Source organism: Oncorhynchus kisutch, unplaced genomic scaffold (genome assembly GCF_002021735.2).
Source record: "Oncorhynchus kisutch isolate 150728-3 unplaced genomic scaffold, Okis_V2 scaffold3953, whole genome shotgun sequence".
Taxonomy (NCBI): domain Eukaryota; kingdom Metazoa; phylum Chordata; class Actinopteri; order Salmoniformes; family Salmonidae; genus Oncorhynchus; species Oncorhynchus kisutch.
Window position 1 is genome coordinate 16902 of NW_022265898.1, and position 72089 is coordinate 88990.

Consider the following 72089-nt stretch of genomic DNA (forward strand, 5'->3'; position numbering starts at 1 on the left):
AGAATGAGGGGATGATGACAGGGTGGAGGTGGGGTCCAGAATGAGGGGATGATGACAGGGTGGAGGTGGGGTCCAGAATGAGGGGATGATGACAGGGTGGAGGTGGGTCCAGAATGAGGGGATGATGACAGGGTGGAGGTGGGGTCCAGAATGAGGGGATGATGACAGGGTGGAGGTGGGGTCCAGAATGAGGGGATGATGACAGGGTGGAGGTGGGGTCCAGAATGAGGGGATGATGACAGGGTGGAGGTGGGGTCCAGAATGAGGGGATGATGACAGGGTGGAGGTGAGGTCCAGAATGAGGGGATGATGACAGGGTGAGGGTGGGTCCATCTCATTTAGGATCTTTTTCATTTCCCTATCGTTGTATCATTCTTTACAGTCCACATTCATCAGATGAACATGATATTCCTCGCGAGTCTTTTAGTTTTACTGGTATATTCAAATGTCAGAACATTTTCAATTTTTTATAATTGATAGGGAATAATGACAACAAATGAGAAATATAATGCATTTACTAGTACAACTTAGGCCTGCCACCGAGCAGAGAAAATAGGGCTGATAATGTTGTGCTCCACGTTTGGGCAGTCAACAACAGTTAGACATAACACCGTCAGCTCCATCAGCTCCATCAGCTCCATCGGCTCCATCGGCTCCATCAGCTCCATCATCTCCATCTGCACCGGCGCTCATTAGAAGTGATAAATACGGGACACTAGAGGGACGGATACCCCTGGACCTTCTGGTTGGAAGGGCCTTGTATAAAGGTCCCTAAACCTTTAACTTCAAGGTTTCCTTGAGCTGATATAACCTGGATTTAGTCATCGTGGAAGGAGAGAGAGGGTCTATGTGTGTGGGGGGGGGGGGGGCTCAGCATGTTGAATTCTGAAATACAAAAATATCAATATCGGCTTTGAATGGATGCCCAGAGGAATGATCTCAGGATGCCTTGTTATCTGTGAAGGATCATAAGCACGTGTGGGAGACAAACGCATCAAGGATGCCGACGTACTAGACAGCGAGTGCTAGCATGTTCAATGACTGTACAGAAACTATTCAGGATTTCAGTTTATTTTCAGAGATCTGTATCATTTCCTTGTGACTAGGTGTCTCTTTTTTGATGTTGTCTCCAAACATGTCTGATAGTGAGACAGTAAAAAAGAAGATGAACGTGTAAAGGAGAACATCAAACAGTTCCTCAGCAGTAACTATGAGTCAGGAGGCTCTCTGCTGTGTGCCCCAATGACGTAGCTAGTTAAAACGAGGAGGCTCTCTGCTGTGTGACCCAATGACGTAGCTAGTTAAAACCAGGAGGCTCTCTGCTGTGTGCCCCAATGACGTAGCTAGTTAAAACCAGGAACCAGGCTCTCTGCTGTCTGCCCCAATGACGTAGCTAGTTAAAACCAGGAACCAGGCTCTCTGCTGTCTGCCCCAATGACGTAGCTAGTTAAAACCAGGAACCAGGCTCTCTGCTGTCTGACCCAATGACGTAGCTAGTTAAAACCAGGAACCAGGCTCTCTGCTGTGTGACCCAATGACGTAGCTAGTTAAAACCAGGAACCAGGCTCTCTGCTGTCTGCCCCAATGACGTAGCTAGTTAAAACCAGGAACCAGTCTCTCTGCTGTCTGACCCAATGACGTAGCTAGTTAAAACCAGGAACCAGGCTCTCTGCTGTGTGACCCAATGACGTAGCTAGTTAAAACCAGGAACCAGGCTCTCTGCTGTCTGCCCCAATGACATAGCTAGTTAAAACCAGGAACCAGGCTCTCTGCTGTGTGACCCAATGACGTAGCTAGTTAAAACCAGGAACCAGTCTCTCTGCTGTCTGACCCAATGACGTAGCTAGTTAAAACCAGGAGGCTCTCTGCTGTCTGCCCCAATGACGTAGCTAGTTAAAACCAGGAACCAGTCTCTCTGCTGTCTGCCCCAATGACGTAGCTAGTTAAAACCAGGAACCAGGCTCTCTGCTGTCTGACCCAATGACGTAGCTAGTTAAAACCAGGAACCAGGCTCTCTGCTGTCTGCCCCAATGACGTAGCTAGTTAAAACCAGGAACCAGGCTCTCTGCTGTGTGACCCAATGACGTAGCTAGTTAAAACCAGGAACCAGGCTCTCTGCTGTCTGCCCCAATGACGTAGCTAGTTAAAACCAGGAACCAGGCTCTCTGCTGTGTGACCCAATGACGTAGCTAGTTAAAACCAGGAACCAGGCTCTCTGCTGTGTGACCCAATGACGTAGCTAGTTAAAACCAGGAACCAGGCTCTCTGCTGTGTGACCCAATGACGTAGCTAGTTAAAACCAGGAACCAGGCTCTCTGCTGTCTGACCCAATGACGTAGCTAGTTAAAACCAGGAACCAGGCTCTCTGCTGTGTGACCCAATGACATAGCTAGTTAAAACCAGGAACCAGGCTCTCTGCTGTGTGACCCAATGACATAGCTAGTTAAAACCAGGAACCAGGCTCTCTGCTGTGTGACCCAATGACGTAGCTAGTTAAAACCAGGAACCAGGCTCTCTGCTGTGTGACCTAATGACGTAGCTAGTTAAAACCAGGAACCAGGCTCTCTGCTGTGTGACCCAATGACGTAGCTAGTTAAAACCAGGAACCAGGCTCTCTGCTGTGTGACCCAATGACGTAGCTAGTTAAAACCAGGAACCAGGCTCTCTGCTGTCTGACCCAATGACGTAGCTAGTTAAAACCAGGAACCAGGCTCTCTGCTGTCTGACCCAATGACGTAGCTAGTTAAAACCAGGAACCAGTCAGGAGGCTCTCTGCTGTCTGACCCAATGACGTAGCTAGTTAAAACCAGGAACCAGTCAGGAGGATCTCTGCCTTCTGACCCAATGACGTAGCTAGTTAAAACCAGGAACCAGTCAGGAGGCTCTCTGCTGTGTGACCCAATGACGTAGCTAGTTAAAACCAGGAACCAGTCAGGAGGCTCTCTGCTGTCTGACCCAATGACGTAGCTAGTTAAAACCAGGAACCAGGAACAGCTCTCTGCTGTCTGACCCAATGACGTAGCTAGTTAAAACCAGGAACCAGGAACAGCTCTCTGCTGTCTGACCCAATGACGTAGCTAGTTAAAACCAGGAACCAGGCTCTCTGCTGTCTGACCCAATGACGTAGCTAGTTAAAACCAGGAACCAGTCAGGCCGACAGCACCAAGCATCTCTCTCTTTCGCAGGGAGTCTTTTAATCTCAGCAGAACAAAAATGAAGAGGCACAACGTTTCCCCAATTGATTTGCTTTTAAATTGAAGCTTTGGAGAAATCAGGAAAGGACAACAACAACAACAACAACAAAAACAGATCTAAGAAGAGAGAGAGAGGGGAAAAAAGAGAGAGAGAACAAACTGACCTGCTGTAACATGAGTTAGTAGCTGGAAGGTAAAGCCTGCTTATATTGAAGCAAAGTTCTGAAAATAAGCAAAGAACAGAATGTATTGATTTTCGGTGGATTCTGGGTGTAGAATAGAGAAGGAATAGAGAAGTGCTCTTTGCCCGATACGTCCAAATGACATCCCCCGAGAGCTGCTTAATGGTAGGGGAGGGGAGGGGAGGGGCCTAGCCCGTCTCATGGATAGAACTGCCCTCGGGCTAGGGCTAATGGTATTGGCTGAGCCCGCCGCTATAAGAAGTTATTTTCTAATAGCCAACTCTGTGTGTGCCAGGAAGACAGACGCTTTATTGATTGGACCAAATGCCCTTGAGTTGGTAACATCTGAAATGGAAAATCCACCAGGCTAGCAGAAACTTTCTGCCAGTTATGTTTCTGGATGGCAATGAGAGAGAAAGGGTTTCAGGTGGAGGGGGTAGGAGGAGGAGGAGGAGGTAGGAGGAGGAGGTAGAGCCATGGGAAAGGGTTTCAGGTGGAGGGGGTAGGAGGAGGTAGAGCCATGGGAAAGGGTTTCAGGTGGAGGGGGTAGGAGGAGGAGGTAGAGCCATGAGAAAGGGTTTCAGGTGGAGGGGGTAGGAGGAGGAGGAGGAGGTAGGAGGAGGAGGTATAGACATGATAAAGGGTTTCAGGTGGAGGGGGTAGGAGGAGGAGGAGGAGGTAGGAGGAGGATGTAGAGCCATAGGAAAGGGTTTCAGGTGGAGGGGGTAGGAGGAGGAGGAGGTAGGAGAAGGAGGTATAGACATGATAAAGGGTTTCAGGTGGAGGGGGTAGGAGGAGGAGGAGGAGGTAGGAGGAGGATGTAGAGCCATGGGAAAGGGTTTCAGGTGGAGGGGGTAGGAAGAGGAGGTAGAGCCATGAGAAAGGGTTTCAGGTGGAGGGGGTAGGAGGAGGAGGAGGAGGAGGTAGAGCCATGAGAAAGGTTCAGGTGGAGGGGGTAGGAGGAGGAGGTAGAGCCATGAGAAAGGTTCAGGTGGAGGGGGTAGGAGGAGGAGGAGGAGGAGGTAGAGCCATGAGAAAGGTTCAGGTGGAGGGGGTAGGAGGAGGAGGTAGAGCCATGAGAAAGGGTTTCAGGTGGAGTGGGTAGGAGGAGGAGGTAGAGCCATGAGAAAGGGTTTCAGGTGGAGGGGGTAGGAGGAGGAGGTAGAGCCATGAGAAAGGTTCAGGTGGAGGGGGTAGGAGGAGGAGGAGGAGGAGGAGGTAGAGCCATGAGAAAGGGTTTCAGGTGGAGGAGGTAGGAGGAGGAGGTATTGCCATGATGAAGGGTTTCAGGTGGAGGGGTAGGAGGAGGAGGTAGGAGGAGGAGGTAGGAGGAGGAGGTATTGCCATGATAAAGGGTTTCAGGTGGAGGGGGTAGGAGGAGGAGGTAGAGCCATGGGAAAGGGTTTCGGGTGGAGGGGGTAGGAGGAGGAGGTAGAGCCATGAGAAAGGTTCAGGTGGAGGAGGTAGGAGGGGTAGGAGGAGGTAGGAGGGGGTAGGAGGGGGTAGGAGGAGGTAGGAGGAGGTATAGCCATGATGAAGGGTTTCAGGTGGAGGGGGTAGGAGGGGGTAGGAGAAGGTAAGGGGGGGTAGGAGAAGGTAGGAGGGGGTAGGAGGGGGGTAGGAGGAGGTATAGCCAAGATGAAGGGTTTCAGGTGGAGGGGGTAGGAGGGGGGTAGGAGAGGTAGGAGGGGGTAGGAGAAGGTAGGAGGGGGTAGGAGGGGGTAGGAGGAGGTAGGAGGAGGTATAGCCATGATGAAGGGTTCAGGAGGAGGAGGTATAGCCATGATGAAGGGTTTCAGGTGGAGGGGGGTAGGAGTGGGTAGGAGGAGGTAGGAGGGGGTAGGAGGAGGTAGGAGGGGATAGGAGGGGGTAGGAGGAGGTAGGAGGGGGTAGGAGGAGGTAGGATGGGGTAGGAGGGGGTAGGAGGAGGTAGGAGGGGGTAGGAGGAGGTAGGAGGGGGTAGGAGGTGATAGGAGGGGGTAGGAGGGGGTAGGAGGAGGTAGGAGGGGGTAGGAGGAGGTAGGATGGGGTAGGAGGGGGTAGGAGGAGGTAGGAGGGGGTAGAGCCATGATGAAGGGTTTCAGGTGGAGGAGGTAGGAGGAGGTAGGAGGAGGTATAGCCATGATGAAGGGTTTCAGGTGGAGGGGGTTGGAGGGGGTAGGAGGAGGTAGGAGGGGGTAGGAGAAGGTAGGAGGGGGTAGGAGAAGGTAGGAGGGGGTAGGAGGAGGTAGGAGGAGGTATAGCCATGATGAAGGGTTTCAGGAGGAGGAGGTATAGCCATGATGAAGGGTTTCATGTGGAGGGGGTAGGAGGGGGTAGGAGGAGGTAGGAGGGGGTAGGAGGAGGTAGGAGGGGATAGGAGGGGGTAGGAGGAGGTAGGAGGGGGTAGGAGGAGGTAGGAGGAGGTATAGCCATGATGAAGGGTTTCAGGAGGAGGAGGTAGGAGGGGGTAGGAGGAGGTAGGAGGGGGTAGGAGGAGGTAGGAGGGGGTAGGAGGTGATAGGAGGGGGTAGGAGGGGGTAGGAGGAGGTAGGAGGGGGTAGGAGGAGGTAGGAGGGGGTAGAGCCATGATGAAGGGTTTCAGGTGGAGGAGGTAGGAGGAGGTAGGAGGAGGTATAGCCATGATGAAGGGTTTCAGGTGGAGGAGGTAGGAGGGGGTAGGATAGATAGATAGATAGATGACAGGAACAGAATATATGTTGTGTCATAGATAGATGACAGGAACAGAAGGTATTTTTTAAATTAAGAATGTGTTTGCTAAATGAAAACCAAACCACACTGCTAATCATCTGAGATGTTCTTCCTCCTCCACCCGGGCTTTGATAGAGTTCACGGAGAACAGGATCAAATGTATAGCACTTCCTGTGTTAATGATTCAAATGTATAGCACTTCCTGTGTTAATGATTCAAATGTATAGCACTTCCTGTGTTAATGATTCAAATGTATAGCACTTCCTGTGTTAATGATTCAAATGTATAACACTTCCTGTGTTAATGATTCAAATGTATAGCACTTCCTGTGTTAATGATTCAAATGAATAACACTTCCTGTGTTAATGATTCAAATGTATAACACTTCCTGTGTTAATGATTCTCTGCCTGGATGTCGTTTTCCAGCGAGGCACAGTCACATAAACACTAAACATTTCCTCCTTTGTTGAGCAGAATCATCCATAGGGTTTTATTCAAGAGAGACCGCTAATTAATGCTCTAAAAAAATAACAATCAATTATATCTGTCACGGTCACCTGACACAAGTACAGTTTCTAATAGTGAGAGAAACATGATCAGCTAGTGAACCTTCAGTACAGCATTTAAAAGGATGAAACTAATTCTTCCATTTAAGACAATTTAACTTTGAGTTAATACCACTGAGGCAAACAGTGTAATCCACATTAATCAGCAGTTGGGTTTGCTTGCTGAGAATCCTAGATTAAGTGAAACAGACTCGGGGTCCCACACCAATCATACCTCATCAGGGGAGACTTCACAGTTTTCACAAAATGGAAGAAAAAAAAAGAAGACAAAAAATGAAAAGCCGTCTAGAAAAAAGGGCAACACGGAGAAAACAAATGGATTGTTTTGAAAAGCCGCGCCGTCACAAAGACAATCAAGCCCTCAGTGAGTTCAACATCAAACCAACCAACTCCTTTGATAGTTGTATTTCTTGTGTCCGTCGTTAAAAATGAGATACAACATGATTCGTTTTCTTCGTGCCTTTTGAAAGGAGGATCCATGAAGATACTGGGTGACCAACGCCTTTGTTTCAGGTAGTCAACCTGACTACTGCTGGGTTGCCTTTGTTTCAGGTAGTCAACCTGACTACTGCTGGGTTACCAGCACCTTTGTTTCAGGTAGTCAACCTGACTACTGCTGGGTTACCTTTGTTTCAGGTAGTCAACCTGACTACTGCTGGGTTACCAGGGGCTTTGTTTCAGGTAGTCAACCTGACTACTGCTGGGTTACCTTTGTTTCAGGTAGTCAACCTGACTACTGCTGGGTTACCTTTGTTTCAGGTAGTCAACCTGACTACTGCTGGGTTACCTTTGTTTCAGGTAGTCAACCTGACCACTGCTGGGTTACCTTTGTTTCAGGTAGTCAACCTGACTACTGCTGGGTTACCAGCGCCTTTGTTTCAGGTAGTCAACCTGACTACTGCTGGGTTACCAGCGCCTTTGTTTCAGGTAGTCAACCTGACTACTGCTGGGTTACCTTTGTTTCAGGTAGTCAACCTACTGCTGGGTGACCAGTGCCTATGTTTCAGGTAGTCAACCTGACTACTGCTGGGTTACCTTTGTTTCAGGTAGTCAACCTGACTACTGCTGGGTTACCTTTGTTTCAGGTAGTCAACCTGACTACTGCTGGGTTACCTTTGTTTCAGGTAGTCAACCTGACTACGGCTGGGTTACCTTTGTTTCAGGTAGTCAACCTGACTACTGCTGGGTTACCTTTGTTTCAGGTAGTCAACCTGACTACTGCTGGGTGACCAGCGCCTTTGTTTCAGGTAGTCAACCTGACTACTGCTGGGTGACCTTTGTTTCAGGTAGTCAACCTGACCACTGCTGGGTTACCTTTGTTTCAGGTAGTCAACCTGACTACTGCTGGGTGACCTTTGTTTCAGGTAGTCAACCTGACTACTGCTGGGTGACCAGCGCCTTTGTTTCAGGTAGTCAACCTGACTACTGCTGGGTTACCAGCGCCTTTGTTTCAGGGAGTCAACCTGACTACTGCTGGGTGACCAGCGCCTTTGTTTCAGGTAGTCAACCTGACTACTGCTGGGTGACCAGCGCCTTTGTTTCAGGTAGTCAACCTGACTACTGCTGGGTGACCAGCGCCTTTGTTTCAGGTAGTCAACCTGACTACTGCTGGGTGACCAGCGCCTTTGTTTCAGGTAGTCAACCTGACTACTGCTGGGTGACCAGCGCCTTTGTTTCAGGTAGTCAACTGAGCCGTACGTCCTCAAGCGCATTACTCCGTCAGTTAATTATTATCCAACTCCTTCTCATCTCACTTCAAGAAACAAATAAACCACCGTGAAGCACGACCTTAAAAATCAGACTTAAAAAAGCCTGTCACGACTTGTACCTAAGGTGGCTCCTCTCCTTGTTCGGGCAGCGCTCGGCGGTCGGCGTCGCCCGGTCTACTAGCCATCACCGAACCCTTTTCCCTTTCTGTTTGTTTTGTCTTTGGTTCTGTTTCACACCTGGTTTCATTTGCAATTAATTTCTGTGTGTATAATTGTAACCTGTTGCCTGATTAGACGTTGATTGTGAGGTCATTTCTGTGTGTATAATTGTAACCTGTTGCCTGATTAGTCGTTGATTGTGAGGTCATTTCTGTGTGTATAATTGTAACCTGTTGCCTGATTAGTCGTTGATTGTGAGGTCATTTCTGTGTGTATAATTGTAACCTGTTGCCTGATTAGTCGTTGATTGTGAGGTCATCTCTGTGTGTATAATTGTAACCTGTTGCCTGATTAGTCGTTGGTTGTGAGGTCATTTCTGTGTGTATAATTGTAACCTGTTGCCTTATTAGTCGTTGATTGTGAGGTAATTTCTGTGTGTATAATTGTAACCTGTTGCCTGATTCGTCGTTGGTTGTGAGGTCATCTCTGTGTGTATAATTGTAACCTGTTGCCTGATTCGTCGTTGGTTGTGAGGTCATCTCTGTGTGTATAATTGTAACCTGTTGCCTGATTGGTCGTTGGTTAAGTATAACCGTTATTTGTTTTCACGGGTTCTGAAGTACAGGAGTGTCGGACCTTTGTTTGTTCTACGGGTTTTCTGTTGTCGAGGGCGTTGTACCTTTTGATTGTGCCATTCCTGTGTTGGTGAACTTTCTTATTAAAAACACGCTTCTCAGACATCCCTCCTCTCCTGCGCCTGACACCTACCACCTAGACGCACGTTGTCACAAAGCCTCGACATGTATATATTGTTATTTTTATTTATTTTATTTAACCTTTATTTAAACTATATATATATATATATATATATATAGACTCCTCTGGCATTAAGAGTGAAAGAATCTCATCATTATTAAAAGAGAAGTATCGTATTTCACCAGGGATCATTCACATAACCAGGCAGCAGTGTTGGTCCTGGCTGAGAGGAACCAGACAACCACCAGGTCGTGACCCCACCATTAAAAACGTGATTCCCAGGTAGTAGGGCGATGACATCATGATACCCAAGGGTTGAACCCCCGAAACATAAATAGATCATTACGAATAGATTATAGACTGTTCGACCTTTTTTGATCTTCTCTTCGTCGAGATATATCTGGAATAAATAAGAAAGGAAATGAAATTACCAATGCTGATAGACTTGATAACTGTAGTATGATCTGAAAATATGAATATACTGTATACCGTATGAGTACTATGTAGTGATGATGTTGTCCACGGATCACCATTCAATCTCAAATCCAACTGAAGTATAAAAAAAAATGATATAGCTGACAAAAGCAAAACAATAAATTAGATTGATTTTTGTTCAATAAAAAAATGCAATGTGTTTTCACTAAACTCAGAACTGTTGTCTTATTTACGGTTTTCATCTTTCAGAGTCCCACCATAGAACCACTGAAATGCATTAGTCTGGTTGTGATTGGAGGCCATGCGCGCTTCGTTATGGGTTTAAAATGGTTTTATTTAGATCTATAGATTTCTTTGCGTACTGCACTATAATCTCCAGAGAGGTCCGTAATGAAATATTGAATTGAAAGAAATGTTGGGACAGAGGAGAGGAGGCTGAGAGAATAACTGAAGGCGATTGTAGAGAGAGAGAAGCTGTTGCAGATTCAAGTCCACACATATTTTCCCATGGGATAATCAGACACCACAGTAGTCAGATTAGACCATCAGACACCACAGTAGTCAGATTAGACCATCAGACACCGCAGTAGTCAGATTAGACCATCAGTCTCCACAGTAGTCAGATTGGACCATAAATCTCCACAGTAGTCAGATTAGAACATCAGACACCACAGTAGTCAGATTACACCATCAGACACCACAGTAGTCAGATTAGACCATCAGACACCACAGTAGTCAGATTAGACCATCAGACACCACAGTAGTCAGATTAGACCATCAGACACCACAGTAGTCAGAATGGACCATCATACACCACAGTAGTCAGATTAGACCATCAGACTACTGATAGTCGGATTAGACCATCAGACTACTGCTAGTCAGATTAGACCATCAGACACCACAGTAGTCAGATTAGACCATCAGACACCACAGTAGTCAGATTAGACCACCAGACACCACAGTAGTCAGATTAGACCATCAGATACCACAGTAGTCAGATTAGACTACCAGACACCACAGTAGTCAGATTAGACCACCAGACACCACAGTAGTCAGATCAGACCATCAGACCCCACAGTAGTCAGATTAGACCAAAAGACACCACAGTAGTCAGATTAGACCAAAAGACACCACAGTAGTCAGATTAGACCACCAGACACCACAGTAGTCAGATTAGACCATCAGACACCACAGTAGTCAGATTAGACCACCAGACACCACAGTAGTCAGATTAGACCATCAGATACCACAGTAGTCAGATTAGACTACCAGACACCACAGTAGTCAGATTAGACCACCAGACACCACAGTAGTCAGATTAGACCATCAGACCCCACAGTAGTCAGATTAGACCAAAAGACACCACAGTAGTCAGATTAGACCAAAAGACACCACAGTAGTCAGATTAGACCACCAGACACCACAGTAGTCAGATTAGACCATCAGACACCACAGTAGTCAGATTAGACCCTCAGACACCACAGTAGTCAGATTAGACCACCAGACACCACAGTAGATAGACAGTATAGAACAACTCTATAACATTGGTTTTCCATTGAAATCCATGTTAAAACAGAACCTGCTTTGAATGTGGATCAATGTGCAATAACCAATGAGACCAGATATCCAAACTATTTCATACATGTATTCTCACGACCAACTAACATGAGACTTGTACAATAGAACATACAGCACGATTAAACTGGGAACTTTGACTCAGTCATTGTGGGACATTATGAATTCTTAATGAGCAGAACTTTTTTATTTTACCTTTATTTAACTAGGCAAGTCAGTTAAGAACAAATTCTTAGTTTCAATGATGGCCTTAGGAACAGTGGGTTAACTAACTGCCTGTTCAGGGGCAGAACAACAGATTTGTACCTTGTCAGCTCGGGGTTTTGAACTTGCAACCTTCCGGTTACTAGACCAACGCTCTAACCACTAGACTACCCTGCCGCCCCTACACTCTAACCACTAGGCTACCCTGCCGCCTCTACACTCTAACCACTAGGCTACCCTGCCGCCTCTACACTCTAACCACTAGGCTACCCTGCCGCCTCTACACTCTAACCACTAGGCTACCCTGCCGCCTCTACACTCTAACCACTAGGCTACCCTGCCGCCTCTACACTCTAACCACTAGGCTACCCTGCCGCCTCTACACTCTAACCACTAGGCTACCCTGCCGCCTCTACACTCTAACCACTAGGCTACCCTGCCGCCTCTACACTCTAACCACTAGACTACCCTGCCACCTCTACACTCTAACCACTAGGCTACCCTGCCACCTCTACACTCTAACCACTAGGCTACCCTGCCGCCTCTACACTCTAACCACTAGGCTACCCTGCCACCTCTACACTCTAACCACTAGACTACCCTGCCACCTCTACACTCTAACCACTAGGCTACCCTGCCGCCTAAAAACTCTAACCACTAGGCTACCCTGCCGCCTCTACACTCTAACCACTAGGCTACCCTGCCGCCTCTACACTCTAACCACTAGGCTACCCTGCCGCCTCTACACTCGAACCACTAGGCTACCCTGCCGCCTCTACACTCTAACCACTAGGCTACCCTGCCGCCTCTACACTCTAACCACTAGGCTACCCTGCCGCCTCTACACTCTAACCACTAGGCTACCCTGCCGCCTCTACACTCTAACCACTAGGCTACCCTGCCGCCTCTACACTCTAACCACTAGGCTACCCTGCCGCCTCTACACTCTAACCACTAGGCTACCCTGCCGCCTCTACACTCTAACCACTAGCCTACCCTGCCGCCTCTACACTCTAACCACTAGGCTACCCTGCCCCCTCTACACTCTAACCACTAGGCTACCCTGCCGCCTCTACACTCTAACCACTAGGCTACCCTGCCACCTCTACACTCTAACCACTAGTCTACCCTGCCGTCCCTACACTCTAACCACTAGGCTACCCTGCCGCCTCTACACTCTAACCACTAGGCTACCCTGCCTCCTCTACACTCTAACCACTAGGCTACCCTGCCACCTCTACACTCTAACCACTAGGCTACCCTGCCACCTCTACACTCTAACCACTAGGCTACCCTGCCGCCTCTACACTCTAACCACTAGACTACCCTGCCGCCTCTACACTCTAACCACTAGACTACCCTGCCGCCTCTACACTCTAACCACTAGGCTACCCTGCCGCCCCAGAACAATACAGCCTCTTCTTTTCTGATGACATCATTTCCTGGAGACCGGTTTTGCATAATATACTAATACAGGAGCCTGTTTTATACTGAATTTAGTTTATAAATATATGTTGTTTTACATCTGAAGATAAATTCTGTTGACAATTCTAATGACAATTGTAAACGATGTATTTATAAATCAATTTACAAATGTTTAATATTTGAATAATATCAGAGTCCTTTAAATAGTTCAGAACTCCAGAACAAGATATTATTCAAATTATGAAATTAGTATGTACATTCTATAGTTCTGAATAACTTGAGAAATACATTTTTTTTAAAAAGAGATAGACGACCCTTTTATAACACACTCAGAAGTCAAGGTTATTGCTTTGTGATTTCCTCAGTCCTTACAGCTGGTGAAAAACTGTGTAACAAGAAAGACTAGGATAAGATTTACCATGTTATACATCTACAAACAGATTCTTTAAAAAAAGAGTTTAACCTCCTGAAGAAAAAGGGGCATCATCCCTTCCAACAGGCTTTGTGCTTTGTTAAGACAGAGTGAGAGAAAAGGGAGGGGCGGGAGGAAGAGAAAGAGAGAAAAACAAGTATTCTCCTGGCGATTTAGAGTAAAAATCCTTAAATGACGAAAGCAGAAATACATCGTTTAAATGGAGGTATGCTCCGACATTTACTGTACCCTGATTTGGTTTGCACTAAGATGTTACAGTGCGCTGCAAGGGCCTCTGGGAGAGAGATTTTCCGCTCAGCCTCATTTTACAATGCTTACCATTTGGAGCACAACGTACCGGCACAGGCCACGCCGCGTTCCTCCCTGGACAAATATCGGACATCTTTATTCTTCAGGAAGTAGAGAAATGTGCTCTCACTCAGCCGAACCCAGCCATACACGTGCATTTCTATCAGGCTAACAGCCGTGGCAATAGGGGGCCCTCTGCGAGTTAGCTTAAAAGTAGTCAACTCCGCTCGGTCCTAATCAGTAGGGGGGTATGAACAGGGGTACCCTGGGATTGGAGAGAGTCAAAAACAGCATTTAGCACTTTGCTGACCTTGAGTCCACGGGTGTGTCCGAAATGACACCCTATTCCCTAAATAGTGCACTATATCTTTGACCACAGGGTTCACAATGATCTGGTTGAAAGTAGTGCACGATACAGGGAATAGGGTGCCATTTCGGGACACATTCCACCTTTTTTTTTCCCTCTAAATGTCCTCGTGGAACTAAGATTTTTCCCAGACATTTTCAATTCATTTCCTCCCCCTCAGGAGGATAAAGTACTTGATTGACCAGCAGCACTCAGAGGCCATATATACACTCTCTGCACAAGAACCCGACGGCTGACACGACTACACTTTCTGAAGAAGAAGCATTTTGAAGAATTTTGAAATAACTGTAAGATAAGGAGGAACTGAATTGCAATTGGTTGTCTGGTTATTTTGAGGTGGGAAACCACGGAAATGGAAATGAAAATATGATTCTTTTTTTCTGGCACCGTACGAGTGTTAAACAATCAATGAGAGGCAATCCTGATGATTACCTGACAACTCTAAACTACTCTACATTAAGCTCCTGATGGTTACCTGACAACTCTAAACAACTCTACATTATTCTCCTGATGATTACCTGACAACTCTAAACTACTCTACATTAAGCTCCTGATGGTTACCTGACAACTCTAAACTACTCTACATTATTCTCCTGATGGTTACCTGACAACTCTAAACTACTCTACATTATTCTCCTGATGATTACCTGACAACTCTACATTATTCTCCTGATGATTACCTGACCACTCTAAACTACTCTACATTAAGCTCCTGATGTTTACCTGATAACTCTACATTATTCTCCTGATGATTACCTGGCAACTCTAAACTACCCTACATTATTCTCCTGATGATGACCTGACAACTCTAAACTACTCTACATTATTCTCCTGATGATTACCTGACAACTCTAAACTACCCTACATTATTCTCCTGATGATTACCTGATAACTCTAAACTACTCTACATTGTTATCCTGATGATTACCTGATAACTCTAAACTACTCTACATTATTCTCCTGATGGTTACCTGACAACTCTAAACTACTCTACATTATTCTACTGACTGACTACCTGACAACTCTAAACGACTCTACATTATTCTCCTGATGTTTACCTGATAACTCTAAACTACTCTACATTATTCTCCTGATGGTTACCTGACAACTCTAAACTACTCTACATTATTCTACTGACTGACTACCTGATAACTCTAAACTACTCTACATTATTCTACTGACTGACTACCTAATAACTCTACATTATTCTCCTGATGATTACCTGATAACTCTAAACTACTCTACATTATTCTCCTGATGGTTACCTGACAACTCTAAACTACTCTACATTATTCTACTGACTGACTACCTGACAACTCTAAACTACTCTACATTATTCTCCTGATGTTTACCTGATAACTCTAAACTACTCTACATTATTCTCCTGATGGTTACCTGACAACTCTACATTATTCTCCTGATGATTACCTGACAACTCTAAACTACTCTACATTATTCTCCTGATGTTTACCTGATAACTCTAAACTACTCTACATTATTCTCCTGATGATTACCTGACAACTCTAAACTACTCTACATTATTCTCCTGATGGTTACCTGACAACTCTAAACTACTCTACATTATTCTCCTGATGATTACCTGACAACTCTAAACTACCCTACATTATTCTCCTGATGATTACCTGATAACTCTAAACTACTCTACATTATTCTCCTGATGGTTACCTGATAACTCTAAACTACTCTACATTATTCTCCTGATGATTACCTGATAACTCTAAACTACTCTACATTATTCTCCTGATGGTTACCTGACAACTCTACATTATTCTCCTGATGATTACCTGACAACTCTAAACTACTCTACATTATTCTCCTGATGGTTACCTGATAACTCTAAACTACTCTACATTATTCTCCTGATGATTACCTGATAACTCTAAACTACTCTACATTATTCTCCTGATGATTACCTGACAACTCTAAACTACTCTACATTATTCTACTGACTGACTACCTGATAACTCTAAACTACTCTACATTATTCTACTGACTGACTACCTGATAACTCTACATTATTCTCCTGATGATTACCTGATAACTCTAAACTACTCTACATTATTCTCCTGATGGTTACCTGACAACTCTAAACTACTCTACATTATTCTACTGACTTACTACCTGACAACTCTAAACTACTCTACATTATTCTCCTGATGGTTACCTGACAACTCTAAACTACTCTACATTATTCTACTGACTGACTACCTGACAACTCTAAACTACTCTACATTATTCTCCTGATGTTTACCTGATAACTCTAAACCACTCTACATTATTCTCCTGATGGTTACCTGACAACTCTACATTATTGTCCTGATGATTACCTGACAACTCTAAACTACTCTACATTATTCTCCTGATGTTTACCTGATAACTCTAAACTACTCTACATTATTCTCCTGATGATTACCTGACAACTCTAAACTACTCTACATTATTCTCCTGATGTTTACCTGATAACTCTAAACCACTCTACATTATTCTCCTGATGATTACCTGACAACTCTAAACTACCCTACATTATTCTCCTGATGATTACCTGACAACTCTAAACTACCCTACATTATTCTCCTGATGATTACCTGACAACTCTAAACTACTCTACATTATTCTACTGACTGATTACCTGACAACTCTAAACTACTCTACATTATTCTACTGACTGATTACCTGACAACTCTAAACTACTCTACATTATTCTCCTGGTGATTACCTGATAACTCTAAACTACCCTACATTATTCTCCTGATGATTACCTGACAACTCTAAACTACTCTACATTATTCTCCTGATGATTACCTGATAACTCTAAACTACTCTACATTATTCTCCTGATGGTTACCTGACAATTCTAAACTACTCTACATTATTCTACTGACTTACTACCTGACAACTCTAAACTACTCTACATTATTCTCCTGATGGTTACCTGACAACTCTAAACTACTCTACATTATTCTACTGACTGACTACCTGACAACTCTAAACTACTCTACATTATTCTCCTGATGTTTACCTGATAACTCTAAACTACTCTACATTATTCTCCTGATGGTTACCTGACAACTCTACATTATTCTCCTGATGATTACCTGATAACTCTAAACTACTCTACATTATTCTCCTGATGGTTACCTGACAATTCTAAACTACTCTACATTATTCTACTGACTTACTACCTGACAACTCTAAACTACTCTACATTATTCTCCTGATGGTTACCTGACAACTCTAAACTACTCTACATTATTCTACTGACTGACTACCTGACAACTCTAAACTACTCTACATTATTCTCCTGATGTTTACCTGATAACTCTAAACTACTCTACATTATTCTCCTGATGGTTACCTGACAACTCTACATTATTCTCCTGATGATTACCTGACAACTCTAAACTACTCTACATTATTCTCCTGATGTTTACCTGATAACTCTAAACTACTCTACATTATTCTCCTGATGATTACCTGACAACTCTAAACTACCCTGCATTATTCTCCTGATGATTACATGATAACTTTAAACTACTCTACATTATTCTCCTGATGGTTACCTGATAACTCTAAACTACTCTACATTATTCTCCTGATGATTACCTGATAACTCTAAACTACTCTACATTATTCTCCTGATGGTTACCTGATAACTCTAAACTACTCTACATTATTCTCCTGATGATTACCTGACAACTCTAAACTACCCTACATTATTCTCCTGATGATTACCTGATAACTCTAAACTACTCTACATTATTCTCCTGATGGTTACCTGATAACTCTAAACTACTCTACATTATTCTCCTGATGGTTACCTGATAACTCTAAACTACTCTACATTATTCTCCTGATGATTACCTGACAACTCTAAACTACCCTACATTATTCTCCTGATGATTACATGATAACTTTAAACTACTCTACATTATTCTCCTGATGGTTACCTGATAACTCTAAACTACTCTACATTATTCTCCTGATGATTACCTGATAACTCTAAACTACTCTACATTATTCTCCTGATGGTTACCTGATAACTCTAAACTACTCTACATTATTCTCCTGATGATTACCTGATAACTCTAAACTACTCTACATTATTCTCCTGATGATTACCTGACAACTCTAAACTACTCTACATTATTCTCCTGATGATTACCTGATAACTCTAAACCACTCTACATTATTCTCCTGATGATTACCTGACAACTCTAAACTACCCTACATTATTCTCCTGATGATTACCTGACAACTCTAAACTACCCTACATTATTCTCCTGATGATTACCTGACAACTCTAAACTACTCTACATTATTCTACTGACTGATTACCTGACAACTCTAAACTACTCTACATTATTCTACTGACTGATTACCTGACAACTCTAAACTACTCTACATTATTCTCCTGGTGATTACCTGATAACTCTAAACTACCCTACATTATTCTCCTGATGATTACCTGACAACTCTAAACTACTCTACATTATTCTACTGACTGATTACCTGACAACTCTAAACTACTCTACATTATTCTACTGACTGATTACCTGACAACTCTAAACTACTCTACATTATTCTCCTGGTGATTACCTGATAACTCTAAACTACCCTACATTATTCTCCTGATGATTACCTGACAACTCTAAACTACTCTACATTATTCTCCTGATGATTACCTGATAACTCTAAACTACTCTACATTATTCTCCTGATGGTTACCTGACAATTCTAAACTACTCTACATTATTCTACTGACTTACTACCTGACAACTCTAAACTACTCTACATTATTCTCCTGATGGTTACCTGACAACTCTAAACTACTCTACATTATTCTACTGACTGACTACCTGACAACTCTAAACTACTCTACATTATTCTCCTGATGTTTACCTGATAACTCTAAACTACTCTACATTATTCTCCTGATGGTTACCTGACAACTCTACATTATTCTCCTGATGATTACCTGACAACTCTAAACTACTCTACATTATTCTCCTGATGTTTACCTGATAACTCTAAACTACTCTACATTATTCTCCTGATGATTACCTGACAACTCTAAACTACCCTACATTATTCTCCTGATGATTACATGATAACTTTAAACTACTCTACATTATTCTCCTGATGGTTACCTGATAACTCTAAACTACTCTACATTATTCTCCTGATGATTACCTGATAACTCTAAACTACTCTACATTATTCTCCTGATGGTTACCTGATAACTCTAAACTACTCTACATTATTCTCCTGATGATTACCTGACAACTCTAAACTACCCTACATTATTCTCCTGATGATTACATGATAACTTTAAACTACTCTACATTATTCTCCTGATGGTTACCTGATAACTCTAAACTACTCTACATTATTCTCCTGATGATTACCTGATAACTCTAAACTACTCTACATTATTCTCCTGATGGTTACCTGATAACTCTAAACTACTCTACATTATTCTCCTGATGATTACCTGATAACTCTAAACTACTCTACATTATTCTCCTGATGATTACCTGACAACTCTAAACTACTCTACATTATTCTCCTGATGATTACCTGACAACTCTAAACTACTCTACATTATTCTACTGACTGACTACCTGATAACTCTAAACTACTCTACATTATTCTACTGACTGACTACCTGATAACTCTACATTATTCTCCTGATGATTACCTGATAACTCTAAACTACTCTACATTATTCTCCTGATGGTTACCTGACAACTCTAAACTACTCTAGATTATTCTACTGACTTACTACCTGACAACTCTAAACTACTCTACATTATTCTCCTGATGATTACCTGACAACTCTAAACTACCCTACATTATTCTCCTGATGATTACATGATAACTTTAAACTACTCTACATTATTCTCCTGATGGTTACCTGATAACTCTAAACTACTCTACATTATTCTCCTGATGATTACCTGATAACTCTAAACTACTCTACATTATTCTCCTGATGGTTACCTGATAACTCTAAACTACTCTACATTATTCTCCTGATGATTACCTGATAACTCTAAACTACTCTACATTATTCTCCTGATGATTACCTGACAACTCTAAACTACTCTACATTATTCTACTGACTGACTACCTGATAACTCTAAACTACTCTACATTATTCTACTGACTGACTACCTGATAACTCTACATTATTCTCCTGATGATTACCTGATAACTCTAAACTACTCTACATTATTCTCCTGATGGTTACCTGACAACTCTAAACTACTCTACATTATTCTACTGACTTACTACCTGACAACTCTAAACTACTCTACATTATTCTCCTGATGGTTACCTGACAACTCTAAACTACTCTACATTATTCTACTGACTGACTACCTGACAACTCTAAACTACTCTACATTATTCTCCTGATGTTTACCTGATAACTCTAAACCACTCTACATTATTCTCCTGATGGTTACCTGACAACTCTACATTATTGTCCTGATGATTACCTGACAACTCTAAACTACTCTACATTATTCTCCTGATGTTTACCTGATAACTCTAAACTACTCTACATTATTCTCCTGATGATTACCTGACAACTCTAAACTACTCTACATTATTCTCCTGATGTTTACCTGATAACTCTAAACCACTCTACATTATTCTCCTGATGATTACCTGACAACTCTAAACTACCCTACATTATTCTCCTGATGATTACCTGACAACTCTAAACTACCCTACATTATTCTCCTGATGATTACCTGACAACTCTAAACTACTCTACATTATTCTACTGACTGATTACCTGACAACTCTAAACTACTCTACATTATTCTACTGACTGATTACCTGACAACTCTAAACTACTCTACATTATTCTCCTGGTGATTACCTGATAACTCTAAACTACCCTACATTATTCTCCTGATGATTACCTGACAACTCTAAACTACTCTACATTATTCTCCTGATGATTACCTGATAACTCTAAACTACTCTACATTATTCTCCTGATGGTTACCTGACAATTCTAAACTACTCTACATTATTCTACTGACTTACTACCTGACAACTCTAAACTACTCTACATTATTCTCCTGATGGTTACCTGACAACTCTAAACTACTCTACATTATTCTACTGACTGACTACCTGACAACTCTAAACTACTCTACATTATTCTCCTGATGTTTACCTGATAACTCTAAACTACTCTACATTATTCTCCTGATGGTTACCTGACAACTCTACATTATTCTCCTGATGATTACCTGATAACTCTAAACTACTCTACATTATTCTCCTGATGGTTACCTGACAATTCTAAACTACTCTACATTATTCTACTGACTTACTACCTGACAACTCTAAACTACTCTACATTATTCTCCTGATGGTTACCTGACAACTCTAAACTACTCTACATTATTCTACTGACTGACTACCTGACAACTCTAAACTACTCTACATTATTCTCCTGATGTTTACCTGATAACTCTAAACTACTCTACATTATTCTCCTGATGGTTACCTGACAACTCTACATTATTCTCCTGATGATTACCTGACAACTCTAAACTACTCTACATTATTCTCCTGATGTTTACCTGATAACTCTAAACTACTCTACATTATTCTCCTGATGATTACCTGACAACTCTAAACTACCCTGCATTATTCTCCTGATGATTACATGATAACTTTAAACTACTCTACATTATTCTCCTGATGGTTACCTGATAACTCTAAACTACTCTACATTATTCTCCTGATGATTACCTGATAACTCTAAACTACTCTACATTATTCTCCTGATGGTTACCTGATAACTCTAAACTACTCTACATTATTCTCCTGATGATTACCTGACAACTCTAAACTACCCTACATTATTCTCCTGATGATTACCTGATAACTCTAAACTACTCTACATTATTCTCCTGATGGTTACCTGATAACTCTAAACTACTCTACATTATTCTCCTGATGGTTACCTGATAACTCTAAACTACTCTACATTATTCTCCTGATGATTACCTGACAACTCTAAACTACCCTACATTATTCTCCTGATGATTACATGATAACTTTAAACTACTCTACATTATTCTCCTGATGGTTACCTGATAACTCTAAACTACTCTACATTATTCTCCTGATGATTACCTGATAACTCTAAACTACTCTACATTATTCTCCTGATGGTTACCTGATAACTCTAAACTACTCTACATTATTCTCCTGATGATTACCTGATAACTCTAAACTACTCTACATTATTCTCCTGATGATTACCTGACAACTCTAAACTACTCTACATTATTCTCCTGATGATTACCTGATAACTCTAAACCACTCTACATTATTCTCCTGATGATTACCTGACAACTCTAAACTACCCTACATTATTCTCCTGATGATTACCTGACAACTCTAAACTACCCTACATTATTCTCCTGATGATTACCTGACAACTCTAAACTACTCTACATTATTCTACTGACTGATTACCTGACAACTCTAAACTACTCTACATTATTCTACTGACTGATTACCTGACAACTCTAAACTACTCTACATTATTCTCCTGGTGATTACCTGATAACTCTAAACTACCCTACATTATTCTCCTGATGATTACCTGACAACTCTAAACTACTCTACATTATTCTACTGACTGATTACCTGACAACTCTAAACTACTCTACATTATTCTACTGACTGATTACCTGACAACTCTAAACTACTCTACATTATTCTCCTGGTGATTACCTGATAACTCTAAACTACCCTACATTATTCTCCTGATGATTACCTGACAACTCTAAACTACTCTACATTATTCTCCTGATGATTACCTGATAACTCTAAACTACTCTACATTATTCTCCTGATGGTTACCTGACAATTCTAAACTACTCTACATTATTCTACTGACTTACTACCTGACAACTCTAAACTACTCTACATTATTCTCCTGATGGTTACCTGACAACTCTAAACTACTCTACATTATTCTACTGACTGACTACCTGACAACTCTAAACTACTCTACATTATTCTCCTGATGTTTACCTGATAACTCTAAACTACTCTACATTATTCTCCTGATGGTTACCTGACAACTCTACATTATTCTCCTGATGATTACCTGACAACTCTAAACTACTCTACATTATTCTCCTGATGTTTACCTGATAACTCTAAACTACTCTACATTATTCTCCTGATGATTACCTGACAACTCTAAACTACCCTACATTATTCTCCTGATGATTACATGATAACTTTAAACTACTCTACATTATTCTCCTGATGGTTACCTGATAACTCTAAACTACTCTACATTATTCTCCTGATGATTACCTGATAACTCTAAACTACTCTACATTATTCTCCTGATGGTTACCTGATAACTCTAAACTACTCTACATTATTCTCCTGATGATTACCTGACAACTCTAAACTACCCTACATTATTCTCCTGATGATTACATGATAACTTTAAACTACTCTACATTATTCTCCTGATGGTTACCTGATAACTCTAAACTACTCTACATTATTCTCCTGATGATTACCTGATAACTCTAAACTACTCTACATTATTCTCCTGATGGTTACCTGATAACTCTAAACTACTCTACATTATTCTCCTGATGATTACCTGATAACTCTAAACTACTCTACATTATTCTCCTGATGATTACCTGACAACTCTAAACTACTCTACATTATTCTCCTGATGATTACCTGACAACTCTAAACTACTCTACATTATTCTACTGACTGACTACCTGATAACTCTAAACTACTCTACATTATTCTACTGACTGACTACCTGATAACTCTACATTATTCTCCTGATGATTACCTGATAACTCTAAACTACTCTACATTATTCTCCTGATGGTTACCTGACAACTCTAAACTACTCTAGATTATTCTACTGACTTACTACCTGACAACTCTAAACTACTCTACATTATTCTCCTGATGATTACCTGACAACTCTAAACTACCCTACATTATTCTCCTGATGATTACATGATAACTTTAAACTACTCTACATTATTCTCCTGATGGTTACCTGATAACTCTAAACTACTCTACATTATTCTCCTGATGATTACCTGATAACTCTAAACTACTCTACATTATTCTCCTGATGGTTACCTGATAACTCTAAACTACTCTACATTATTCTCCTGATGATTACCTGATAACTCTAAACTACTCTACATTATTCTCCTGATGATTACCTGACAACTCTAAACTACTCTACATTATTCTCCTGATGATTACCTGATAACTCTAAACCACTCTACATTATTCTCCTGATGATTACCTGACAACTCTAAACTACCCTACATTATTCTCCTGATGATTACCTGACAACTCTAAACTACCCTACATTATTCTCCTGATGATTACCTGACAACTCTAAACTACTCTACATTATTCTACTGACTGATTACCTGACAACTCTAAACTACTCTACATTATTCTACTGACTGATTACCTGACAACTCTAAACTACTCTACATTATTCTCCTGGTGATTACCTGATAACTCTAAACTACCCTACATTATTCTCCTGATGATTACCTGACAACTCTAAACTACTCTACATTATTCTACTGACTGATTACCTGACAACTCTAAACTACTCTACATTATTCTACTGACTGATTACCTGACAACTCTAAACTACTCTACATTATTCTCCTGGTGATTACCTGATAACTCTAAACTACCCTACATTATTCTCCTGATGATTACCTGACAACTCTAAACTACTCTACATTATTCTCCTGATGATTACCTGATAACTCTAAACTACTCTACATTATTCTCCTGATGGTTACCTGACAATTCTAAACTACTCTACATTATTCTACTGACTTACTACCTGACAACTCTAAACTACTCTACATTATTCTCCTGATGGTTACCTGACAACTCTAAACTACTCTACATTATTCTACTGACTGACTACCTGACAACTCTAAACTACTCTACATTATTCTCCTGATGTTTACCTGATAACTCTAAACTACTCTACATTATTCTCCTGATGGTTACCTGACAACTCTACATTATTCTCCTGATGATTACCTGACAACTCTAAACTACTCTACATTATTCTCCTGATGTTTACCTGATAACTCTAAACTACTCTACATTATTCTCCTGATGATTACCTGACAACTCTAAACTACCCTACATTATTCTCCTGATGATTACATGATAACTTTAAACTACTCTACATTATTCTCCTGATGGTTACCTGATAACTCTAAACTACTCTACATTATTCTCCTGATGATTACCTGATAACTCTAAACTACTCTACATTATTCTCCTGATGGTTACCTGATAACTCTAAACTACTCTACATTATTCTCCTGATGATTACCTGACAACTCTAAACTACCCTACATTATTCTCCTGATGATTACATGATAACTTTAAACTACTCTACATTATTCTCCTGATGGTTACCTGATAACTCTAAACTACTCTACATTATTCTCCTGATGATTACCTGATAACTCTAAACTACTCTACATTATTCTCCTGATGGTTACCTGATAACTCTAAACTACTCTACATTATTCTCCTGATGATTACCTGATAACTCTAAACTACTCTACATTATTCTCCTGATGATTACCTGACAACTCTAAACTACTCTACATTATTCTCCTGATGATTACCTGACAACTCTAAACTACTCTACATTATTCTACTGACTGACTACCTGATAACTCTACATTATTCTCCTGATGATTACCTGATAACTCTAAACTACTCTACATTATTCTCCTGATGGTTACCTGACAACTCTAAACTACTCTAGATTATTCTACTGACTTACTACCTGACAACTCTAAACTACTCTACATTATTCTCCTGATGGTTACCTGACAACTCTAAACTACTCTACATTATTCTACTGACTGACTACCTGATAACTCTACATTATTCTCCTGATGATTACCTGATAACTCTAAACTACTCTACATTATTCTCCTGATGGTTACCTGACAACTCTAAACTACTCTAGATTATTCTACTGACTTACTACCTGACAACTCTAAACTACTCTACATTATTCTCCTGATGGTTACCTGACAACTCTAAACTACTCTACATTATTCTACTGACTGACTACCTGACAACTCTAAACTACTCTACATTATTCTCCTGATGTTTACCTGATAACTCTAAACTACTCTACATTATTCTCCTGATGGTTACCTGACAACTCTACATTATTCTCCTGATGATTACCTGACAACTCTAAACTACTCTACATTATTCTCCTGATGTTTACCTGATAACTCTAAACTACTCTACATTATTCTCCTGATGATTACCTGACAACTCTAAACTACTCTACATTATTCTCCTGATGGTTACCTGACAACTCTAAACTACTCTACATTATTCTCCTGATGATTACCTGACAACTCTAAACTACTCTACATTATTCTACTGAATGACTACCTGACAACTCTAAACTACTCTACATTAAGCTCCTGATGGTTACCTGACAACTCTACATTATTCTCCTGATGATTACCTGACAACTCTAAACTACTCTACATTATTCTCCTGACTGATTACCTGACAACTCTAAACTACTCTACATTATTCTACTGATGATTACCTGACAACTCTAAACTACTCTACATTAAGCTCCTGATGGTTACCTGACAACTCTACATTATTCTCCTGATGATTACCTGACAACTCTAAACTACTCTACATTAAGCTCCTGATGGTTACCTGACAACTCTACATTATTCTCCTGATGATTACCTGACAACTCTAAACTACTCTACATTATAAGCTCCTGATGGTTACCTGACAACTCTACATTATTCTCCTGATGATTACCTGACAACTCTAAACTACTCTACATTAAGCTCCTGATGGTTACCTGACAACTCTACATTATTCTCCGGATGACTACCTGACAACTCTACATTATTCTCCTGATGATTACCTGATAACTCTAAACTACTCTACATTATTCTCCTGATGATTACCTGATAACTCTAAACTACTCTAAATTATTCTACTGATGATTATCTGACAACTCTACATTATTCTCCTGATGACTACCTGACAACTCTAAACTACTCTACATTATTCTCCTGATGATTACCTGACAACTCTAAACTACTCTACATTATTCTACTGACTGATTACCTGACAACTCTAAACTACTCTACATTATTCTACTGATGATTACCTGACCACTCTAAACTACTCTACATTAAGCTCCTGATGGTTACCTGACAACTCTACATTATTCTCCTGATGATTACCTGACAACTCTAAACTACTCTACATTATTCTCCTGATGTTTACCTGATAACTCTAAACTACTCTACATTATTCTCCTGATGATTACCTGACAACTCTAAACTACCCTACATTATTCTCCTGATGATTACATGATAACTTTAAACTACTCTACATTATTCTCCTGATGGTTACCTGATAACTCTAAACTACTCTACATTATTCTCCTGATGATTACCTGATAACTCTAAACTACTCTACATTATTCTCCTGATGGTTACCTGATAACTCTAAACTACTCTACATTATTCTCCTGATGATTACCTGACAACTCTAAACTACCCTACATTATTCTCCTGATGATTACATGATAACTTTAAACTACTCTACATTATTCTCCTGATGGTTACCTGATAACTCTAAACTACTCTACATTATTCTCCTGATGATTACCTGATAACTCTAAACTACTCTACATTATTCTCCTGATGGTTACCTGATAACTCTAAACTACTCTACATTATTCTCCTGATGATTACCTGATAACTCTAAACTACTCTACATTATTCTCCTGATGATTACCTGACAACTCTAAACTACTCTACATTATTCTCCTGATGATTACCTGACAACTCTAAACTACTCTACATTATTCTACTGACTGACTACCTGATAACTCTAAACTACTCTACATTATTCTACTGACTGACTACCTGATAACTCTACATTATTCTCCTGATGATTACCTGATAACTCTAAACTACTCTACATTATTCTCCTGATGGTTACCTGACAACTCTAAACTACTCTAGATTATTCTACTGACTTACTACCTGACAACTCTAAACTACTCTACATTATTCTCCTGATGGTTACCTGACAACTCTAAACTACTCTACATTATTCTACTGACTGACTACCTGACAACTCTAAACTACTCTACATTATTCTCCTGATGTTTACCTGATAACTCTAAACTACTCTACATTATTCTCCTGATGGTTACCTGACAACTCTACATTATTCTCCTGATGATTACCTGACAACTCTAAACTACTCTACATTATTCTCCTGATGTTTACCTGATAACTCTAAACTACTCTACATTATTCTCCTGATGATTACCTGACAACTCTAAACTACTCTACATTATTCTCCTGATGGTTACCTGACAACTCTAAACTACTCTACATTATTCTCCTGATGATTACCTGACAACTCTAAACTACTCTACATTATTCTACTGAATGACTACCTGACAACTCTAAACTACTCTACATTAAGCTCCTGATGGTTACCTGACAACTCTACATTATTCTCCTGATGATTACCTGACAACTCTAAACTACTCTACATTATTCTCCTGACTGATTACCTGACAACTCTAAACTACTCTACATTATTCTACTGATGATTACCTGACAACTCTAAACTACTCTACATTAAGCTCCTGATGGTTACCTGACAACTCTACATTATTCTCCTGATGATTACCTGACAACTCTAAACTACTCTACATTAAGCTCCTGATGGTTACCTGACAACTCTACATTATTCTCCTGATGATTACCTGACAACTCTAAACTACTCTACATTATAAGCTCCTGATGGTTACCTGACAACTCTACATTATTCTCCTGATGATTACCTGACAACTCTAAACTACTCTACATTAAGCTCCTGATGGTTACCTGACAACTCTACATTATTCTCCGGATGACTACCTGACAACTCTACATTATTCTCCTGATGATTACCTGATAACTCTAAACTACTCTACATTATTCTCCTGATGATTACCTGATAACTCTAAACTACTCTAAATTATTCTACTGATGATTATCTGACAACTCTACATTATTCTCCTGATGACTACCTGACAACTCTAAACTACTCTACATTATTCTCCTGATGATTACCTGACAACTCTAAACTACTCTACATTATTCTACTGACTGATTACCTGACAACTCTAAACTACTCTACATTATTCTACTGATGATTACCTGACCACTCTAAACTACTCTACATTAAGCTCCTGATGGTTACCTGACAACTCTACATTATTCTCCTGATGATTACCTGACCACTCTAAACTACTCTACATTAAGCTCCTGATGGTTACCTGACAACTCTACATTATTCTCCTGATGATTAGCTGACAACTCTAAACTACTCTACATTATTCTCCTGATGACTACCTGACAACTCTAAACTACCCTACATTATTCTCCTGATGACTACCTGACAACTCTAAACTACTCTACATTATTCTACTGATGATTACCTGACAACTCTAAACTACTCTACATTATTCTACTGACTGATTACCTGACAACTCTAAACTACTCTACATTATTCTACTGATGATTACCTGACAACTCTAAACTACTCTACATTATTCTACTGATGATTACCTGACAACTCTAAACTACTCTACATTATTCTACTGACTGACTACCTGACCACTCTAAACTACCCTACATTATTCTCCTGATGATTAGCTGACCACTCTAAACTACTCTACATTAAGCTCCTGATGGTTACCTGACAACTCTACATTATTCTCCTGATGATTACCTGACCACTCTAAACTACTCTACATTAAGCTCCTGATGGTTACCTGACAACTCTACATTATTCTCCTGATGATTAGCTGACAACTCTAAACTACTCTACATTATTCTCCTGATGACTACCTGACAACTCTAAACTACCCTACATTATTCTCCTGATGACTACCTGACAACTCTAAACTACCCTACATTATTCTCCTGATGACTACCTGACAACTCTAAACTACTCTACATTATTCTACTGATGATTACCTGACAACTCTAAACTACTCTACATTATTCTACTGATGATTACCTGACAACTCTAAACTACTCTACATTATTCTCCTGATGACTACCTGACAACTCTAAACTACCCTACATTATTCTCCTGATGACTACCTGACAACTCTAAACTACCCTACATTATTCTCCTGATGACTACCTGACAACTCTAAACTACTCTACATTATTCTACTGATGATTACCTGACAACTCTAAACTACTCTACATTATTCTACTGATGATTACCTGACAACTCTAAACTACTCTACATTATTCTACTGATGATTACCTGACAACTCTAAACTACTCTACATTATTCTACTGATGATTACCTGACAACTCTAAACTACTCTACATTATTCTACTGATGATTACCTGACAACTCTAAACTACTCTACATTATTCTACTGATGATTACCTGACAACTCTAAACTACTCTACATTATTCTACAACTTGTTTCACAAGTGAAAAGTCTTAATGAATATGTAAAATGTACAGCACACTACTGCACTGTCATTGATGGGTTTAAAAGATGTCCAAGCAACATGGAATTGTAATACAACTTCCCTGAATAGATCATCACATTATATTAAAAAAAACATAATTAGAAAAGCAAAATGTAGTTTCCTTTATAAAAATTGATGGTCTGACAGGGCTGCACTGTAATGAGGACCAGTATATTGATGGTCTGACAGGGCTGCATGATAACGAGGACCAGTATGTTGATGGTCTGACAGGGCTGCACTGTAATGAGGACCAGTATGTTGATGGTCTGGCAGGGCTGCACTGTAATGAGGACCAGTATGTTGATGGTCTGACAGGGCTGCATGATAATGAGGACCAGTATATTGATGGTCTGACAGCGCTGCACTGTAATGAGGACCAGTATATTGATGGTCTGGCAGGGCTGCACTGTAATGAGGACCAGTAGGTTGATGGTCTGACAGCGCTGCACTGTAATGAGGACCAGTATGTTGATGGTCTGACAGGGCTGCATGATAATGAGGATCAGTATGTTGATGGTCTGACAGGGCTGCATGATAATGAGGACCAGTATATTGATGGTCTGACAGGGCTGCATGATAATGAGGACCAGTATATTGACGGTCTGACAGCGCTGCACCGTAATGAGGACCAGTAAAATGATGGTCTGACAGGGCTGCACTGTAATGAGGACCAGTATGTTGATGGACTGACAGGGCTGCATGATAATGAGGACCAGTATGTTGATGGTCTGACAGGGCTGCACCATAATGAGGACCAGTATGTTGATGGTCTGACAGGGCTGCACCATAATGAGGACCAGTATGTTGATGGACTGACAGGGCTGCATGATATTGAGGACCAGTATGTTGATGGTCTGACAGGGCTGCACTGTAATGAGGACCAGTAGGTTGATGGTCTGACAGGGCTGCACCGTAATGAGGACCAGTATATTGATGGTCTGACAGGGCTGCACCATAATGAGGACCAGTATATTGATGGTCTGACAGGGCTGCACCATAATGAGGACCAGTATATTGATGGTCTGACAGCGCTGCACCGTAATGAGGACCAGTATGTTGATGGTCTGACAGGGCTGCATGATAATGAGGACCAGTATGTTGATGGTCTGACAGGGCTGCACCATAATGAGGACCAGTATATTGATGGTCTGACAGGGCTGCACCGTAATGAGGACCAGTAGGTTGATGGTCTGACAGCGCTGCACCGTAATGAGGACCAATACATTGTTGTATCTGTTAGTGATGGATAGGGGATTGTGCTCCTTTAAGACAAGAGCAGCTTGTGAAATGATTGTTAAGTTATTCAACTTACTTTTCCCCTTTGGTTAATAGATAACATATTATACAACCTATATACATATCTATATATATATATACATACAAACCATTTCTTCATGTTGTACCAATGAGTTCTAGAATGGGAACACATTCTGACCGTATCTGATTGGTCCAAGAAACCGAGCCGGCCCATATTATGACGTCGTCAACTTTGATGCTCTGATTGGTTTCTCACTTTGGAATTACATCTCCATATTACTTCAATTGGATTAGAATTATTATTAAATCAATGAGGTGTTAAAAGCAGTTTAAAAGCTTTCATTCAGTTATTAAAATGATGCTGTGTCATATTCGTTATTTCATTTCAGAACATAATCGGTTGGAACGAACCAAAGCGTCATTCTGGAACGAACCAATCAGATAGGCTCTTCAGATGAAAGACAGTATCCGTCCCATGTGTTTGTTTTACAGTCGTGGTTCTCTGAAAACATTGTGAGAGGTTTGACAAAGGAAATACAAGCCAGTCTCTCTGCGGTACGAACTCTCTGATGTGAGAACTGGTTAGTACGATAGGAGAAGGGCTTTAAACTATATTGTGCTAGAGTCCGATTAGGATTAAACGTTGTTTCTCTGACTCTGTGTTAGACGTTGTTGCTTTCTCCACTGTTGCAGCCGCTGGGCTCTCCTGTCCAATAGGAGTAAATGAGTATACACCTGTTCCAGACGTCAGAGAAAACATCTCGGTGGGATTGGGTCGTAGAGATAGAATGAAGTGGATACAACAGAATAGCTGCAGCGAGACAGAGTTGTTGACGCCTGTAGGGAACCGCTCTGTTCTGCACAACAACCACCTCTAATATCCTCAACTAAAACGTTGAGAGACGAATGAATTCTGCCGTAGATTCTACATCCAGTCCAGTCCAGTACCGTACACACGAGCCCATTTAACTTCAACAACACACCTCCTGCAGCTAGACAAACAACTCAGGCTGTCATTGTAAATAAGAATTTAATCTTAATAACTAATTTGCCAGGTTAAATAAAAGTTAAATAAATGCTAAATAAAATAAAATATACTGTGGTCACATAAATACCTACTTTCAGTATTTTTTCAACACAGCATATAACCGTTACCCTGGCAACCCATCCACACCTCTCCGGCCAACTGACATTTCCTCTTTACCATCAGTCCAGATTAGCCTCCCTGCCCGAAGAGTTCTAGAATGGGAACACATTCTGACCGTATCTGATTGGTCCAAGAAACCGAGCCGGCCCATATTATGACGTCGTCAACTTTGATGCTCTGATTGGTTAGAGACCATTCCAATCGCTGACTCATTTTGAAGTCACACAAACTACTTCTAGGACGGTTAGTTTCAGACTGAATGTACGTAGTGATCCATAAAGCAGTGAGTGAGTCAGCAGGCAACATAAATGATATTTACAAATCAAATTCAAACAAATGTTATTTGTCATATGCACCGAATACAACAGGTGTAGGAGACCTTACAGTGAAATGCTGAATACAACAGGTGTAGTAGACCTCACAGTGAAATGCTGAATACAACAGGTGTAGTAGACCTTACAGTGAAATGCTGAATACAACAGGTGTAGTAGACCTTACAGTGAAATGCTGAATACAACAGGTGTAGTAGACCTTACAGTGAAATGCTGAATACAACAGGTGTAGTAGACCTTACAGTGAAATACTGAATACAACAGGTGTAGTAGACCTTACAGTGAAATGCTGAATACAACAGGTGTAGTAGACCTTACAGTGAAATGCTGAATACAACAGGTGTAGTAGACCTTACAGTGAAATGCTGAATACAACAGGTGTAGTAGACCTTACAGTGAAATGCTGAATACAACAGGTGTAGTAGACCTTACAGTGAAATGCTGAATACAACAGGTGTAGTAGACCTTACAGTGAAATGCTGAATACAACAGGTGTAGTAGACCTTACAGTGAAATGCTGAATACAACAGGTGTAGTAGACCTTACAGTGAAATGCTGAATACGCAGGTGTAGTAGACCTTACAGTGTAATGCTGAATACAACAGGTGTAGTAGACCTTACAGTGAAATGCTGAATACAACAGGTGTAGTAGACCTTACAGTGAAATGCTGAATACAACAGGTGTAGTAGACCTTACAGTGAAATGCTGAATACAACAGGTGTAGTAGACCTCACAGTGAAATGCTGAATACAACAGGTGTAGTAGACCTCACAGAGAAATGCTGAATACAACAGGTGTAGTAGACCTTACAGTGAAATGCTGAATACAACAGGTGTAGTAGACCTTACAGTGAAATACTGAATACAACAGGTGTAGTAGACCTTACAGTGAAATGCTGAATACAACAGGTGTAGTAAACCTTACAGTGAAATGCTGAATACAACAGGTGTAGTAGACCTTACAGTGAAATGCTGAATACAACAGGTGTAGTAGACCTTACAGTGAAATGCTGAATACAACAGGTGTAGTAGACCTTACAGTGAAATGCTGAATACAACAGGTGTAGTAGACCTCACAGTGAAATGCTGAATACAACAGGTGTAGTAGACCTTACAGTGAAATGCTGAATACAACAGGTGTAGTAGACCGTACAGTGAAATGCTGAATACAACAGGTGTAGTACACCTCACAGTGAAATGCTGAATACAACAGGTGTAGTAGACCGTACAGTGAAATGCTGAATACAACAGATGTAGTAGACCTTACAGTGAAATGCTGAATACAACAGGTGTAGTAGACCTTACAGTGAAATGCTGAATACAACAGGTATAGTAGACCTCACAGTGAAATGCTGAATACAACAGGTATAGTAGACCTTACAGTGAAATGCTGAATACAACAGGTATAGTAGACCTTACAGTGAAATGCTGAATACAACAGGTATAGTAGACCTTACAGTGAAATGCTGAATACAACAGGTATAGTAGACCTTACAGTGAAATGCTGAATACAACAGGTGTAGTAGACCTTACAGTGAAATGCTGAATACAACAGGTGTAGTAGAACCTTACAGTGAAATGCTGAATACAACAGGTGTAGTAGACCTTACAGTGAAATGCTGAATACAACAGGTGTAGTAGACCTCACAGTGAAATGCTGAATACAACAGGTGTAGTAGACCTTACAGTGAAATGCTGAATACAACAGGTGTAGTAGACCTTACAGTGAAATGCTGAATACAACAGGTGTAGTAGACCTTACAGTGAAATGCTGAATACAACAGGTGTAGTAGACCTTACAGTGAAATGCTGAATACAACAGGTGTAGTAGACCTTACAGTAAAATGCTGAATACAACAGGTGTAGTAGACCTTACAGTGAAATGCTGAATACAACAGGTGTAGTAGACCTTACAGTGAAATGCTGAATACAACAGGTGTAGTAGACCGTACAGTGAAATGCTGAATACAACAGGTGTAGTAGACCTTACAGTGAAATGCTGAATACAACAGGTGTAGTAGACCTTACAGTAAAATGCTGAATACAACAGGTGTAGTAGACCTTACAGTGAAATGCTGAATACAACAGGTGTAGTAGACCTAACAGTGAAAATGCTGAATACAACAGGTGTAGTAGACCTCACAGTGAAATGCTGAATACAACAGGTGTAGGTAGACCTTACAGTGAAATGATGAATACAACAGGTGTAGTAGACCTAACAGTGAAATGCTGAATACAACAGGTGTAGTAGACCTAACAGTGAAATGCTGAATACAACAGGTGTAGTAGACCTAACAGTGAAATGCTGAATACAACAGGTGTAGTAGACCTCACAGTGAAATGCTGAATACAACAGGTGTAGTAGACCTCACAGTGAAATGCTGAATACAACAGGTGTAGTAGACCTTACAGTGAAATGCTGAATACAACAGGTGTAGTAGAACCTCACAGTGAAATGCTGAATACAACAGGTGTAGTAGACCTCACAGTGAAATGCTGAATACAACAGGTGTAGTAGACCTAACAGTGAAATGCTGAATACAACAGGTGTAGTAGACCTAACAGTGAAATGCTGAATACAACAGGTGTAGTAGACCTCACAGTGAAATGCTGAATACAACAGGTGTAGTAGACCTCACAGTGAAATGCTGAATACAACAGGTGTAGTAGACCTTACAGTGAAATGCTGAATACAACAGGTGTAGTAGACCTTACAGTGAAATGCTGAATACAACAGGTGTAGTAGACCTTACAGTGAAATGCTGAATACAACAGGTGTAGTAGAACCTCACAGTGAAATGCTGAATACAACAGGTGTAGTAGACCTCACAGTGAAATGCTGAATACAACAGGTGTAGTAGACCTTACAGTGAAATGCTGAATACAACAGGTGTAGTAGACCTCACAGTGAAATGCTGAATACAACAGGTGTAGTAGACCTCACAGTGAAATGCTGAATACAACAGGTGTAGACCTTACAGTGAAATGCTGAATGCAACAGGTGTAGTAGACCTTACAGTGAAATGCTGAATACAACAGGTGTAGTAGACCTCACAGTGAAATGCTGAATACAACAGGTGTAGGTAGACCTTACAGTGAAATGCTGAATACAACAGGTGTAGGTAGACCTTACAGTGAAATGCTGAATACAACAGGTGTAGTAGACCTTACAGTGAAATGCTGAATACAACAGGTGTAGTAGAACCTTACAGTGAAATGCTGAATACAACAGGTGTAGTAGACCTCACAGTGAAATGCTGAATACAACAGGTGTAGTAGACCTCACAGTGAAATGCTGAATACAACAGGTGTAGTAGAACCTTACAGTGAAATGCTGAATACAACAGGTGTAGTAGAACCTTACAGTGAAATGCTGAATACAACAGGTGTAGTAGACCTCACAGTGAAATGCTGAATACAACAGGTGTAGTAGACCTCACAGTGAAATGCTGAATACAACAGGTGTAGTAGAACCTTACAGTGAAATGCTGAATACAACAGGTGGAGGTAGACCTCACAGTGAAATGCTGAATACAACAGGTGTAGTAGAACCTTACAGTGAAATGCTGAATACAACAGGTGTAGTAGACCTCACAGTGAAATGCTGAATACAACAGGTGTAGACCTTACAGTGAAATGCTGAATACAACAGGTGTAGTAGACCTTACAGAGAAATGCTGAATACAACAGGTGTAGTAGAACCTTACAGTGAAATGCTGAATACAACAGGTGGAGGTAGACCTCACAGTGAAATGCTGAATACAACAGGTGTAGTAGAACCTTACAGTGAAATGCTGAATACAACAGGTGTAGTAGACCTCACAGTGAAATGCTGAATACAACAGGTGTAGTAGACCTCACAGTGAAATGCTGAATACAACAGGTGTAGTAGACCTCACAGTGAAATGCTGAATACAACAGGTGTAGTAGACCTCACAGTGAAATGCTGAATACAACAGGTGTAGTAGACCTTACAGTGAAATGCTGAATACAACAGGTGTAGTAGACCGTACAGTGAAATGCTGAATACAACAGGTGTAGTAGACCTCACAGTGAAATGCTGAATACAACAGGTGTAGTAGACCGTACAGTGAAATGCTGAATACAAAAGATGTAGTAGACCTTACAGTGAAATGCTGAATACAACAGGTGTAGTAGACCTTACAGTGAAATGCTGAATACAACAGGTGTAGTAGACCTTACAGTGAAATGCTGAATACAACAGGTGTAGTAGACCTTACAGTGAAATGCTGAATACAACAGGTGTAGTAGACCTTACAGTGAAATGCTGAATACAACAGGTGTAGTAGACCTCACAGTGAAATGCTGAATACAACAGGTGTAGTAGACCTCACAGTGAAATGCTGAATACAACAGGTGTAGTAGACCTCACAGTGAAATGCTGAATACAACAGGTGTAGTAGACCTCACAGTGAAATGCTGAATACAACAGGTGTAGTAGACCTTACAGTGAAATGCTGAATACAACAGGTGTAGTAGACCTCACAGTGAAATGCTGAATACAACAGGTGTAGTAGACCTCACAGTGAAATGCTGAATACAACAGGTGTAGTAGACCTCACAGTGAAATGCTGAATACAACAGGTGTAGTAGACCTCACAGTGAAATGCTGAATACAACAGGTGTAGTAGACCTTACAGTGAAATGCTGAATACAACAGGTGTAGTAGACCGTACAGTGAAATGCTGAATACAACAGGTGTAGTAGACCTCACAGTGAAATGCTGAATACAACAGGTGTAGTAGACCGTACAGTGAAATGCTGAATACAACAGATGTAGTAGACCTTACAGTGAAATGCTGAATACAACAGGTGTAGTAGACCTTACAGTGAAATGCTGAATACAACAGGTGTAGTAGACCTTACAGTGAAATGCTGAATACAACAGGTGTAGTAGACCTTACAGTGAAATGCTGAATACAACAGGTGTAGTAGACCTCACAGTGAAATGCTGAATACAACAGGTGTAGTAGACCTCACAGTGAAATGCTGAATACAACAGGTGTAGTAGACCTCACAGTGAAATGCTGAATACAACAGGTGTAGTAGACCTCACAGTGAAATGCTGAATACAACAGGTGTAGGTAGACCTCACAGTGAAATGCTGAATACAGGCTCTAACCAATAGTACGAAAAAACTTACGAGCCCCTTAATCAACAATGCCGTTTTCAGAAATATACAGGGGGTACCGGTACAGAGTCAATGTGGGGGCTATATACATGGGGTACCGGTACAGAGTCAATGTGGAGGCTATATACATGGGGTACTGGTACAGAGTCAATGTGGAGGCTATATACAGGGGGTACCGGTGCAGAGTCAATGTGGAGGCTATATACAGGGGGTACCGGTACAGAGTCAATGTGGAGGCTATATACAGGGGGTACCGGTACAGAGTCAATGTGGAGGCTATATACAGGGGGTACCGGTGCAGAGTCAATGTGGAGGCTATATACAGGGGGTACCGGTACAGAGTCAAAGTGGGGGCTATATACAGGGGGTACCGGTACAGAGTCAATGTGGAGGCTATATACAGGGGGTACCGGTACAGAGTCAAAGTGGGGGCTATATACAGGGGGTACCGGTACAGAGTCAATGTGGAGGCTATATACAGGTGTAGTAGACCTCACAGTGAAATGCTGAATACAACAGATGTAGTAGACCTTACAGTGAAATGCTGAATACAACAGGTGTAGTAGACCTTACAGTGAAATGCTGAATACAACAGGTGTAGTAGACCTTACAGTGAAATGCTGAATACAACAGGTGTAGTAGACCTTACAGTGAAATGCTGAATACAACAGGTGTAGTAGACCTCACAGTGAAATGCTGAATACAACAGGTGTAGTAGACCTCACAGTGAAATGCTGAATACAACAGGTGTAGTAGACCTCACAGTGAAATGCTGAATACAACAGGTGTAGTAGACCTCACAGTGAAATGCTGAATACAACAGGTGTAGGTAGACCTCACAGTGAAATGCTGAATACAGGCTCTAACCAATAGTACGAAAAAACTTACGAGCCCCTTAATCAACAATGCCGTTTTCAGAAATATACAGGGGGTACCGGTACAGAGTCAATGTGGGGGCTATATACATGGGGTACCGGTACAGAGTCAATGTGGAGGCTATATACATGGGGTACTGGTACAGAGTCAATGTGGAGGCTATATACAGGGGGTACCGGTGCAGAGTCAATGTGGAGGCTATATACAGGGGGTACCGGTACAGAGTCAATGTGGAGGCTATATACAGGGGGTACCGGTACAGAGTCAATGTGGAGGCTATATACAGGGGGTACCGGTGCAGAGTCAATGTGGAGGCTATATACAGGGGGTACCGGTACAGAGTCAAAGTGGGGGCTATATACAGGGGGTACCGGTACAGAGTCAATGTGGAGGCTATATACAGGGGGTACCGGTACAGAGTCAAAGTGGGGGCTATATACAGGGGGTACCGGTACAGAGTCAATGTGGAGGCTATATACAGGTGTAGTAGACCTCACAGTGAAATGCTGAATACAACAGATGTAGTAGACCTTACAGTGAAATGCTGAATACAACAGGTGTAGTAGACCTTACAGTGAAATGCTGAATACAACAGGTGTAGTAGACCTTACAGTGAAATGCTGAATACAACAGGTGTAGTAGACCTTACAGTGAAATGCTGAATACAACAGGTGTAGTAGACCTCACAGTGAAATGCTGAATACAACAGGTGTAGTAGACCTCACAGTGAAATGCTGAATACAACAGGTGTAGTAGACCTCACAGTGAAATGCTGAATACAACAGGTGTAGTAGACCTCACAGTGAAATGCTGAATACAACAGGTGTAGGTAGACCTCACAGTGAAATGCTGAATACAACAGGTGTAGTAGACCTCACAGTGAAATGCTGAATACAACAGGTGTAGTAGACCTCACAGTGAAATGCTGAATACAACAGGTGTAGGTAGACCTCACAGTGAAATGCTGAATACAGGCTCTAACCAATAGTACGAAAAAACTTACGAGCCCCTTAATCAACAATGCCGTTTTCAGAAATATACAGGGGGTACCGGTACAGAGTCAATGTGGGGGCTATATACATGGGGTACCGGTACAGAGTCAATGTGGAGGCTATATACATGGGGTACTGGTACAGAGTCAATGTGGAGGCTATATACAGGGGGTACCGGTGCAGAGTCAATGTGGAGGCTATATACAGGGGGTACCGGTACAGAGTCAATGTGGAGGCTATATACAGGGGGTACCGGTACAGAGTCAATGTGGAGGCTATATACAGGGGGTACCGGTGCAGAGTCAATGTGGAGGCTATATACAGGGGGTACCGGTACAGAGTCAAAGTGGGGGCTATATACAGGGGGTACCGGTACAGAGTCAATGTGGAGGCTATATACAGGGGGTACCGGTACAGAGTCAAAGTGGGGGCTATATACAGGGGGTACCGGTACAGAGTCAATGTGGAGGCTATATACAGGTGTAGTAGACCTCACAGTGAAATGCTGAATACAACAGATGTAGTAGACCTTACAGTGAAATGCTGAATACAACAGGTGTAGTAGACCTTACAGTGAAATGCTGAATACAACAGGTGTAGTAGACCTTACAGTGAAATGCTGAATACAACAGGTGTAGTAGACCTTACAGTGAAATGCTGAATACAACAGGTGTAGTAGACCTCACAGTGAAATGCTGAATACAACAGGTGTAGTAGACCTCACAGTGAAATGCTGAATACAACAGGTGTAGTAGACCTCACAGTGAAATGCTGAATACAACAGGTGTAGTAGACCTCACAGTGAAATGCTGAATACAACAGGTGTAGGTAGACCTCACAGTGAAATGCTGAATACAGGCTCTAACCAATAGTACGAAAAAACTTACGAGCCCCTTAATCAACAATGCCGTTTTCAGAAATATACAGGGGGTACCGGTACAGAGTCAATGTGGGGGCTATATACATGGGGTACCGGTACAGAGTCAATGTGGAGGCTATATACATGGGGTACTGGTACAGAGTCAATGTGGAGGCTATATACAGGGGGTACCGGTGCAGAGTCAATGTGGAGGCTATATACAGGGGGTACCGGTACAGAGTCAATGTGGAGGCTATATACAGGGGGTACCGGTACAGAGTCAATGTGGAGGCTATATACAGGGGGTACCGGTGCAGAGTCAATGTGGAGGCTATATACAGGGGGTACCGGTACAGAGTCAAAGTGGGGGCTATATACAGGGGGTACCGGTACAGAGTCAATGTGGAGGCTATATACAGGGGGTACCGGTACAGAGTCAAAGTGGGGGCTATATACAGGGGGTACCGGTACAGAGTCAATGTGGAGGCTATATACAGGGGGTACCGGTACAGAGTCAATGGGACTCCTCAGCAGGACTCCTCAGTAGGTCTCCTCAGTAGCTCTCCTCAGCAGGACTCCTCAGTAGGTCTCCTCAGTAGGACTCCTCAGCAGGACTCCTCAGTAGGACTCCTCAGTAGGTCTCCTCAGCAGGACTCCTCAACAGGACTCCTCAGTAGGACTCCTCAACAGGACTCCTCAGTAAGACTCCTCAACAGGACTCCTCAGTAGGACTCCTCAACAGGTCTCCTCAACAGGACTCCTCAGTAGGACTCCTCAACAGGACTCCTCAACAGGACTCCTTAGTAGGACTCCTCAACAGGACTCCTCAGTGGGACTCCTCAACAGGACTCCTCAACAGGACTCCTCAGTGGGACTCCTCAACAGGACTCCTCAGTGGGACTCCTCAACAGGACTCCTCAACAGGACTCCTCAACAGGACTCCTTAGTAGGACTCCTCAACAGGACTCCTCAGTGGGACTCCTCAACAGGACTCCTCAGTGGGACTCCTCAACAGGACTCCTCAACAGGACTCCTCTGTGTTTTCAGGCCGCTGGTCTCTATGTGACTGAGTATGATATCGGGTCCTAGCTAGCTGCTACATACATGTACATTAGTGTGAATAAGCTGCTCAGCCCCGCGGGGAACAGGTTTTAAAACGTACTGGCATTTATCAGGACCTCTATCAGCTGCACGGGACACACACACACACACACACGCTCGCAGCGAGAGCCCCTGGTGTGGAGAGGCGTTATCTGAAACAATCAGCCATTAGGCCTCTTTAATAAGCCCTTCATGTTGGAGACCGTTAGAGCTACACAGCCCTCATAGAGGAGGGTGTTCATCTGATGCCCAGGTCAAGTGGTAATGTTAGGACTTCAGATCAGAGATGCTCCCCTGACCTGCCTGGGTCTGGTGCTCTCCTTCTCCCTCCTCTCCTCTCCTCCCCTCCCCTCCTCTCCTCTCCTCTCCTCTCCTCTCCTCTCCTCTCCTCTCCTCTCCTCTCCTCTCCTCTCCTCTCCTCTCCTCTCCTCTCCTCTCCTCTCCTCTCCTCTCCTCTCCTCTCCTCCTCGCTCTCTCCTCTCCTCTCCTCTCCTCTCCTCTCCTCTCCTCTCCTCTCCTCTCCTCTCCTCTCCTCTCCTCTCCTCTCCTCTCCTCTCCTCTCCTCTCTCCTCTCCTCTCCTCTCCTCTCTCCCTCCTCTCCTCCTCACCTCCTCACCTCCTCTCATCTCCTCTCATCTCCTCTCCTCCTCACCTCCTCTCCTCTCCTCTCCTCTCCTCTCCTCTCCTCTCCTCTCCTCTCCTCTCCTCTCCTCTCCTCTCCTCTCCTCTCCTCTCCTCTCCTCTCCTCTCCCTCCCCGTCCTCTCCTCTCCTCTCCTCTCCTCTCCTCTCCTCTCCTCTCCTCTCCTCTCCTCTCCTCTCCTCTCCTCTCCTCTCCTCTCCTCTCTCCTCCTCTCCCTCCCCGTCCTCCTCTCCTCTCCCTCCCCGTCCTCCTATCCTCTCCTCCTCTCCTCCTCTCCTCCTCTCCTCCTCCCCTCTCTCCCTCACCTCCTCTCCTCCTCTCCTCTCCTCTCCTCCTTTCCTCTCCTCCTCTCTCCTCCTCTCCTCTCCTCTCATCTCCTCCTCCCCTCTCTCCCTCCTCTCCTCCTCTCCTCCTCACCTCCTCACCTCCTCTCCTCTCCTCTCCTCTCCTCTCCTCTCCTCTCCTCTCCTCTCCTCTCCTCTCCTCTCCTCTCCTCTCCTCTCCTCTCCTCTCCTCTCCTCTCCTCTCCTCTCCTGTGCTGAAGTGTGATGTTTCATTTCTCAATCAAAGTTTCTACAGACAGGTAGCCTATTGAATAACATCATTTTAATATGCGTAAAATGCATCGTCCAATCACAACGTCTGACTATGCCCACACATACCTGTACATGTCTCTATTTTTAATACCCTCAAACACCAAATATATGTCTCTATTTTAATACCCTCAATCACCAAATATATGTCTCTATTTTAACACCCTCAAACACCAAATAAATATCTATATTTTAACACCCTCAAACACCAAATAAATATCTATATTTTAACACCCTCAAACACCAAATAAATATCTATATTTTAATACCCTCAAACACCAAATATATGTCTCTATTTTAACACCCTCAAACACCAAATAAATATCTATATTTTAACACCCTCAAACACCAAATATATGTCTCTATTTTAATACCCTCAAACACCAAATAAATATCTATATTTTAACACCCTCAAACACCAAATATATGTGTTTTTGTTTAATACCCTCAAACACCAAATAAGGCCGACCTCATTTCAAAATAGACTATCATTACTGTCAGTCATGAATGATAAATCCACACGTTTTATGGTTGAAACGTCCAAGCTGCATCTGAATGCCAACTCTGTGATCTCAATCGGTTTCATGGGAATGAGCATTTAGACCTTGTTGACTGATGTGAGTAGGCTGACAACTGTTTGAGGGAATTGAAGAGCAGGCTACAGTGTAGAGCAGGCTGTATGTTGTTTAAACCATGGCTCATACAGTAGTAGCAGTGGTGGGCTCCGGCAGTACTGCCCCCTCTCGCTGAGTTCCCCTATCCCCATTCGCTGAGTTCCCCTATCCCCATTTGCTGAGTTCCCCCTATCCCCATTCGCCGAGTTCCCCCCGCCCCCTCTCGCCGAGTTCCCCCCGCCCCCTCTCGCCGAGTTCCCCCCGCCCCCTCTCGCAGAGTTCCCCCTGCCTCCTCTCGCCGAGTTCCCCCCGCCCACTCTCGCCGAGTTCCCCCAGCCCCCTCTCGCCGAGTTCCCCCAGCCCCCTCTCGCCGAGATCCCCCTGCCCCCTCTCGCCGAGTTCCCCCTGCCCCCTCTCGCCGAGTTCCCCCTGCCCCCTCTCGCCGAGTTCCCCCTGCCTCCTCTCGCCGAGTTCCCCCTGTCTCTTCTGGCCGAGGTGTTCCATGACTGAAACCTTCTCCATATCATACACTGCTTTGATGATCAATACTTCAATATACTATGAGGATGGTCCATGCTTCCATTCTGTACATAGACGGATTCCTTTGTCTGGAGTCAATAGACAGGTAGGAGAGACAATATGACAATCTGGTTATCCAGGTTTAAGAGAAGGCTGGCCGAGGTGAGACTCAGCCCTGTTCTATTACTACCAACCAAATGAAGAAGGATACATGTATTTAGGTGAGACTCAGCCCTGTTCTATTACTACCAACCAAATGAAGAAGGATACATGTATTTAGGTGAGACTCAGCCCTGTTCTATTACTACCAAATGAAGAAGGATACCTGTGTTTAGGTGAGACTCAGCCCTGTTCTATTACTACCAACCCAATGAAGAAGGATACCTGTGTTTAGGTGAGACTCAGTCCTATTTATTTATTTAGTGCAGATTTTAGATGAATTCCCAATTCTGATCGTTTGCACTATTATTGGCTCATGATCTGATTTATCAAAATACCAATTTGTGGCAAAAGATCAGATGTCTGTGTAAATGCTGCCTTACTGACTTGAATTGTCTTCAAGAGGCCCCCAAAAAACACTGAAAAAACAGGGTTTGTTTCAATTCCCTTTCCATTATTTAACTAGGCAAGTCAGTTAAAAACAAACTCTAATTTACAATGATGGCCTAGGAACAGTGCCTTGTTCAGAACAACAGATTTTTACATTGTTAACTCGGGGATTCGATCTGGCAACCTTTCGGTGACTAGTCCAACGCTCTAACCACTAGTTTACCTGCCGCCCCTACCATCAAAAGATAGGTACCAGTCTATATATCACGTTGTTCACAGACGCTCAAACAAAGTTTAACATTACAACACAATACAGTTTATCACATAATAAATTCTCTTTGAAACACTTACTGCAAACAGAAGAAGAAGAAGAACACATTGAAGCCATGTAGCCAAGATAAGGAAACACTTACTGCAAACAGAAGAAGAAGAAGAACACATTGAAGGTGCCATGTAGCCAAGATAAGGAAACACTTACTGCAAGCAGAAGAAGAAGAAGAACACATTGAAGGTGCCATGTAGCCAAGATAAGGAAACACTTACTGCAAACAGAAGAAGAAGAAGAACACATTGAAGCCATGTAGCCAAGATAAGGAAACACTTACTGCAAACAGAAGAAGAAGAAGAACACATTGAAGGTGCCATGTAGCCAAGATAAGGAAACACTTACTGCAAACAGAAGAAGAAGAAGAACACATTGAAGCCATGTAGCCAAGATAAGGAAACACTTACTGCAAACAGAAGAAGAAGAAGAACACATTGAAGCCATGTAGCCAAGATAAGGAAACACTTACTGCAAACAGAAGAAGAAGAAGAACACATTGAAGGTGCCATGTAGCCAAGATAAGGAAACACTTACTGCAAGCAGAAGAAGAACACATTGAAGGTGCCATGTAGCCAAGATAAGGAAACACTTACTGCAAACAGAAGAAGAAGAAGAACACATTGAAGGTGCCATGTAGCCAAGATAAGGAAACACTTACTGCAAGCAGAAGAAGAACACATTGAAGGTGCCATGTAGCCAAGATAAGGAAACACTTACTGCAAGCAGAAGAAGAACACATTGAAGGTGCCATGTAGCCAAGATAAGGAAACACTTACTGCAAACAGAAGAAGAACACATTGAAGGTTCCATGTAGCCAAGATAAGGAAACACTTACTGCAAACAGAAGAAGAAGAAGAACACATTGAAGGTGCCATGTAGCCAAGATAAGGAAACACTTACTGCAAACAGAAGAAGAACACATTGAAGGTGCCATGTAGCCAAGATAAGGAAACACTTACTGCAAACAGAAGAAGAACACATTGAAGGTGCCATGTAGCCAAGATAAGGAAACACTTACTGCAAACAGAATAAGAAGAAGAACACATTGAAGCCATGTAGCCAAGATAAGGAAACACTTACTGCAAACAGAAGAAGAAGAAGAACACATTGAAGCCATGTAGCCAAGATAAGGAAACACTTACTGCAAACAGAAGAAGAAGAAGAACACATTGAAGGTGCCATGTAGCCAAGATAAGGAAACACTTACTGCAAACAGAAGAAGAACACATTGAAGGTGCCATGTAGCCAAGATAAGGAAACACTTACTGCAAGCAGAAGAAGAAGAAGAACACATTGAAGGTGCCATGTAGCCAAGATAAGGAAACACTTACTGCAAACAGAAGAAGAACACATTGAAGGTGCCATGTAGCCAAGATAAGGAAACACTTACTGCAAACAGAAGAAGAACACATTGAAGGTGCCATGTAGCCAAGATAAGGAAACACTTACTGCAAACAGAAGAAGAACACATTGAAGGTGCCATGTAGCCAAGATAAGGAAACACTTACTGCAAACAGAAGAAGAACACATTGAAGGTGCCATGTAGCCAAGATAAGGAAACACTTACTGCAAACAGAATAAGAAGAAGAACACATTGAAGCCATGTAGCCAAGATAAGGAAACACTTACTGCAAACAGAAGAAGAAGAAGAACACATTGAAGCCATGTAGCCAAGATAAGGAAACACTTACTGCAAACAGAAGAAGAAGAAGAACACATTGAAGGTGCCATGTAGCCAAGATAAGGAAACACTTACTGCAAACAGAAGAAGAACACATTGAAGGTGCCATGTAGCCAAGATAAGGAAACACTTACTGCAAACAGAAGAAGAACACATTGAAGGTGCCATGTAGCCAAGATAAGGAAACACTTACTGCAAGCAGAAGAAGAACACATTGAAGGTGCCATGTAGCCAAGATAAGGAAACACTTACTGCAAGCAGAAGAAGAACACATTGAAGGTGCCATGTAGCCAAGATAAGGAAACACTTACTGCAAGCAGAAGAAGAACACATTGAAGGTGCCATGTAGCCAAGATAAGGAAACACTTACTGCAAACAGAAGAAGAACACATTGAAGGTGCCATGTAGCCAAGATAAGGAAACACTTACTGCAAGCAGAAGAAGAACACATTGAAGCCATGTAGCCAAGATAAGGAAACACTTACTGCAAGCAGAAGAAGAACACATTGAAGGTGCCATGTAGCCAAGATAAGGAAACACTTACTGCAAGCAGAAGAAGAACACATTGAAGGTGCCATGTAGCCAAGATAAGGAAACACTTACTGCAAACAGAAGAAGAACACATTGAAGGTGCCATGTAGCCAAGATAAGGAAACATGAAATACAAGAAATACTCAGTAAATTGTTTTACACCAAAAAATATATATATAAAATATATATTAATTCATTAATAAATATATAAAATAAAAAATAATTGTAAAAAGTAATTAAAAATTTAAATGGGAATTTGTCTCATTTTGCTTTGTGTTCTTCATGCTTCTATTAAAATGGGAAAGAAGCTCATCATTCCCTGATCGGAGACTCGGTTTATTAGCAGAAACTCCTTCCATTTGTAAATAGTCCAGCTAACTTCCTCTTTCTTCTCAGCTAGAGGAACGGCGTGAGCTACTTCCTCCCTGTTTCATTGGGTGAAATGAAAGAAAGATGCGGCGTGCTGATTCCATCCTCAGATCAGCAGAGGAACATGTCTGCCTCCAACATGGCACCCTAATCCCTATGTAGTGCACTACTTTTGACCAGAGTCCTATGGTGTCCTATGGTCAAAAGTAGTGCACTATAACGGGAATAGGGTGCCATTTGGGACACGGGACCCATGTAGGACTCGCATGCAGAACACCACCCAGCCCGTCAGGAAATGAAACGACTTCCTAATTAGTTTCCTAAATCTATCTTGTCATCAGCACTACTTTTGACTAATCCCATTTATTTGGGTGAGGGTGGGGGGGTAATGATCACATGCACAGCGTATTTGTCGACCCCCTCCCTGCTACCACCCCAGCATCAACATTCATACACAGGCATACCCCCCCCTGCTCTCTCCCCAGCCCCCCCTCACCAACATTCGTACACAGGCATACCCCCTGCTCTCTCCCAAGCCCCCCTCTCCACTGACAATCTCTCCTCTTAAAGCAGAGTTATATTATCCCAGCCTCTAATTATCTAATTAAACAGGGAAGTCAGTAGCGTGTCCTGGCTTTGAAGTTCTGCTGACGGCCAGGGTAGGATTGAAATGGACCTGCCCTCCTCACAGTTTACACCTCAGTCCTGCTGCTATGGTGGAGCAGCCCGGAGTCCGGGCTTGATCAAAAGCTGCCTACGCAGGACTGGAGGAAGGACAGGGGAGGTAGAGGGAGGTAGAGGGAGGTAGGAGGAGGCAGAGGGAGGCGTGGGGGAGAGGAGGCAGAGGGAGGCGTGGGGGAGAGGAGGCGGGGAGTGCAGCAGGGTCCCCTACTGCTGGCCTGCTCTGATGATAAAGGTCAGCCCAAACCGTGCAGTTGGGGCCTGTGGTTTAACTTGCTTTTTGTTTTTAGGCCTCCCTCAAAGTCCAAGGTGGCCCCACTTTGGCTGTGTTCACACAGGCAGCCCAATTCTATTTTATTCACTAATTGGTCTTTTGACCAATCAGATCAGCTATGAAAAATATCTGATGTGAAAATCTCTGTTATGATTGGTCAAAGCCCTATTGAGGATTCATTTCCCTGTTTTCATTCCAACAGGGCTTATTGGAATATTACCAGGGAAATCACCCCATCAACCCCTGGCCAGCTGGCTGTCCCTGTGTTGAACTGCCACTCTTCATGGGGAAGACGATAGGAAGACAAGGAACATGCTGCATTATCTCTTCATGGGGAAGACGAGAGGAAGACAAGGAACATGCTGCATTATCTCTTCATGGGGAAGACGTTAGGAAGACAAGGTACAGTCTGCATTATCTCTTCATGGGGAAGACGAGAGGAAGACACAAGGTACAGTCTGCATTATCTCTTCATGGGGAAGAAGATAGGAAGACAAGGTACTGTCTGCATTATCTCTTCATGGGGAAGACGAGAGGAAGACACAAGGTACAGTCTGCATTATCTCTTCATGGGGAAGAAGATAGGAAGACAAGGTACTGTCTGCATTATCTCTTCATGGGGAAGACGAGAGGAAGACACAAGGTACAGTCTGCATTATCTCTTCATGGGGAAGAAGATAGGAAGACAAGGTACAGCCTGCATTATCTCTTCATGGGGAAGAAGATAGGAAGACAAGGTTCGGTCGGCATTATCTCTTCATGGGGAAGACGAGAGGAAGACAAGGTTCGGTCGGCATTATCTCTTCATGGGGAAGACGAGAGGAAGACACAAGGTACAGTCTGCATTATCTCTTCATGGGGAAGACGAGAGGAAGACACAAGGTTCAGGCAGCATTATCTCTTCAAGGGGAAGACGAGAGGAAGACACAAGGATCAGTCTGCATTATCTCTTCATGGGGAAGACGAGAGGAAGACACATGGTACAGACTGCATTATCTCTTCATGGGGAAGAAGATAGGAAGACAAGGTACAGCCTGCATTATCTCTTCACTGGGAAGAATAGAGGAAGACTTCTGCCTGCATTATCTTCCTGGGCCATGGTTATGCCGAGGTGGACATGAGCTCCCTGAGGTAGAAGAGCATGGCAGGAAGGACATGGACATGAGCTCCCTGAGGTAGAAGAGCAGGGCAGGAAGGTGTGGACATGAGCTCCCTGAGGTAGAAGAGCAGAGCAGGAAGGTGTGGACATGAGCTCCCTGAGGTAGAAGAGCAGGGCAGGAAGGTGTGGACATGAGCTCCCTGAGGTAGAAGAGCAGAGCAGGAAGGTGTGGACATGAGGAAGACTAGGAAAGATGAAGGAACTCGTGTCAGCCTGTTCAAGACTAGCTCTCCCATCTCTTAGATATTCAAATTAGTCTACTTAATAAGCTCCAAATGAGTTCACTGGACATCTGTGTATTTGTGATCTAGCTATGGAAGCAGTCAGAGGTGTGGACTACATTTGGAGTGGTATGTATTCTGGCCTCAGTCATTCTCTCCTCAACAGCCTCCTGTGTCCCAACAGTGGGATCATGTAGTCAAGACAAGCATGCAGGAGAGTAGAGGAGAGGAGAGCCCTCTGATGGGATGGAGAGGGCCTGAGCTCCCGGATGGGGCCTCCACGGGGCCACTACAGGGCCGAAGGAACATGTCCCTGGCTCTCCCTGGTTCTCCCTGGACAGGCATAATGACTTTATCAGGATTTAAGCCGCGTTGCACAGCTCTCTTTCTCTCTCCCTCCCCTTTTTTTCCTCTCTCTCTCTCTCTCTCTCTCTCTCTCTCTCTCTCTCTCTCTCTCTCTCTCTCTCTCTCCCTCTCCCTTCACCAGGTGATCAGAGCACGGGGACCTGGGCCCGCACCGGACTCATTCCACCTCACAATAGAGAGAAGAAGAATAGGAACAGTGGCCCCCTGTGCCCCAACCGGTCTCCCTCTCCCTCTCTCTCTCTCTCTCTCTCTCTCTCTTTCTCTCTCTCACTCTCTCCCCCTCCCTTTTCCCTCCCTCTCTCTCTCTCTCTCTCTCTCTCTCTCTCTCTCTCTCTCTCTCTCTCTCTCCCTTCACCAGGTGATCAGAGCACGGGGACCTGGGCCCGCACCGGACTCATTCCACCTCACAATAGAGAGAAGAAGAATAGGAACAGTGGCCCCCTGTGCCCCAACCGGTCTCCCTCTCCCTCGCTCTCTCTCTCTCGCTCTCTAGTCTCTCCTCTCACTCCCACTTGAGAGCCTCCCACCATGGCTACGGAGACATAGTAATTTGGACCTCATCATATCTGTTTCTAAACCAGCAGGCCAGAGCTCTCTGTCTCTCTGGACTCTCCTCTCCTCTCCATTCAGCTGAGGACGTTTTGGACGGTATTCATTAGAGACACATTGACTTCTGGGACGGCTCCACTTAAATATGTCTCACTACATTTATGAATGTATGATTATATAATGCTACTTTAGACAGGGTTTTACTTAAGGCAGGGATCGTTTAGAAATGGAAATGTGCCCTAAAACCAGAGAGGTGAAAGGGGAAAGGTGAGTCCGGAGGGGGTTCGGCTCATCTTGGCTCGGCCTAGGCAGCCAATCGAAAAATCCCACTCCCCCAACAAAAACAGGCTGCACAGCCCTTAACTGTCTGTGACTAAAATACTTACCAGAAAGCTCATCAAAATCAGGACATACTCATCTATATTTCATGTTTTACTTGTTCTCCCTTCTCACTTTGCTGCTGCTGCTCTCTCTCTCTGTCTCTCCCCACTCTCTCTCTCTCTCTCTCTCTCTCTCTCTCTCTCTCTCTCTCTCTCTCTCTCTCTCTCTCTCTCTCTCTCTCTCTCTCTCTCTCTCTCTCAACGGGAGAAACTTCCTCTTCCGCATTTGAATCATAAAGCTTTATAGAACTGTCGTGAGTTTACGTTGCCTTGGATTTCAAGTCATTTTCAATTAAATTTCAAGTCATTTTCAATTAAATTTCAAGTCATTTTCAATTAAATTTCAAGTCATTTTCAATTAAATTTCAAGTCATTTTCAATTAAATTTCAAGTCATTTTCAATTGCAATATACGGCAGGCAGGTCATTGTTTTATAAAACTTATCACATTTACAATGTTGAATAACCTGTCTGTTGGTGGATGGTCTGTGTATCAGTCCTGTTGAATAACCTTCCATTGATCCACAAAGGCAACGGTCAACGTTGTTTCCACGTCATTTCAATCCTCCCCCTCGAAAAAAAACATCTATGTGATGACATTGAATCAAGGTGGGAAAAGTCATCAACATACAGTAAGGTCATTTCCTGTCTTTGTTCACTTAAAATCCAATGACATGGAGACATTTACTGTTGATTTCACATTGAATTGACGTTAGTTGAACGACCCAACCGGATGTAAAAACTAGACGTTGATCTGATGTCTTGTGTCCAGTGGGATAGAGAGGGGAAGGAGTACAGTAGAGGCAGCCTTCCGATTGGTTTAGCAAAACTGTCTTTCCACCCGTCAGCCAATAAAACACAGTAGGCGTCACCATCCCCGTTCTCCAATCAAAACTAAACAAAACCAAAAACATTGATGGACAGTTTGAAGCCTTCCATGTGCAGTCGGGTTCTTTATAAGGAGAGCCCAGACTTCTGTCAGGGTCCCAGGAAGAGCCTTCAACACAGAGACACACAACCTCACGTAACTGTTCTGTTACAGACAGTCTGACTCAGTATCAGTCCTGTTGGTCTGTGTATCAGTCCTGTCTGGTGGTGGATGGTCTGTGTATCAGTCCTGTCTGTTGGTCTGTGTAGGTCTGTGTATCAGTCATGTCTGTAGGTCTGTGTATCAGTCCTGTCTGATGCTGGATGGTCTGTGTATCAGTCCTGTAGGTCTGTGTATCAGTCCTGTCTGATGGTCTGTGTATCAGTCCTGTCTGATGGTCTGTGTATCAGTCCTGTAGGTCTGTGTATCAGTCCTGTCTGATGGTCTGTGTATCAGTCCTGTCTGATGGTCTGTGTATCAGTCCTGTAGGTCTGTGTATCAGTCCTGTCTGATGGTCTGTGTATCAGTCCTGTCTGATGGTCTGTGTATCAGTCCTGTCTGTTGGTCTGTGTATCAGTCCTGTCTGATGGTCTGTGTATCAGTCCTGTCTGTTGGTGGATGGTCTGTGTATCAGTCATGTATGTAGGTCTGTGTATCAGTCCTGTCTGTTGGTCTGTGTATCAGTCCTGTCTGTTAGTCTGTGTATCAGTCCTGTCTGATGGTCTGTGTATCAGTCCTGTCTGTAGGTCTGTGTATCAGTCCTGTCTGATGGTCTGTGTATCAGTCCTGTCTGTTAGTCTGTGTATCAGTCCTGTCTGATGGTCTGTGTATCAGTCCTGTCTGTAGGTATGTGTATCAGTCCTGTCTGAAAGTCTGTCCTGTCTGTGTAGGTCTGTGTATCAGTCCTGTCTGTTGGTCTGTGTATCAGTCCTGTCTGTAGGTCTGTCTATCAGTCCTATCTGTAGGTCTGTGTATCAGTCCTGTCTGTGTAGGTCTGTGTATCAGTCCTGTCTGTGTAGGTCTGTGTATCAGTCCTGTCTGTGTAGGTCTGTGTATCAGTCCTGTCTGTGTAGGTCTGTGTATCAGTCCTGTCTGTGTAGGTCTGTGTATCAGTCCTGTCTGTGTAGGTCTGTGTATCAGTCCTGTCTGTTGGTCTGTGCATCAGTCCTGTCTGTAGGTCTGTCTATCAGTCCTGTCTGTGTAGGTCTGTGTATCAGTCCTGTCTGTGTAGGTCTGTGTATCAGTCCTGTCTGATGGTCTGTGTATCAGTCCTGTCTGTGTAGGTCTGTGTATCAGTCCTGTCTGTGTAGGTCTGTGTATCAGTCCTGTCTGTTGGTCTGTGCATCAGTCCTGTCTGTAGGTCTGTCTATCAGTCCTGTCTGTGTAGGTCTGTGTATCAGTCCTGTCTGTGTAGGTCTGTGTATCAGTCCTGTCTGATGGTCTGTGTATCAGTCCTGTCTGTGTAGGTCTGTGTATCAGTCCTGTCTGTGTAGGTCTGTGTATCAGTCCTGTCTGATTGTCTGTGTATCAGTCCTGTCTGTGTAGGTCTGTGTATCAGTCCTGTCTGTGTAGGTCTGTGTATATGTATCTGTACAAAACAACTGTGAAAAAACACGTTTCAATAATCACATGACATTTTCACATGAGTCGGACACGTGTGATATTTTACATTATAAAATCATGTCAAAAATGCAACACTAATTTTGAAGTCGCAGGCGGGTGACCTCATTGGGACCATGTCCAACCATGACCGACTCATGTCACGTGACCATGACCAACCATGACCGACTCATGTCACGTGACCATGACCAACCATGACCGACTCATGTCACGTGACCATGACCAACCATGACCGACTCATGTCACGTGACCATGACCAACCATGACCGACTCATGTCACGTGACCATGACCAACCATGACCGACTCGTCCTCTACATGTGCATTTTTACATTTAACTGTCAACTAGCTGTCAAAAGACACAAGATCTAATCCAGTTTTCATGGAATTTGCTGTGATTAATCATGATTTAATGGCAAATTTAATTTACGATTTAATTTACAAATTCATGATTTGCTCAAATTGAGCTGTAATTTAAAAATGTAAAAAGCATTACGACAATATCGCTGTTTTATATTTTGTTCAAAGTAATGGTTTGCAAAACCAAGTAGATTAATTAACACACTTTCTAAAACCTAAAAAGTCAACTTGTTTTGGCATCATATTGTTGTTTTAAGACAATGTGGCAAATACAAAAACATGAGTTAACAGATTAACACTGACACTGTTTAATTTAACATGTTAAACTTAACCTGAGTTAACGGATTAACACTGACACTGTTTAATTTAACATGTTAAACTTAACCTGAGTTAACTGATTAACACTGACACTGTTTAATTTAACATGCTAAACTTAACCTGAGTTAACGGATTAACACTGACACTGTTTAATTTAACACGTTAAACTTAACCTGAGTTAACTGATTAACACTGACACTGTTTAATTTAACACGTTAAACTTAACCTGAGTTAACTGATTAACACTGACACTGTTTAATTTAACACGTTAAACTTAACCTGAGTTAACTGATTAACACTGACAGTATTTATGCTGCAGTAGTTTATGTGTCGGGGGGCTGGGGTCAGTTTGTTATATCTGGAGTACTTCTCCTGTCCTATTCGGTGTCCTGTGTGAATCTAAGTGTGTGTTCTCTAATTCTCTCCTTCTCTCTTTCTTTCTCTCTCTCGGAGGACCTGAGCCCTAGGACCATGCCCCAGGACTACCTGACATGATGACTCCTTGCTGTCCCCAGTCCACCTGGCCATGCTGCTGTTCCAGTTTCAACTGACCTGAGCCCTAGGACCATGCCCCAGGACTACCTGACATGATGACTCCTTGCTGTCCCCAGTCTACCTGGCCATGCTGCTGCTCCAGTTTCAACTTCCACCTGACTGTGCTGCTGCTCTAGTTTCAACTGTTCTGCCTTATTATTATTCGACCATGCTGGTCATTTATGAACATTGAACATCTTGACCATGTTCTGTTATAATCTCCACCCGGCACAGCCAGAAGAGGACTGGCCACCCCACATAGCCTGGTTCCTCTCTAGGTTTCTTCCTAGGTATTGGCCTTTCTAGGGAGTTTTTCCTAGCCACCGTGCTTCTCCACCTGCATTGCTTGCTGTTTGGGGTTTTAGGCTGGGTTTCTGTACAGCACTTTGAGATATCAGCTGATGTACGAAGGGCTATATAAATAAATTTGATTTGATTTGATTTGATTTGACACTGTTTAATTTAACACGTTAAACTTAACCTGAGTTAACTGATTAACACTGACACTGTTTAATTTAACACGTTAAACTTAACCTGAGTTAACTGATTAACACTGACACTGTTTAATTTAACACGTTAAACTTAACCTGAGTTAACGGATTAACACTGACACTGTTTAATTTAACACGTTAAACCCTGAGTTAACTGATTAACACTGACACTGTTTAATTTAACATGTTAAACTTAACCTGAGTTAACGGATTAACACTGACACTGTTTAATTTAACATGTTAAACTTAACCTGAGTTAACGGATTAACACTGACACTGTTTAATTTAACTCGTTAAACTTAACCTGAGTTAACCGATTAACACTGACACTGTTTAATTTAACACGTTAAAATTAACCTGAGTTAACTGATTAACACTGACACTGTTTAATTTAACATGTTAAACTTAACCTGAGTTAACGGATTAACACTGACACTGTTTAATTTAACACGTTAAACCCTGAGTTAACTGATTAACACTGACACTGTTTAATTTGACACGCTAAACCTAACCTGAGTTAACTGATTAACACTGACACTGTTTAATTTGACACGCTAAACCTAACCTGAGTTAACTGATTAACACTGACATTGCTCATTTTAACACGTTAAACCAGATCAATAAGGAGACAGAGCTAGTTTCTCTGTTCTTTCACTGGGCGTCTTCCAACGCTCACTGGCCAACATTTGAAAAAGAGAGGGAAAAGGAGGATACCTAGTCAGCTGTCCAACTGAATGTATTCAACTGAAATGTGTCTTCCACATTTAACCCAAACCCCTCTGAATCAGAGAGGTGAGGAGGAGCTGGCATAATCAACAGCCACGTCTTTGGCACCCGGGGAACAGTGCAGTCCTGTCTCCTTGCTCAGGAGCAGAACAACAGACCTTGTCAAACTCGGGGATTCGATCCAGTAACCTTTCAGTAACACCGAACGCTGTAACCACCAGACTACCTGCCGCCCCCCGAGGTGTATGTCTGCAGCAGCAACAATACTGAATGGATCGTTCAGAAATAATACGTATTTTTAACCTGTTTTGGAGACCGGTTTTTGTTCGGAATTTCGGATGACTGACATGCCCAAAGTAAACTGCCTGTTACTCAGGCCCAGAAGCTAGGATATGCATATACTTGGTAGCATTGGATAGAAAACAGTTTCTGAAACTGTTAACAACATCTCTGTGAGTATAACAGAACCGATATGGTAAGCAAAAACCAGAGGAAAATCCATACGGAAATGTATTTTTGAGGTCACTGGCCATTTCAGTGCTAGCCTATGGGAAATACACATAGATACACATAGAACAAAAAGGTGTCTCTCATTAGAAAAGTAGCCTTGTTGGTGTGTGAATGAGGTGCGCGCTCTTCGTTATTTATCTTCCCTATTGAGCATACTATTCTCCGTCTTAAATATTATCGTATATTTAGATATTAGAGTACCTGAGGATTAATTAGAAACATTGTTTGACTTGTTTGGACAAACTTTACTGGTAACATTTTTGGATTCGTTTGTATGCGTGTTGAACGAGTGGATTACTGAGATCATTGGCGCCAACTAAACAGACTTTTTGGGATATAAAAAGGACTTTATCGAACAAAACATTGTGTAGCTGGGACCCTTGGGATTGCAAACAGAGGATCTTCAAAGGAAAGTGATTTATTTTATCGCTATTAGTGATTTTGTGACGCCTGTTCTGATTGAAAAAGTATTTTGACGTGGGTTTGCTGTCCTCAGATAATTGTATGGTATGCTTTCACTGTAAAGCCTTTTGGAAATCTGACAACGCGGATTAATAACAAGAAGTTCAGCTTTTAAATGATGTATGACACTTGTATCTTCATGAATGTTTAATATTACGATTTTTATATTTTGAATTCTGCCATTTTTGCTCTGTAATTTCACCGGATGTTGTCGTAGGTGGCTCGCTAGCGGTTCATGTGCCAAATGAGGTTTTAACATACTTTCATTTTACTCCGGTAGGCTAAGTTATCTTTTTACAGAATGTCTTTACAGAATGTCCTTACAGAATGTCTTTACAGAATGTCTTTACAGAATGTCTTTACAGAATGACTTTACAGAATATCTTTACAGAATGACTTTACAGAATGTCTTTACCAAATGTCTTTACAGAATGACTTTACAGAATGTCTTTACAGAATGACTTTACAGAATATCTTTACAGAATGACTTTACAGAATGTCTTTACCAAATGTCTTTACAGAATGTCTTTACAGAATGTCTTTACAGAATGTCTTTACAGAATGACTTTACAGAATATCTTTACAGAATGACTTTACAGAATGTCTTTACAGAATGACTTTACAGGATGACTTTACAGAATTTCTTTACAGAATGACTTTACAGAATATCTTTACAGAATGACTTTACAGAATGTCTTTACCAAATGTCTTTACAGAATGACTTTACAGGATGACTTTACAGAATTTCTTTACAGAATGACTTTACAGAATATCTTTACAGAATGACTTTACAGAATGTCTTTACAGAATGTCTTTACAGAATGTCTTTACAGAATGTCTTTACAGAATGTCTTTACAGAATATCTTTACAGAATGTCTTTACAGAATGTCTTTCCAGAATGACTTTACAGAATGTCTTTACAGAATGTCTTTATTGAATTAACAATTCCATATGTGGAAAAATTGATGTTTTTTACAATTTCACATGTACATTTGAAAATACGATTTTCACAAGCGAAATGTGAAAACAGCTATTTCACATTTGAAAATACGATTTAAAATACGAAGTGAAACTGCAAATTTGACATGTTTTGTTGTTGTTCTTGTTGTTAAGGTGAAGTCACAGGCAGCAGCCCGGAACATTCTTGATCCTCCATCCGTCATGCTACATGTCCAGAAGATCTGGAACACATCGCGCACGTTGAAAACTCTACTCAGTTACACCGTAATTCACTCTACTTGCGTTCCGTGTGGGTTCTGTACTCGGAGACGGAAACTGAAGTGAGACGTATTCCGTTTCAGAATACGAACTACAGGAGTGTTTCTGGTTGTGGGTGTTTTATCCTTCAGGTCATTTTTACAAGACTATGAGGGTTAAACAGGGGCGGCAGGGTAGTCTAGTGGTTAGCGTGTTGGGCTGGTAACTAAAAGGTTGCAAGTTCAAATCCCCAAACTGACAAGGTACAAATCTGTCATTCTTCCCCTGAACAGGCAGTTAACCCACTGTTCCTAGGCCGTCATTGAAAATAAGAATTTGTTCTTAAATGACTTGCCTAGTTTAATACATTTTATACAATCAATTGTCTACTTTGACTAAACCTCCCCTTTTTATATTTTAATAATAATATATTTGTAGTGTAATTTACAGATAAAGTTATAACATCAATTATATCAATACTATTTATTCATTTAGTATACATCCCTCCTCGTATTACTGTACCATTCAGCCTGTTCATCACATCCAGTGTGTGTCTGAAACACATCAGTATAGTTTTAACACAGCTTAATACTGCCCCCCTGTGGCTTTATGAATTATTACATTAGTTTCAAGAGTTACACAGTCTATGAGGTGGGTTTATCCAACATTATCACATGAGTCTATGAGGTGGGTTTATCAAACATTATCACATGAGTCTATGAGGTGGGTTTAACCAACATTATCACATGAGTCTATGAGGTGGGTTTAACCAACATTATCACATGAGTCTATGAGGTGGGTTTAACCAACATTATCACATGAGTCTATGAGGTGGGTTTAACCAACATTATCACATGAGTCTATGAGGTGGGTTTAACCAACATTATCACATGAGTCTATGAGGTGGGTTTATCCAACATTATCACATGAGTCTATGAGGTGGGTTTATCAAACATTATCACATGAGTCTATGAGGTGGGTTTAACCAACATTATCACATGAGTCTATGAGGTGGGTTTAACCAACATTATCACATGAGTCTATGAGGTGGGTTTAACCAACATTATCACATGAGTCTATGAGGTGGGTTTAACCAACATTATCACATGAGTCTATGAGGTGGGTTTATCCAACATTATCACATGAGTCTATGAGGTGGGTTTAACCAACATTATCACATGAGTCTATGAGGTGGGTTTAACCAACATTATCACATGAGTCTATGAGGTGGGTTTATCAAACATTATCACATGAGTCTACGTGGTGGGTTTAACCAACATTATCACATGAGTCTACGTGGTGGGTTTAACCAACATTATCACATTAGTCTATGAGGTGGGTTTAACCAACATTATCACATGAGTCTATGAGGTGGGTTTAACCAACATTATCACATGAGTCTATGAGGTGGGTTTAACCAACATTATCACATGAGTCTATGAGGTGGGTTTAACCAACATTATCACATGAGTCTATGAGGTGTGTTATAACATAATAGTCATCGGTCTATGAGGTGGGTTTATAACATTATAATAATGACCTATGAGGTGGGTTTTTAACATTCTAATAATCATCGGTCTATGAGGTGGGTTTTTAACATTCTAATAATCATCGGTCTATGAGGTGGGTTTTTAACATTCTAATAATCATTGACCTATGAGGTGGGTTTTTAACATTCTAATAATCATTGACCTATGAGGTGGGTTTATAACATTCTAATAATCATTGACCTATGAGGTGGGTTTTTAACATTCTAATAATCATTGACCTATGAGGTGGGTTTATAACATTCTAATAATCATTGACCTATGAGGTGGGTTTATAACATTCTAATAATCATTGACCTATGAGGTGGGTTTTTAACATTCTAATAATCATTGACCTATGAGGTGGGTTTATAACATTCTAATAATCATTGACCTACGAGGTGGGTTTTATCATTATATGGATTGACATGACTAAAGCAGATTCAATTTGATTGGCTGTTGCGTGTGATTTCAGGTGCGTTTGAGTTGTGTCGCATAATCAGCAAAATTGTTTGAAGCGATGCCACTTTCAACCCGTAACTGAAACTAAAATTGTGTGAACGTTTCGTTGTCTGAGCTCAGCCTCGTTACACGATGAAGAAAACTGGCAAAGTAGTGTAGATAACAACATCTCCCCCAACGTAGTGTAGATACCAACATCTCCCCCAACTTAGTGTAGATACCAACATCTTCCCCAATGTAGTGTAGATACTCAACGTAGTGTAGATACCAACATCTCCCCCAATGTAGTGTAGATTCTCAACGTAGTGTAGATACCAACATCTCCCCCAACATAGTGTAGATACCAACATCTCCCCCAACGTAGTGTAGATACCAACATCTCCTCCAATGTAGTGTAGATACCCAACGTAGTGTAGATACCAACATCTCCCCCAACGTATTGTAGATACTCAACGTGTAGATACCAACATCTCCCCCAACGTAGTGTAGATACTCAACGTGTAGATACCAACATCTCCCCCAATGTAGTGTAGATACCAACATCTTCCCCAACGTAGTGTAGATGCCCAACGTGTAGATACCAACATCTCCCCCAACGTAGTGTAGATACCCAACGTAGTGTAGATACCAACATCTCCCCCAACGTAGTGTAGATACCAACATCTCCCCCAATGTAGTGTAGATACCCAACGTAGTGTAGATACCAACATCTCCCCCAACGTAGTGTAGATACCAACATCTCCCCCAATGTAGTGTAGATACCCAACGTAGTGTAGATACCAACATCTCCCCCAACGGAGTGTAGATACCCAATGTGTAGATATCAACATCTCCCCCAACGTAGTGGAGATACCAACATCTTCCCCAACGTAGTGTAGATACCCAACGTAGTGTAGATCCCAACATCTCCCCCAACATAGTGTAGATACCAACATCTCTCCCAACGTAGTGTAGATACCAACATCTCCCCCAATGTAGTGTAGATACCCAACGTAGTGTAGATACCAACATCTCCCCCAATGTAGTGTAGATACCCAACGTAGTGTAGATACCAACATCTCCCCCAACGTAGTGTAGATACCAACATCTCCCCCAACGTAGTGTAGATACCAACATCTCCCCCAACGTAGTGTAGATACCAACATCTCCCCCAACGTAGTGTAGATACCAACATCTCCCCCAACGTAGTGTAGATACCCAACGTAGTGTAGATACCAACATCTCCCCCAACGTAGTGTAGATACCCAACGTGTAGATACCAACATCTCCCCCAACGTAGTGTAGATACCAACATCTCCCCCAACGTAGTGGAGATACCAACATCTCCCCCAACATAGTGTAGATACCCAACGTAGTGTAGATCCCAACATCTCCCCCAACGTAGTGTAGATACCAACATCTCCCCCAACGTAGTGTAGATACCCAACGTAGTGTAGATACCAACATCTCCCCCAACGTAGTTTAGATACCCAACGTAGTGTAGATCCAAACATCTCCCCCAACGTAGTGTAGATACCAACATCTCCCCCAACGTAGTGTAGATACCAACATCTCCCCCAACGTAGTGTAGATACCAACATCTCCCCCAACGTACTGTAGATACCCAACGTAGTGTAGATACCAACATCTCCCCCAATGTAGTGTAGATACCCAACGTAGTGTAGATGCTAACATCTCCCCCAACGTAGTGTAGATACCCAACGTAGTGTAGATACCAACATCTCCCCCAACATAGTGTAGATACCCAACGTAGTGTAGATACCAACATCTCCCCCAACGTAGTGTAGATACCAACATCTTCCCCAATGTAGTGTAGATACTCACCATAGTGTAGATACCAACATCTCCCCCAACATAGTGTAGATACCAACATCTCCCCTAACGTAGTGTAGATACCAACATCTCCCCTAACGTAGTGTAGATACCAACATCTCCCCCAACGTAGTGTAGATACCAACATCTCCCCCAACGTAGTGTAGATACCAACATCCCCCCTAACGTAGTGTAGATACCAACATCTCCCCTAACGTAGTGTAGATACCAACATCTCCCCCAACGTAGTGTAGATACCAACATCTCCCCCAACGTAGTGTAGATGCTAACATCTCCCCCAACGTAGTGTAGATACCCAACGTCTCCCCCAACGTAGTGTAGATACCAACATCTCCCCCAACGTAGTGTAGATACCCAACGTAATGTAGATACCAACATCTCCCCCAACGTAGTGTAGATACCCAACGTAGTGTAGATGCTAACATCTCCCCCAACGTAGTGTAGATACCCAACGTAGTGTAGATACCAACATCTCCCCCAACATAGTGTAGATACCCAACGTAGTGTAGATACCAACATCTCCCCCAACGTAGTGTATATACCAACATCTTCCCCAATGTAGTGTAGATACTCAACGTAGTGTAGATACCAACATCTCCCCCAACATAGTGTAGATACCAACATCTCCCCTAACGTAGTGTAGATACCAACATCTCCCCTAACGTAGTTTAGATACCAACATCTCCCCCAACATAGTGTAGATACCAACATCTCCCCCAACGTAGTGTAGATACCAACATCTCCCCTAACGTAGTGTAGATACCAACATCTCCCCCAACGTAATGTAGATACCAACATCTCCCCCAACGTAGTGTAGATACCAACATCTCCCCCAACGTAGTGTAGATGCTAACATCTCCCCCAACGTAGTGTAGATACCCAACGTCTCCCCCAACGTAGTGTAGACACCCAACGTAGTGTAGATACCAACATCTCCCCTAACATAGTGTAGATACCAACATCTCCTCCAACGTAGAGATGTATTGACTGATTCTAGGGGTCCTGATCAGTTCAAGGAAGTGATGTACTGTGGTAGTTCATGGAGTGTAATTGAGTACACAAAATATTTCATTATCAGATACATTTCTGTTGTTACAGTTTCCCAGCTAGTATACCTTATAGACGGGCGTCATATGTAGATATATCCACGGAGCACACAACTATCTTTCTGTCAAGACAAATTCTTTCTCTGGGATTTCCTCAACACCTACACCACAAAGACAGCCAAGCCGTGTCTATGGACCTAGAGCCCCCGGGTCATGTCTTAGAGAGCTAGAAGGTTCCTCAGGTTAAAACGTTAAAACGTCTGTATATTTTACAAGAGAGAAAAGCGAAAAGGGGAGGATAGTTTTTAACGATCACCTGCCTGTCTTTGTCAGTCCAGACCGAAAAGCCACTCTAGACGTGTCTAAATGACGTCGTCCCCCCGGTGGGGCCCAAATCAAATAGCAAATAGAAACACAACATGAGTCCAAACCAGCTAAAAGACGGTCCTTGCAGCCTTTATCCACCAAAAAGCAACGGTATAGAACAACCTTCAGAAAGGCCGCCAAGCCCCCAGCGGCCCCGACACTCAATAAGCATTTGGATACTTAAGATGGTGGAGAGCAGCAAGCCGTTTAGGACCCAACTACAGGCCCAGCCAGCACTGCCTGCACGCTGCTTTGGGCATCAGTCATACTGGGGGTAATTACATTTTTTCGGGGGTAGTTTTTTTCCAATAGTGCCAGAATGAGTGGTTCTGTGATTTGCTTATAGGCTAATGCACGATGCAAATGACACAGACGGTACGACGTCTCTTCCCCACCGAACCACTCAGCTCAGCTCAGCTCTGAATGTCCCTTCTCTCCTGAGAACACTCTTATTCACTATCTAACACAATATATTCTCCTGGTGAAAGAGAGCGGTGAATTTAGGTCTGGTTCAATGTTGCAGGATTACATTAGGCTAGGTTAGGACTGGAGAGACTTTGGAGATATATTGACTTTTAAAACAGACATTCTCCAGGAACATCAGCAGGGCCTCACGTAAGTAAAACTAGAATAAAAGGTGTCTTTAATTTGAACACAGAATTTCAATACTGAGGTAGGATTGGATTTCTTTATTGTTTCGTTAGCCCCTCTCTCTCTCTCTCTCTCTCTCTCTCTCTCTCTCTCTCTCTCTCTCTCTCTCTCTCTCTCTCTCTCTCTCTCTCACTTTCTCGCTCTCTGCCTCTCTCTCTCTCTCTCTGTTTCTCTCTCTCTCTCTGCCTGTCTCTCTCTCTCTCTCTCTCTCTCTGCTTGTCTCTCTCTCTCCTTCTCTCCTTCTCTCTCTCTCTCTCTCGCTCTCTCTCTCTCTCTGCTTGTCTCTCCTCCTCTCTCTCTCTCCTTCTCTCTCTCTCTCTCTCTCTCTGGCTGTCTCTCTCTCTCTCGCTCTCTCTCTGCTTGTCTCTCTCTCTCTCTCTCTCTCTCTCTCTCGCTCTTTTGCTCTCTCATTCTCTCTCGCTCTCTGCTTGTTCTCTCTCTCCTTCTATCCTTCTCTCTCTCTCTCTCTCTCTCTCTCTCGCTCTCTCTCTGCTTGTCTCTCTATCCTCTCTCTCTCTCTCTCTCTCTCTCTCTCTCTCTCGCTCTTTTGCTCTCTCATTCTCTCTCGCTCTCTGCTTGTTCTCTCTCTCTTCTATCCTTCTCTCTCTCTCTCTCTCTCTCTCTCTGCTTGTCTCTCTATCCTTCTCTCCCTCTCTCTCTCCTTCTCTCTCTCTCTCCTTCTCTCTCTCTCTCTGCTTGTTCTCTCTCTCCTTCTATCCTTCTCTCTCTCTCTCTCTCTTTCTCTCTCTCTCTCTCTCTCTCTCTCTCTCTCTCTCTCTCGCTCTCTCGCTCTCTCCTTCTCTCTCTCTCTCTCTCTGCTTGTCTCTCTCTCTCTCCTTCTCTCTCTCTCTCCCTCTCGCTCTCTGCCTCTCCCTCTCTGCCTTTCTCTCTCAATTCAATTTCAATTCAATTTCAGTTTAAGGGGATTTATTAGCAAAGCAAGTGAAATAGATAATAAACAAAAGTGAAATATGATGTCACCCAGTAGATATGGGTGAAATATACTCTCTCTCTTTGCCTGTCTCTCTGCTGTGATGTCACACTGTGATGTCACCCAGTAGATACGTGTGAAATATACTCTCTCTCTCTCCATCTCTCTCTCTCTCTTTGCCTGTCTCTCTGCTGTCATGTCACACTGTGATGTCACCCAGTAGATATGTGTGAAATATACTCTCTCTCTCTCCATCTCTCACATTGCATTTTATTTGAGTTAAATACAGCTCCTATATGTAGTTATCTCTCAGACACTATAGTATGGGCAGTAGTTATCTCTCAGATACTATAGTATGGGCAGTAGTTATCTCTCATATACACTATAGTATGGGCAGTAGTGATCTCTCATATACACTATAGTATGGGCAGAAGTTATCTCTCAGATAATATAGTATTGGCAGTAGTTATCTTTCAGACACTATAGTATGGGCAGTAGTTATCTCTCAGATACTATAGCATGGGCAGTAGTTATCTCTCTGACACTATAGTATGGGCAGTAGTTATCTCTCTGACACTATAGTATGGGCAGTAGTTATCTCTCAGATACTATAGTATGGGCAGTAGTTATCTCTCATATACACTATAATATGGGCAGTAGTGATCTCTTCTCAGACACTAGTATGGGCAGTAGTTATCTCTCAGATACTATAGTATGGGCAGTAGTTATCTCTCAGATACTATAGAATGGGCAGTCGTTATCTCTCAAATATACTATAGTATGGGTAGTAGTGATCTCTTCTCAGACACTAGTATGGGCAGTAGTTATCTCCCAGATACTATAGTATGGGCAGCAGTTATCTCTCGGACACTAGTATGGGCAGTAGTTATCTCTCAGATACTATAGTATGGGCAGCAGTTATCTCTCAGATACTATAGTATGGGCAGTAGTTATCTCTCAGATAGTATAGTATGGGCAGTAGTTATCTCTCAGATATTATGGTATGGGCAGTAGTTATCTCTCGGACACTGTAGTATGGGCAGTAGTTATCTCTCAGATACTATAGTATGGGCAGTAGTTATCTCTCAGATACTATAGTATGGGCAGTAGTTATCTCTCAGATACTATAGTATGGGCAGTAGTTATCTCTCAGATACTATAGTTTGGGCAGTAGTTATCTCTCAGATACTATAGTATGGGCAGTAGTTATCTCTCAGATACTATAGTATGGGCAGTAGTTATCTCTCAGATACTATAGTATGGGCAGTAGTTATCTCTCAGATACTATAGTATGGGCAGTAGTTATCTCTCAGATACTATAGTATGGGCAGTAGTTATCTCTCAGACACTATAGTATGGGCAGTAGTTATCTCTCATATACACTATATTATAGGAGGTAATTATCTCTCATATACACTATAGTTTGGGCAGTAGTTATCTCTCAGACACTATAGTATGGGCAGTAGTTATCTCTCAGATACTACAGCATGGGCAGTAGTTATCTCTCAGATACTATAGTATGGGCAGTAGTTATCTCTCAGATACTATAGTATGGGCAGTAGTTATCTCTCAGATACTATAGTATGGGCAGTAGTTATCTCTCAGATACTATAGTATGGGCAGTAGTTATCTCTCAGATACTATAGTATGGGCAGTAGTTATCTCTCAGATACTATAGTATGGGCAGTAGTTATCTCTCAGATACTATAGTATGGGCAGTAGTTATCTCTCAGATTCTATAGTATGGGCAGTAGTTATCTTTCAGACACTGTAGTATGGGCAGTAGTTATCTCTCAGACACTGTAGTATGGGCAGTAGTATCTCTCAGAACTGTAGTATGGGCGTAGTATCTCTCAGACACTGTAGTATGGGCAGTAGTTATCTCTCAGACACTGTAGTATGGGCAGCAGTTATCTCTCAGATACTGTAGTTTGGGCATTAGTTATCTCTCAGACACTGTAGAATGGGCAGTAGTTATCTTTCGGACACTGTAGTATGGGCAGTAGTTATCTCTCAGACACTGTAGTATGGGCAGTAGTTATCTCTCAGATACTATAGTATGGGCAGTAGTTATCTCTCAGACACTGTAGTATGGGCAGTAGTTATCTCTCAGATACTGTAGTTTGGGCAGTAGTTATCTCTCAGACACTATAGTATGGGCAGTAGTTATCTCTCAGATACTATAGTATGGCAGTAGTTGTCTCTCAGACACTGTAGTATGGGCAGTAGTTATCTCTCAGATACTATAGTATGGGCAGTAGTTATCTCTAAGATACTATAGTATGGGCAGTAGTTATCTCTCATATACTATAGTTTGGGCAGTAGTTATCTCTCAGACACTGTAGTATGGGCAGTAGTTATCTCTCGGACACTGTAGTATGGGCAGTAGTTATCTCTCAGACACTGTAGTATGGGCAGTAGTTATCTCTCAGACACTGTAGTTTGGGCAGTAGTTATCTCTCAGACACTATAGTATGGGCAGTAGTTCAAATGATGAATACTTTACATGAACCTCTCTGAATCTCGGTTGGCTTTGATAAAAAATCCTTTCTGATTTACATGTTGTTCCATCTACTGAAATCCCATCATATTCAACATGTCAATCAATAACAACATACATTTCTTCCCTCCCAAATTAGTTAACCGTTTGGTAATTAAAAGTTATTTCATGCCATAATGAGTCATTCATTTTCATAATCCATATTTAATTCAGTGGGCACTGGGGGTCCTGCAGTCTTGCCTGTTAACTGTCAGCTTTGAAAATAATCAAAAATCTGTCAAAGTTTGGAGTGAGTGACTGCCTGGCTTCAAACATGGCCCCTAATTAAAGATGAAAGCAATGTGCTAGCTGCTGAGTTTTTTTTCCTGACTGAGTGATGGAGAGAGTCTCCCTTCCCGTCTCTTCTCTTCTCAATCAATGTTCCTGCTGATGCTGCTGGTGGTGCAGAGGAGGAGGAGAAGGCACGAGGAGGCACGTTTCAAATGGAATCACTTTCACCATTTCAGTTCATTTCTAAATCATCTTTCCTCTCCCTCGTTACGACAGTTTGAAATGGTGACGATTTGAACACAGCAGTAGGCAAGTTTCAGGTGTTGATGCTGAGTGATATTTCCTTCAGTTCGTTGATCGTGCGGATGAATAGTCCACACACTGTAGCAGTAGTTCCTACTGTACATCCACTAGTCCGCACACTGTAGCAGTAGTTCCTACTGTACATCCACTAGTCCGTACACTGCAGCAGTAGTTCCTACTGTACATCCACTAGTCCACACACTGCAGCAGTAGTTCCTACTGTACATCCACTAGTCCACACACTGTAGCAGTAGTTCCTACTGTACATCCACTAGTCCACACACTGCAGCAGTAGTTCCTACTGTACATTCACTAGTCCACACACTGCAGCAGTAGTTCCTACTGTACATCCACTAGTCCATAGCTACACATCCTAGTCCAGCAGTAGTTCCTACTGTACATCCACTAGTCCACACACTGCAGCAGTAGTTCCTACTGTACATCCACTAGTCCACACACTGCAGCAGTAGTTCCTACTGTACATCCACTAGTCCGCACAATGCAGCAGTAGTTCCTACTGTACATCCACTAGTCCACACACTGCAGCAGTAGTTCCTACTGTACATCCACTAGTCCACACACTGCAGCAGTAGTTCCTACTGTACATCCACTAGTCCACACACTGCAGCAGTAGTTCCTACTGTACATCCACTAGTCCACACACTGCAGCAGTAGTTCCTACTGTACATCCACTAGTCCACACACTGCAGCAGTAGTTCCTACTGTACATCCACTAGTCCACACACTGCAGCAGTAGTTCCTACTGTACATCCACTAGTCCACACACTGCAGCAGTAGTTCCTACTGTACATCCACTAGTCCACACACTGCAGCAGTAGTTCCTACTGTACATCCACTAGTCCACACACTGTAGCAGTAGTTCCTACTGTACATCCACTAGTCCACACACTGCAGCAGGAGTTCCTACTGTACATCCACTAGTCCACACACTGCTGCAGTAGTTCCTACTGTACATCCACTAGTCCGCACACTGCAGCAGTAGTTCCTACTGTACATCCACTAGTCCACACACTGCAGCAGTAGTTCCTACTGTACATCCACTAGTCCACACACTGCAGCAGTAGTTCCTACTGTACATCCACTAGTCCACACACTGCAGCAGTAGTTCCTACTGTACATCCACTAGTCCACACACTGCAGCAGTAGTTCCTACTGTACATCCACTAGTCCACACACTGCAGCAGTAGTTCCTACTGTACATCCACTAGTCCACACACTGCAGCAGTAGTTCCTACTGTACATCCACTAGTCCACACACTGCAGCAGTAGTTCCTACTGTACATCCACTAGTCCACACACTGCAGCAGTAGTTCCTACTGTACATCCACTAGTCCACACACTGCAGCAGTAGTTCCTACTGTACATACACTAGTCCACACACTGCAGCAGTAGTTCCTACTGTACATCCACTAGTCCACACACTGTAGCAGTAGTTCCTACTGTACATCCACTAGTCCACACACTGCAGCAGTAGTTCCTACTGTACATCCACTAGTCCACACACTGCAACAGTAGTTCCTACTGTACATCCACTAGTCCACACACTGCAGCAGTAGTTCCTACTGTACATCCACTAGTCCACACACTGTAGCAGTAGTTCCTACTGTACATCCACTAGTCCACACACTGCAGCAGTAGTTCCTACTGTACATCCACTAGTCCACACACTGCAGCAGTAGTTCCTACTGTACATCCACTAGTCCGCACACTGCAGCAGTAGTTCCTACTGTACATCCACTAGTCCACACACTGCAGCAGTAGTTCCTACTGTACATCGACTAGTCCACACACTGCAGCAGTAGTTCCTACTGTACATCCACTAGTCCACACACTGTAGCAGTAGTTCCTACTGTACATCCACTAGTCCACACACTGCAGCAGTAGTTCCTACTGTACATCCACTAGTCCACACACTGCAGCAGTAGTTCCTACTGTACATCCACTAGTCCGCACAATGCAGCAGTAGTTCCTACTGTACATCCACTAGTCCACACACTGCAGCAGTAGTTCCTACTGTACATCCACTAGTCCACACACTGCAGCAGTAGTTCCTACTGTACATCCACTAGTCCACACACTGCAGCAGTAGTTCCTACTGTACATCCACTAGTCCACACACTGCAGCAGTAGTTCCTACTGTACATCCACTAGTCCACACACTGCCAGCAGTAGTTCCTACTGTACATCCACTAGTCCACACACTGCAGCAGTAGTTCCTACTGTACATCCACTAGTCCACACACTGCAGCAGTAGTTCCTACTGTACATCCACTAGTCCACACACTGCAGCAGTAGTTCCTACTGTACATCCACTAGTCCACACACTGCAGCAGTAGTTCCTACTGTACATCCACTAGTCCACACACTGCAGCAGTAGTTCCTACTGTACATCCACTAGTCCACACACTGCAGCAGTAGTTCCTACTGTACATCCACTAGTCCACACACTGCAGCAGTAGTTCCTCTACATCCCTAGTCCGCCACTGCAGCAGTAGTTCCTCACTGTACATCCACTAGTCCACACACTGCAGCAGTAGTTCCTACTGTACATCCACTAGTCCACCACACTGCAGCAGTAGTTCCTACTGTACATCCACTAGTCCACACACTGCAGCAGTAGTTCCTACTGTACATCCACTAGTCCACACCACTGCAGCAGTAGTTCCTACTGTACATCCACTAGTCCACACACTGCAGCAGTAGTTCCTACTGTACATCCACTAGTCCACACACTGCAGCAGTAGTTCCTACTGTACATCCACTAGTCCACACACTGCAGCAGTAGTTCCTACTGTACATCCACTAGTCCACACACTGCAGCAGTAGTTCCTACTGTACATCCACTAGTCCACACACTGCAGCAGTAGTTCCTACTGTACATCCACTAGTCCACACACTGCAGCAGTAGTTCCTACTGTACATCCACTAGTCCACACACTGCAGCAGTAGTTCCTACTGTACATCCACTAGTCCACACACTGTAGCAGTAGTTCCTACTGTACATCCACTAGTCCACACACTGCAGCAGTAGGAACTACTGTACATCCACTAGTCCGCACACTGCAGCAGTAATTCCTACTGTACATCCACTAGTCCGCACACTGCAGCAGTAGTTCCTACTGTACATCCACACTACTCTTGGTTAGGTCTGTCTTTTCTCAACCACATTTTCTCAGAGACATGTCGCAAAAATATAATAATAATGTGAACAAAGAGACAATTACTGTCTTTTATTTTCTAGAACCAGCTTTAACTTCTGCAG